The sequence below is a fragment of the Oryzias melastigma genome, linkage group LG19, assembly GCF_002922805.2.
Source record: "Oryzias melastigma strain HK-1 linkage group LG19, ASM292280v2, whole genome shotgun sequence".
Lineage (NCBI taxonomy): Eukaryota > Metazoa > Chordata > Actinopteri > Beloniformes > Adrianichthyidae > Oryzias > Oryzias melastigma.
In genome coordinates this window covers 23,413,798-23,481,620 of record NC_050530.1, presented here as the reverse complement: position 1 = coordinate 23,481,620, position 67,823 = coordinate 23,413,798, and the positions used below count along the sequence as shown (strand labels likewise).

General features: G+C 41.0%; 5 protein-coding genes across 8 annotated transcripts in view; all 5 read left to right on the top strand.

Moving 5' to 3' along the window:
• The first annotated feature begins 5,723 nt into the window (after window positions 1-5,723).
• Window positions 5,724-25,403, top strand: hid1b (HID1 domain containing b). Its single transcript, XM_024284949.2, has 19 exons — window positions 5,724-6,261; window positions 7,652-7,798; window positions 10,833-11,003; window positions 12,531-12,653; window positions 14,448-14,554; window positions 14,679-14,795; window positions 17,914-18,148; window positions 18,218-18,274; window positions 18,360-18,500; window positions 20,261-20,351; window positions 20,445-20,596; window positions 20,678-20,756; window positions 20,848-21,012; window positions 21,089-21,307; window positions 23,033-23,175; window positions 23,243-23,326; window positions 23,405-23,496; window positions 24,901-25,059; window positions 25,139-25,403. The coding sequence occupies exons 1-19, from the start codon at window positions 6,196-6,198 to the stop codon at window positions 25,200-25,202; spliced, it is 2,412 nt and encodes an 803-aa protein (XP_024140717.1). The 5' UTR covers window positions 5,724-6,195; the 3' UTR covers window positions 25,203-25,403.
• A 5,460-nt stretch (window positions 25,404-30,863) lies between these two features.
• On the top strand, window positions 30,864-36,522 carry LOC112154190 (Usher syndrome type-1G protein homolog). Its single transcript, XM_024284950.2, has 3 exons — window positions 30,864-31,183; window positions 34,999-35,446; window positions 35,619-36,522. The coding sequence occupies exons 1-3, from the start codon at window positions 31,020-31,022 to the stop codon at window positions 36,438-36,440; spliced, it is 1,434 nt and encodes a 477-aa protein (XP_024140718.1). The 5' UTR covers window positions 30,864-31,019; the 3' UTR covers window positions 36,441-36,522.
• A 4,032-nt stretch (window positions 36,523-40,554) lies between these two features.
• Window positions 40,555-50,763, top strand: fads6 (fatty acid desaturase 6). 3 transcript variants are annotated; one of them, XM_024285521.2, is made up of 7 exons: window positions 40,555-40,888; window positions 41,016-41,256; window positions 43,023-43,189; window positions 45,830-46,010; window positions 46,111-46,298; window positions 47,623-47,802; window positions 48,232-48,381. In XM_024285521.2, exons 2-7 carry the CDS (start codon window positions 41,028-41,030, stop codon window positions 48,379-48,381), a joined length of 1,095 nt encoding a protein of 364 aa, XP_024141289.1. In that variant the 5' UTR covers window positions 40,555-40,888; window positions 41,016-41,027. The 3 variants fall into 3 exon arrangements, with proteins under 3 accessions (XP_024141289.1, XP_024141288.1, XP_036073008.1); XM_024285520.2 differs by having other exon boundaries at window positions 40,557-40,888; window positions 40,970-41,256; XM_036217115.1 differs by having other exon boundaries at window positions 40,583-41,256; window positions 48,232-50,763.
• A 2,180-nt stretch (window positions 50,764-52,943) lies between these two features.
• On the top strand, window positions 52,944-59,609 carry trim16 (tripartite motif containing 16). Its single transcript, XM_024285771.2, has 7 exons — window positions 52,944-53,071; window positions 53,544-54,220; window positions 56,042-56,137; window positions 56,365-56,598; window positions 56,995-57,157; window positions 57,423-57,518; window positions 58,677-59,609. Exons 2-7 carry the CDS (start codon window positions 53,624-53,626, stop codon window positions 59,288-59,290), a joined length of 1,800 nt encoding a protein of 599 aa, XP_024141539.1. The 5' UTR covers window positions 52,944-53,071; window positions 53,544-53,623; the 3' UTR covers window positions 59,291-59,609.
• A 6,252-nt stretch (window positions 59,610-65,861) lies between these two features.
• Window positions 65,862-67,823, top strand: part of tvp23b (trans-golgi network vesicle protein 23 homolog B (S. cerevisiae)) — a 6,944-nt gene continuing 4,982 nt past the window's right edge. The window contains exon 1 of one of the 2 annotated variants that reach the window (XM_024285667.1): window positions 65,862-66,015. In XM_024285667.1, the coding sequence (XP_024141435.1) occupies window positions 66,004-66,015 (12 nt within the window). In that variant the 5' untranslated portion in view covers window positions 65,862-66,003. The remainder of the gene's footprint in view (window positions 66,016-67,823) is intronic. The other variant, XM_024285666.1, reaches the window with a different exon arrangement.

The following is a 67,823-nucleotide window of genomic DNA, read 5'->3' as shown; positions in this document are numbered from 1 at the left end:
CACTAAAATATATTATGATTATTTATTTTAATTTCAGTGATTCGATTTTTTTTACTTTCAAAATGTCTTCACATCAATGTTTTTAACAATAATAACCTAGGATGTTTAATGTTGGTAACATTGACGTTTTCTTAGTATTTTTTATTTTCATTTTTTATAGTTGTTTTCTTTAACAAAGTCATAATATATGAGGGCAGGATTCAGAAGTGCTACTGTAACACCAAAATATTAATGTAAAGTGACTGACATCATACAGGCGATTCAGATTTAATTTTTTTGGACTTTTCACCACAACTATACATAACAAAACACACATCAATTAAATATAAGAACTGTACAGACAAAGCACATTGTCAATTCTCTAAACAAAGACGGAGGGAGAAATACATTATTATTATTATTAATAATAATATGAGGAAAATGAGGAAATGAGACTTGGAGTTCATCTATATAAATACTGTTTCAATTCCACCCTGGGTATTTATATTTAGCTAGAACTTTATAAATACATGTACATTTGAATGTATATGAAAATATTAAAGTACCTGTAATTTAGACATTTAAACAGTCTTTTACTCTATTCCATTTCTCATTAAGTATGACTGTTTTCTTTTGAAGGGAAGCTGTCATTTTTTCCATCACATATACTTGTCTTACTTTGTTTTTCCAGTTATTTATTGTTGGTGGTTTGATATTTTTCCAATCAAGTTTTTGTCATTAGAGTTTGTAAATTTAACGCCCTCCTAATGTTATTTTTTCCTTGGCGGCCAACAAGAAATTCTGTTTGATCTGGTTAAACTAATCGTTTAATGTATTTTTGTAGTCTGGTTGATAAAATTGATGTTAATATTTTGTAGTCAATGCATAACAGGGACGGTAAGTGGATCTTTCCCTTCCTTATGTAACACTATAATAATGACCTCTGACCCTGCTTGTGGTAGATTACCTGAATTTAGCCAGTGGCGGGCCGTCAGGGCCTGCAAGGCCTTCTCTGCTGGCCTAAAAATATCTGAATCACAGACTGATATTAATTATTATTTATTTCCGTGAATACGTATTCTATAATTCCAAATGCTCTGTCTTCGTCCTTTCATTGCTGTCTCCCTGGTTGCGCTGCTTCCAGACGTGTATTTTCCTATTTAAGCATTAACCAATCACATTGCAGCACCATTTGTTGCTAGGGTCAAAGAAATCTGCCTGAAGGCCTTCACAATCAGTTCTGCGGGCCCTGTAGCATAAAATAATTGTCGACCAAACTGTTGCTTCAACCAATCAGATTTGGAGTAGGCGACACCAAGGCCCTCTAGCAGGCGCACGGAAACGTCAGCATTTTCACGAGCTGTGATTGGACAGCTCGCAGCTCGCTCTGGTTCTGCGTTATGTGACGGACACAGGTGCCGAGGAGCGGCGTGTCAGGTTTGAAGATGTTACCAGTGGAAAGCGTCTCATCGTCTGATTTTTGGTGGAAAATGAATGTCTGGGTAAAGTTGTGGCACAGTTTTGTCTGGCACGGGTAAAGGAGTTCCATGACTCCGTTGAGCAGGAGTGAAGCTGAAATTTACAAGGCCCCTGAATGCACCGCGGGCGCTCCGAGCTCACGAAGAGGTGCAGCGCAAAATCCTCGCGCGCACTACCGACAATATTATTTTCCAGACACAGACCAGATTTCAAGATCACAAAAACTGATGTTTGTCTCCCTCCTGGACCACAAGAGGCTTCAGGAATACCAGAACATTTCCCGTATGCAGCATTTTCCAGCTTATCACAGCCACGGAACACTTTCTATCTGCTAAACACATGGATTCTGCACGACAGAGTGATTGAAATCTTCTTGAGGATAGAAAGGATGGATTTTGTGTTTAAATAATCTGGATTTTTGGTGAGTAAAATTTTGCTATCTCCCTACATAATATTGAAATTTTATCAGGTTATTTTTTATGCTTTTGGTGTGTGTGTGGCAGTTGTACCTGCAGTAGAAGTTTTATTGCCATAAAATAGTTATTGAGGGTTGGGTTGATTCAGATGGAGCACTACTGAAGGCCTACGTGTGAAATGCACGGCCCGCCACTGAATTTAATCCATAGTTGTATAACATAGTTGTATACAGTATTGGGCTTAACTCGTTAACAAATATTTTATAATATTCTCCAGTGAATCCATCTATTCCTAGTAATTTATTATTTTGTATTTTACTAATTGAGTCTCTAACTTCTTTTTGAGTAATTGGCTCCAATAATATTGTTATTTCTTCCACTGTCAATTTATTAAGTCCAAGTTTTTTATAAAAGCCATTTATTTTCTCCTCTTTAGATTCTAGCATTTGATTTTCATACAATAACCCGTAGTATTCAGCAAAAACACCAAACACCACAGTAACACCAAAATAGCTTAATCTAAAGTAACTGACATCACATTGATGATTCAGATTTTTAAAGTGAAACTGTGAAGACATACAGAAAACTTTCAGTCAATAGGAATACATTATAATTTAAATATTTAATTCTGAACAAAGTTGTACATGTTTCGTTTTTAGCTTATTGTCTTGTGATTTGAATTTGACATGTTTGTCTTGAATCTTCCTCTCTAGGTCTGCGTCTGGTGGTGGTGAGTGGGCTTACAACCCAAAACAATCCAGCATTTACATTTTAAGGCTGAAAAATGTTTAATTGTGACATTTGAAGATGACTTTTGCTCTTGTGTGGGATTCAGTAAAAATCGTGTTTAACTTATGATCATCGACAATCATTGACAATTTAGATTTTTTCCTTTATTTAAACCATGTCATGGTTAAAAAGCATCATCCATGATAACACTGTCTATTTCTGACATTGTAAGAACCTGCAGCCACTGGATGTTCTCTCGTATCCCAATGACTCCAGACATCGCCCATTCACATCTTCCAGAATGATGAGAGAACCAGAAGCTGCTTCTTGTAAGCTTAAAAATAAAAGATTTTTCAAGACGTTTGACAAGAGAAGCTTCAATTCTTTCACTGAGCCATAATTTCTGTCCAGTTTTTGCCACAAACGATGAAGGCCGTCTTCTGGATTGTTAACATGAACAGCTCTGATCCTCAAGCCGTACTGGAGAGATTTTCACTGTTAGCGCTGACGTCAGCAGATCCAGGCTGGAGAGTAAAGCAGCAAGGTTTGAGATGTCCGAAGGCCTCTGTGGCGTTGACGACACAGCATTAATGGGTTGTCTGGGTGAGTGAGGTGGGGAAACTTTTGGCTGCCACGGTTGTAAAAAGGTCGACGGGTGCTCATGTGGTCTTGGAGTGGGTGACGGAGGATTTGTTTGCTTGTTGTGTTTGTGTTACTTCTGTATTTCTCCTCTTGATGACTTTCTTCTTCTTCTCTATATGAATTGTTGTGAAAATGGCTTCTTACGTAATCCGTAGTGCGTCTTTCTGATGTGGCTTTTTAACTGGAAGTTCTCACTTTTCAAGAAAACTCTGTTCCATGACAGCTCCTTCTAGAACTCTGGCTGCAGCAAGCGCTGCTGCGGCTTCTCCTTCTCCTCCTTTTCGATCTCAATGTCTATATGTACTCTGCTCTGGCGCGGGCAGCTTCAGCTTTAGCTCGGGATTGAGCTGCAGCTTATGCAGCGAGCTAAACTTAAAAGGCTACAAAAGATTACAAACTCGCTTTTCTTGAGGCACTTTTTAATTTGTAAAAAATGATGAATCGCTTCTCACAGGGTTGCAGATACATAAAGCAGCTCTTGCTAGGCAGGCTTCCCACCTTTTATACCACATGTGGCCACCAGATGGCAGCGTAAGACAAAATACTTAAAGTCCCCCTCATATGAAAGTCATGTTTTTTGAGTTTTTAATGTGTGGCATTTTTCTTATGAAAGAGAGCAAATATAATAAGAAATAATTTTCTTTTGCATTTTCGAGTAATTCTCCTTTTAAATTGCTGTCAATCAAACTGTTGCAGAAACGCTCTGTTTGAATTAATTAAGAGTTATTACCTCACCAGAGCTGCTGCACATGCGCAAACCTCCTCATCTGGCCTGGTTAGCTTGTCTAGTCCAAGTGCCAGAGAAGAGATGATGACGTCTGCGGTCAATGGAGCCTCCGATCGCATTTCAAATCAGCATCACTGGATTTTTGGTGTGAGTTTCATCCAATACTCACGGTAGCAGGACTGAGAACGCTGGAAATCTAGCGAGGCTCCATGTCCCTTCTTGATGTGACCACGGAAATGTGAACGTCTCAGTTGACTGCAGCGGTAAAGGATAAACATAAAGCAGTGGAAGTTTGGTCCATGAATCTCTAAACTTCCTCGTCCGAGCTGACATCCAGCTGAAAACAAAACTGCTGTAACAGCGGTGATGATTTACACCGGCGAGACACAGAGCTACCATAATCAGACGGGGAGGGGTGTGTCTGGAAGGGAGCAGCTCCGCTTAGCTCCAAAAGCCACGCCCCCTAAGGACTGATACGAGTCTGTTGTTTTATCTGAAAGTAAAATGCTTTGTGATTGCTGGTTCTGTTGGTTGTCTCAGTTACAAACTCACTCAACTCTGGCTCTCGAACAGACATGGGCAAACTACGGCCCGCGGGCCACATCCGGCCCGCCCCCACGTTTGGCCTGACCGCTGAACAATGTCAGAAAGGCATGATTTTTATTTTCTCCATCTGGCCACACAGATCAAGACCCACGTGGAACGTGTTTTTTATTTTCCTTTCTGCAGTCCGTGCCCCTATCTGAACCACCAAAATCTGTTAAATAAACGCAAACATTCCTCGCGGATGATTCAGGACCCCACGAGCGCTTTCTGCTCCTGTGTGCACGTGTTTAATCTCTGTTCTGTTTAATAAAGTCCTCGCGTACAAAAGACTGTCTACTTCCGCGTGCGTGAACGCTCCCTCGTGCACGGGTGATGCATGACATCCTTTTCTTCCCATCACCCCACATGCTGATAGGGAATCAATCAGAGCTTGACCAGCTCCATGAAGAGACACCATCACCGTCTCAGCCGCTCCTCTTCATGTCAACGCCAGAGCTGGGTCGGACAGTGTCGTTCTTCCATCAAAAGCTGGAGCTCAAAAAACCATGGCCTTCTGGCTCAGAGGATCCACCATACTGATGAACAGCTGCTTTTATTTCTGTGATGATTAGACTTTTTCAGTTTTGTTGTTTTAAACAAGCCTCTAAAAAGCTTTAAAAACCGGGTTTCATGTGAAACTATTTTCAATCTGTCCAGCAGTGAGAAAAAACAATGTTTGAACCTCTTTAACTGGAAAAAAAAAACCTTTCAATTGAGTTATGATCCTTTCAAAAGTGTAGTTGTGTAACTTTTAATGACTTTTGACTTTTTAGCTTAGTGATGTCAAAACTTGAGTTCCTGGTGTCAGATTTCAGTGCAGCTTCATCAAAGTTCATAATTGAACAAATATTTTAAAATGAGAAATTGATGCTGAAGAAAATGTAAAAGTGGCATGAGTTAATGAATTAACATATGATGCTCAACATTTTATTGTTATTGCAATGTTTTGTTCAACTTTACTGATATAGCTGAATAAGACAGTCCAATCAATCCTTGTCTGAAGTGTCAGAGATCCGTCACACCTGAAGCAACAGGTGTGGAAACAACGATGTCATCACCAAGTTTTATTCAATCTGACTATGACATCAAGAAGAAAGCAGATTTAACTGGAAAACGGCATGACAATAAATATGTACACACAAGGCCGGAACTTCACTTTGTTTGGATCCTGCTCTGGTTGTGTTGCATTCATGAATCCCCGGAATTATGACTACATTACACATATTTCTGGCTTAATTTTATTATTGGCCTATTTTATCCGGGTCAGTATTTAATTTGTTTCGGGAGCTTGCTTTTGTCCGTCTGAAATTTAAATGGTGTTGAAAATAGTTTATCTCTTCTTTTGTTTAACCCTTTAAATTTGGTTAAGTTTCACTCCTAAACAAAATGTTATGTCTAATTAATTAACTTTATATTTTGTTATATTTGTGAGTTGAAAGAACTTTAAAAGTGAGTGCTGCTCAATTATGTTTGTTAATGTTTTCGACCCCCTCCCCTGAAAAAAAAAAAAGAGAGAATATTCCGAGCCGTCCCTGAACGCTTCGCGAGCGCAGGCCGCTGTTCGCGGTGGATGAGGGGAGCTCATCCCCAGCAGACGCGGGTCGGATCCAGCTCGCGGGAAGGAGCCGCTGGATAAAGATGGGAAACTCTGACACCAAACTAAACTTCAGGAAAGCGGTGATCCAGCTGACCACTAAAACGCAGGTCTGTCGGTGCTTTTGTCCGGAACCTGAACGAGTCCGGAGGATTTAAGGACACGTCCGCGCAGCTGGGCATTTAAATGAAGCCGGCGGAGGGAAAGTTAGGAGTAGCAGATGGTGACATGGAGCGCAGAGAACAGTTCGACAGTAGAGTCTGAGCTAACTTCAAACATGCTTTCAGAACACCACATAACAAATGCTGAATTTGAGATAACTTGGTATAAAACCTCGAATTTGTTTTCTCCCTTTATTTGGTGGCTAAACTTTAACTGAAACTAAATAGTTGCTTGTATTTGTCTTCATTCTCTATTTTCCTTGAATCATAATGAAGCAGTTCAGCTGTTTTCCTCTTTGGTTTTGATGGATGCATCACATGTGTCAAAGTCAAGGCCCGGGGGCCGGATCCGGCCCCATAGATCATTTTATTTTATTGCTATTAATGGCCCGATTTTATCTTGCACTTATTTTTGACCAGTATAATTTTAACAAAATATATTTTCACAGAGAGTAAAGTATTAAAAGTTATTTAAGGTTTAAGTTGATTTAATCTGGAAAATATTCCTGCCTTTTTATTATTCATAATTATGTTAAAAAGTTACAGTTTTAAAGTTTTAAAAATTAGCATTCTGATAGCTTTTTGGACTATTTGGGCATTTACTAAGATTTTGTAGTTTATTTTGGAGTTAGGCTAATATTTCAGCTACATGCTAGCTGTTTTGGCTAATTTCAGCTTTTTAAAAAAGTTTTTTTTAAGATATGTTGAAATTTAGTTAATATTTCAGCTACATGCTAACTGTTTTGGCTAATTTAGCAATTTTTTCAAGTTTTTTTGGTTGTTGTTGTCCCCCCCCCCCCCTTTTTTTTAAGCTAATTTGGCATCTAACTAATATTTTAGCTGGCTATCATCTTCAGTGTTTTCAGCTATCAGCTTCAGCGTTTTCAGCTATCAGCTTCAGCGTTTTCAGCGACCAAATTCAGCTTACAGCATTCACACTAGCATTATCACAGGTAATGCTATATATCTAGTTCATAATTAGGTTAAAAAGTTAGTGTTATAGTTTTAAAATTGTAGTTTTAGTGTTCATCAAATGTTTATCTTGTTTGGCCCGTGACCTAAGGTGTTTTTTAGATTTTGGGCCCCAGCTTTACATTATAAAAGCCAATTATAAAAGAAAAGACTGAAAACTAAGTCTAAAAATGTAAATAAATTACTTTCATGGTTTATGATCACACCAGATTTAATTAGCTGTATTCTGCTTATTTAAGATTTCAAATGTGCGTACTCCCAGATGAAGTCAAAATGACTGCAGCTGAAGGAGAGTCTGCAGCAGCTGATCTGGTGTAAAACCCTCTCAGCTGTGGGCTGTCATGTCACTGTGCTTCCTGTCCTGCAGCCTGTGGAAGCCTCTGATGATGCATTCTGGGACCAGTTCTGGGCCAGCACCATTTCTGTCCAGGATGTCTTCGCCTTGGTGCCAGCCGCGGAAATAAGAGCTGTTCGAGAGGAGTCTCCATCAAACCTGGCAACCCTCTGCTTTAAGGTATTCTGTTTTTAGTGAAGGAGCTGCGTTTGATTTTCCAGCTTCATTCGATTTAGGAAATCCTTCAAATGATTTGGTTTGAGATTTACAGCTAAAAGGAAGTTCTGGTAAGCCTTCATGTCCGTGTTGGTTCATCCATCTGCACTGGAAAATCTTTAATATAGTAATCCTTAAAAGTAACCTGCAGCCTTTTCAAACCCATTTAGTAATAAGAGGGCATATCCTGACAAAAAAGTTTTGTAGATTTTTTTTAAGAAAAATTCTTTTGTGCCATAAAAGAAATTTCTAATCACAAAGAACTTCCTGCACTTCCCTGTATTTTCCTGTTCTCCTTATCTGGAAACTTCCCGGTAGGAAGTCAGCTTTTTTAGATTCATTTACTTTTTCTGCCAGAAATGATGAGGTTTACTTAACCCTTTAACACCTGAGGCGTTGGCGGTGATGCTTAAGCACAAAATCTTTAACATATTGTAACTTTTCAACCGTTAACACGATAATTCCAGTCGCCGCTTTTCTCCTTCAGTTACTGTAAATCAAAGAACATAAACACTGGGGCTCCAGTGTTAAAGGATTAATGGTTTAATCATTTTCAATTTTTTTAAATACAAGTTTAAAGTAACATTCAATGTTTATCCCTTCTTAATTTCACCATAAATCATGTCACTTTCCTTTATTTTCTTTGAGTAATAATTGCTCTGTTTTCTTTTAAAGCTAAAATGAACTAGACGGTTGTAATTGAACAAATGAGCTGGGATGTAAATATCTATATAGACTATTATCTAAGTGCCCTCAGCTATCTATTTATTTACTTCAAAAAAATGCTATTTTATTTTTCTTTTATTTATTTATTGTTTGTTCTTTCTCCTCTTTGTCCTCAGCAGTCTTACACTGCTGGGTTTTGTTATTTTAGTTTGGGGTTGGATCTTGGTAGTCTTAGTTTTCAGGCTTTGTTTGTTTTCTTTAGGTAGTTTTGGTTAGAGGGAGATGCTAACTCTGATGGTCGACATGTCTGGATCAGCAGTCTCCATGATTTATTTTATGTTTGGAGCCTTCATGGAGAGATAAAAGAGCCTCATGTGGATCTGGAGCTGCAGGTCGACTCCTGATCTAGGCAATAATAAAAAAAATCAGATACAGTATTTGCCCTCAGGGGCAGCACTTCCAGGGAAAAGAAGGGTGAAAAAACTATGTTAAAGCAGGCTGTAGATGTTCCATGATAAAAACCATGAATGTTTTATTATCAGTCAGGTCAAACCAACATGTTTCACTCCTGACCAAACACTGCAGAATGAAAAAACATTTGGACTGCTCTCACATGTCTGCTCATGAGGCAGTGTTACCGTTGGAGACAGCAGCAGATGAAGGAATGCAGCTGTTTGCTCTTCTTGAAGTGAAAAGCCACTTCCACAAAAACCGTCCCCATGACCGCAGAAACGTGACGCGTATGTGGGAGGGTCAAAGCTTTACCACCCGATGCCCCGAAGATTACATTAGTTCATGAATTTATCAGGACTGGGAGTGTTGACGCGTTAACAAATCATAATTGACGAGTTAATTTGTATTTATTCGAAATCCAACGAGGAAACCGACCGTTATTCTATTTTGGGAAGGGGACTGACATAAATATAGACAAGCACCAGCGTTGTCTAAAAATTGGAGAAACTCTGCGGTTCACCACAAAAGTCCCGCCCACCGACGTCACAGGAGGCGAGCAGATCAGAGTGGACAGACACGCCTCCACCTATGTAGTTCCAGTCGAGCCGACCTGAATCCCAGCTGAATCAAGCTTCTACCCAAAAAAATGTTTTATTATTTTTCACAAACCAAATAAGCAGCAGGTAGTCTTTCAAAGTGAAAATACAGAAGTAAGTTCAAAGGCAGACAAAAACAGTTTTAGACTCTAGGTTCCAGAGGGTTATAATAAATGTTATAAATGTACAATTTTGCGTATGATTTCATATTGTGATTGTTTGCAGATAATAAGTGACTGACAAAAACTCTAACTAAAAAAACAAAAAATTACTCGTGATTACGTTTTTACAGATTTGCGATTAATTAGTTAATTTTTTTAAATTGGTTCCCGGCCCTGGTTTTTATCTAGCTCATCCATGAGTAGAAAATTCAAATTCCTATGACTGTGAAAGCATCACAAACATGTACTGCACCAGCTTAATCTGAGTTCTCCTGATCCACTGTTGAACATCTTTTAATATTTGTAGTGATCAATCTGAAGTTTGGTTTTGTTTTCAGAATGATTTGTTTAAATATGTGAGCAATTCTGCTTTTCATTCTTTACAAAATGGTTTCATTTTCCTCTTTCTTTGGTCTTTTATTCTGATGATTAGAGTTTTTCTCATTCTGTGATGCAGGATATTATTAGTTTTCTGCTCCACAGCCTTCTGTTCCGTCAGTTATCAAACTCATTTAGTAACGCTGCCAACTCCAACTAAAAATGGACTGAAATTGTGAAACATCACTGTCAAACTTGGGAAATAAAAAATCTGTTTTTACATTTCTACAAGCATTTTTACAAACTTTAATAATGTGGGAGATAAACTTGTATATTTTAGGTTCGGGAAAGAAGAAATGAATTGTGTTTTTACAAGTCAATTTCCTGCTGATGTTGGTGTGTCTTTTTGAAAATATAGTTTTGTGAATAGAAATGTAATTCTGATAGAATGCAAATTTCTTCCAATTGAGTTGTGGGAAAGGAGCAGAATCATCCAAGGCTTACATCTTTTTTGATTATGAGTTGTTGATTTAGATTTATTTCACATTTTTTATGTAATTAGAATCATTATTTTGTAAGATATTCATAATATTTACTTTAACTCGAGCATTTTTCATTTTAATCAAATAGGACTTTTAACACTTTGTAAAAGATTTTGTTACTTTTTTAGGAGTTTAGATGTTCCCTCTGTGCAGGTCTTTGATTTGTTGAAACTGAAAAGTGTGTTTTTTGAAGACTCTTTTAGTTTTGTGCATAAGGATCGGATGCAGAGCCGTCTGACGGCAGCGTGTCCTGCTCCCTCAGGCCGTGGAGCGGCTGGTCCAGTGTGCAGACTCTGGCTGCCCCTCAGAAAAGGAGCGTCAGATTGTGATGAACTGCACCCGCCTGCTCACCCGCATCCTGCCCTACATCTTTGAGGATGCGGACTGGAGGGGTTTCTTCTGGTCCACCATCCCCGGAGCCAGTAGAGGGGGGGTAAGAGTCCAACACCTGCTCTGTCACAGCATGAAAAGAACCTCTGCATGGTGCTGTCCACGGTTTGAGATCATAGACAGTCTAATTAGAACTGGACATCTTGATACATGAGGTCCCCCATTGGAAAAGCATTACCTCCACCCCTCGCCAAATTAGGCCACCGCCTTCAGCGTCACTTCCTCATATGTCTGATAAGTCTCTGTGAGTCATAGCTGAGTCATGAATCTATAGGAAGTACTGTCGCCAATCTGGAGTGAGTTTATTGAGAGTCTCCACCTCTTTCCACGCCTCGACCACGAGACCGCGGATGTAAACAGCTTCTACTTTAATAACACCACTTCGAGAGAAATATACAAGTCATTGTTGAAGCCTTTGAGGGAGAACCATTCCAACATTGGATTCTGTCAGCGGTCCTTTGGGATTTACTTACATTTATTCCTTTTTGTCGAGCTGACGCCACTGCAGACTGATATCTTAAAATCTTCAGACCTGTGGTATAAAAGGGTCCCTGTCCAAAGCCAGACCCCCCATCAGCTGGGTTTCTGGTTACTTGGTCGACTGGGAGCTCAGGACCAACACTGGTCATATTGTAGCTCCCTGCCACTGATTGAATTAAGGAGAGATTGAATGTCGGCTAATGAAAGTTTGAGGGTGAGTCAGGATTCAGAGCAGGTGGAGCAGCCTGATGGGACGGTTGATGATTTCCACACTGCTTTTAGTCCTAACACGTGGAAACAAACCCATGTCTTCCCTTCTCTGGTTGAAGAAAAACAATTCAGGATTTTTTATCACATTGAAGTAGCATTCTTAGAACATATTAAGTTCTTGCTAAATTTAGCTTTTAAACTGTAACATTGGAGCCATTTAAAGCACAGGATGAAGAATCACATTCTGATTAACATTATTAGTGTTAGTGGAAGGTTTAAATTCATTCAGGTTTAGCTTTAATATTCCTTAACATGCTAAATTCTCTGGTAACATTTGGTCAGCATGAACTCGCTCTTGTTTATTAACTGAAGTAGAAATGGACTCGTAATGACAGGAATGTTAACATCAAGAGTCCCTCTTATCCTTCTAGGACTGGAAGGAGATCCTTTCTGCATCTTCACAGACAGATCCATCTGGTTAAATAAATATATTGATCCATTGTTACAACCCTACTGTAAAGTAAAACCATTTGGTTGAAATGTACTAGATGAGCTATAGAGACCACAAAGGCTATTCTATTTTTGTAAACCGTGTAACTGTTGTAGTTTTAACATCATCACACATGAATCAGAAGTATAAATATTCTGTGGTTTTAGTTTGACTGGCTCCCGTCTGTCAGATTTCTACAAGTCTGTCATAGATGGACTCCAGTCACTTCCAGAAGTGATCTGTAATCTGAACAATAATCCCCAAAACATCAGGTGGGCCTCAGATTAGGAGTTCAGATGCAATTTGAGTCTCAAACTGTCACTGCATGACATTCTAAATAAAGTCCAGTCGACACAAGGAAAATGGTCTGTGAAGAGCTTTCTGTTTCAGTGTTTGGATGAAGATGTTGATGAGAATGAAGCTCGGCCACTGGCTGAATCCCTGCTGCTGGCCATCGCCGACCTCCTCTTCTGTCCAGATTTTACCGTCCAGAGCCACAAGAAGAACAGTACGGTCAGTGTTTAACCTGGTTGTGTTGTGCTGCTGCACATGGATTTCATGCTTTTAAATGAATGCTTGAAAGCAAAAAAACTTTGTTCCTTTGGACTGATTACAGGATAGTTCTGGCTTTCACACAATTTTCTTCGAGTTTAAGGTTCCAAAAGTTCCAGGTGAAGCTGAACACCTGAGTCTGTCCGGCAGTAGCAGCAGCAGTAGTGCTGCTGTCTGTGTCGCGGTGGCTGCTCCAGTTAATGAGTGACTGCTAACAGGGTGAGGCTGGCTGTGTTTGAACAGGGTGGATGTTTCTTATTTAGGATCTGCAAACACTTCAACACCCTGGAGGTGATCTGTGCGACACTCTGATCACGTCTCACCTCTTGGTGAGCTGCCGGCTGCAGTTGCGTGTTTCTATCGCCTCTGTGACCCACAGAGCGTGACGCATGCGTGCACAGAGGAGACCCTCACAGCCCAGAAGTTGATTGACTGATGAGGTTCTTCTGTGGAATGTGTTGTTGGTGAAGGAGGAGATATCTTATCCTTACATGAACACTTTTACTGTTAAGTTCTGCCATTTGGAAACCATGATGCTGTACTACAACCACACTCACAAGACAGAAGGATTAGCTTGACGGCTGACCTTTAACGTGACCTTTTGCTGTCAGTGGACTGCAGAGGAGCATCAGTAGCACCTCGTCTGAAAGCGGCAGTTCCACTCTGTGTCACGTGCAGATATCCTCAGTGGAGGCTCAGCTGCTTCCACTCATGACTCATGCCGTGTAAATACATCTGAACTCCTTCAGCAGAGGCTGTAATAAATAGTTACAAATGAGGATTTCAGATCTCTTTGGCCCTATGTTAAAACTAATCCGCATCCTCGTTAATAATAAAATATACTGATTAACCATGTGACCATTTTCAAGGTGAATTCAGATTGCTGGTTATACAGACGTGTGACTCAAGACGAGACAGTTAGACACTGTAGATGTGAAAGACCTCACACTGACCTTTCATGAAATGGAAAGTGAGAACTAAAGAAATTGGTTCACTGCTGATTTCCCAATCATTTCTCATTCTTTTTTACAAAAATCTTCCCAAACTTTCATGGAATTGCCCTAAAATGATCAGACTGGGGAGTCCAGTGTGGTACTTTGCGTGCTGCTTCTTAAGCCCCTCCTTTGTGACCTTGGCTGTTTGCTCTCAGTCATTGTGATGTTATTACTGACGTCATTCTGGGTTATTTCAAGCAGGAAGTAAAGCAGAGCAAGGTTCTAGATGAGTGAACCTGGTAGAGACTTGAGCTCGTTTTAAAGTACAAAACTGGAGACAGACTCTAAAATTTAAACTGATTGATCACCAGCCTCTGACCTGGACTGCATGGGACCCCCAACCCCCACCCCGCACACACACCCAAAACCATGGCCTGACACAATGTCTCCTTATCCGGGAGTCGAACCCCAACCTTCATGATGACAGGCAGCCCATTTTACTGTACTAACACTTGGTGCAGTTCTTTGGCATGGCAGATGTTTTGACAGGCATCTGTAATGATTAAGGTTTAAAGATTTCCCTTGTCAAGGGTTTAAAAAGAAGAAAAGAGAAAAAAACGGCATTGCCAGTTAAATAATTATTTTCCAATGAGGGGGGGGGGTCCAAGCAAATGAATGTAGATAAAGCAGACAAAGCTCTGCTTTGTTCTCTTCTTCTTTCCTTTTTTGACCTAAAGCTATCCCTGAGAGCTTGTTTTGCTTTTTCATCCTTAAAATATTAAAGAAGCACTAAGACATGACACCGCGCGCCCTCTTGCAGGATCCGGCTGAAGAAATCCGCTCGATGGACAGCTGTGAGTACATCTGGGAAGCGGGGGTGGGCTTCGCTCAGTCGCCTCCTCTCAACTATGTCCATGACCTCAACAGGTAGGAAATGACTGCCAGCTCCACTGCTTTGCATTAAATGAGTTCTCTCAGAATGATCATTTCTAAAGTGCTGGAATGTAACATTTGGTCTGATTTCTTTTTATTTTTGTGTTGTTGTTTTCAGGACTGAGCTGTTGAAGCTGCTTCTGACTTGTTTCTCTGAAGCCATGTACCTCCCTCCGTCTTCTGAGAGCAAAGTCATCAACCCCTGGGTGGCCTTCTTCTGCTCAGCAGAAAACAGGTGAGAGGGTGGCAGGAAGACGGATTTCCAGGAAAAACATTATTCCTATTTTAGAGAAACATAGTTTAAATAAAACTTATGATAGGTCTTAAAATGTTATAGATTTTTTCCTTTATAAAACATGTAAGATGAAGAAACCTTTAGATTATTGTTCTAACAGAACCGAGGAAGGATAACAAATTATATGTTTACTGTGAGATGTTCCTAAAGAAATCTTCAAATCAGGCAAATAATATTTATTTCACATTATTATATTCCAGTTTATATCATTTGCATGTTTTAGTGTAAAAAAGCATTTTACATTGTAAGAATATTTTCATTTTTCACTTAATTTATTATTTTTACAGTGCTTCTGCTGGAGTTATGTATTTTATTTAAATCTTAAGAGTGCATAAAATGCACTTTATTCACTGTATGGTGTTAAACAGGGGTGTCAAACTCAATCGCCCAGGGGGCCAAAATCGGGGTGTGAAAACAAAAGGCTATTTTTTCGCCTGTTTGTATTTTTCGGAATTGAAAAGAGTGATCATCTCTTCGCACAAGGATCTTTGACACCCCATGGCGTCATAAGGAAAGACTGTCGCTGCATTTTCGGTATGCGGAAGCAAATCGGTTGCACCGCTCACCCTGCGTGCATGAACCACACGTCACTTCTGCTCTTCACCCACTATACCACAGAGTCATTTCCAAACAGTAAAACTCCTTCATCACAAGAATTTATGTTTTTCTCAACAACCGAGAGCTTCTCCTGACTGGATTACAGTTCTAAAAAAAGCCACCGAGTTACCGTTAATAACGTGTTTGGATTACCAGATAAAATAAAGTGTTTTGAAGTGGCGCTGTATCCTCTTAGCTTAGGTAGTAAACTGCTGTCATGTAAAACAGCAGAAGAAGAAAACATTTGTAGTCCGTTTGTAGTCACTGCATGATCGTAAGGTCCTGATCCTGAACGTGTCTTTTTCATCTCGTTTTTTCAACAATAAGTGAATGTTTTCACTATGATAAACATTTTAAGTGCTATATTAACATCCTTCAAGGTTATTATTGTTGTTACCGTCCGAAGACCGGAAAATGCTTTAGCAGAAGTGACGTTTGGTTTGCGCATGCGGGAGAGCGGTGCAACCGATTTGCTTCCGCATACAGAAAATGCAGCGACAAGTCCATTCGATTCACGCAGTGCTGTGACCCCGCCCACCGATATGAACGCTGTGGCTTTTTTCTTTTTTTCAGTAAGGCTTTACAGTTTCACACAACGCACATTATCTTCAGTGCCAGCTTTTATGATCGGGTGATTAAAATGAATGTGCATCGTAGTCACAGTCGTATAGTCATTTATTCCTGCTTGTATGCGGGGGCCAAGGGGGGTTGGTTTGAATTTTTCTTCTTTTTCGTATTTTATGTTTGTTTTCAATTGTAAAGCGCTGTGATCTGCAACACATGAAAATTGCTTTCAATAAATAAAGACTGATAAGTTCAGTTTGGTGAATAATAACCAAACAAGGTCAAATCAAACCCAGACTAACTTTCTGTTCGGCCAAATGTCAATATGAAATGTGAACAAATTTTAAAATAATGTTACAGCTGATCATCACAGCATTTCCTGGAGAAGAAAATGAAAAATGATGCTCAGTTGCAGACAATTTAAATCACTATAAATAGCAAACTAACAAGAACATTTAATTTTACATTCAATAAAAGCCTCATCAGAGAATGAACTAACAAATTACTCAGACTCTGTCTCATAATGTAACAAAAAAATTAAAAAGCCAAAACCATACTCATATTTTTTCTTTATAATTGTGAAGTTCTTAGAAATATTGATGGTATTTTGTTCTAATGTATCCAGTCCTATTACTGTTAGTATGACAAACCACAAATGTAGTACTTTTGGTTTCAAACAAACATAGTTGTGATACTATTTCAACTCTTTTCTTTGTGCAATATTATTACTTAAACACAATTTTGATCTAATATGTTCAGAAAAAGGTATTTGACCTGCTGTTTGGGAATTACAATTGTTTCAGATATATTGGAAATGTTTTTGTATTTCTTTGAATTACGTTCACATTATAGTTGGAAGTGGCCGGATAACTCAGTTGGCTGGTGTACGATGTTCAGTTTCCAGGACGACAATGAGTTAAAATCCAGTCAGGGTCCTTAGACAAGACCCTTCATGCTGCTGCATAACTAGATCTTTCTGTGCCTTAAAAATACAGGATTGTGTCAGGGAGAACATCCAGCATGAAACTCTCTGAATAATCACCTGTTTGAATCCGTGAGCGCTGATTCACACAGGTGATTCCTGACAGGATAAACCGAAAGGTGAACGACAACAGAAATCGCATTATAGTCGGTGATGGCCCAGATGTTGAGGAGAACATTTTGAATTGGCACTTCGTGTCATAAACGTTGCTGACCCCTGAACTAGGGTTATAGCATTACCTGTGATAATGCTAGTGTGAATGCTGTAAGGTGAATTTGGATGCTGAAGATGCTGAAACTGATCGCTAAAAATGCTGAAGATAATAGCTTAAAATGCTGAATCTGATAGCCAGCTAAAATATTAGCTAAACTTCTAATTAGCCAAAAAAAATTAGGCTGGCCAAAACAGCTAGCATGTAGCTGAAAAAAATAGCTAAACTTCAAAATATATTAAAAACTGAAAAAAGCCTAAATTATCCAAAACAGCTAGCATGTAGATGAAATATTAACTAAACTAAAATATCCTAAAAAATCTTAGTAAATGCCAAAATAGTCCAAAAAGCTACCAGAATGACAATTTTTAAAACTTTAAAACTGTAACTTTTTAATGAACAATAAAAAGGCAGGAATATTATTCCAGAATAAATCAACTTAAACCTTAGATAACTTTCAATATTTTACTCTCCATAAAATATATTTTTTTCAAAGTTATACAAGTTAGAAATGAGCTCAAGATAACATCAGGTCATTCATAACTATAAAATAAAATGATCTGGAGGGCCGGATCCGGCCCCCGGGCCTTGACTTTAACACGTGCTGTGAAAGGACATAAAAATACATAACCACCTTAAATAGCAGGTGAGAAGGGCGTCCTCGTTCGCTCTCACAGCTTGGACTGACTGTTTCCCTGCTGCAGACACACCCTGCCTCTCTTCACATCCCTGCTCAACGTGGTGTGCGGCTACGACCCCGTGGGCTACGGCATCCCATACAACCACCTGCTGTTCTCTGACTCCCACGAGCAGCTGGTGGAGCAGGCGCTCCAGATCCTGGTGGTCGCTCTGGAGCACGAGGCTGGGTCTGCTGCGAGCGCCGCCCTTCAGGCTCTGGACGCCTCGGCATCACCTTCAGCTGAAGAAGAAGAGAAAGGGGTATTTTCAAGAGGATAAGGGGCTCAAATGCTCATGACAAGTGTCTAACTCTGAGCTGTTTGTTTTTAGCCAGCTGGACCTGAAAACCTTTTTGTGAATTATCTCTCCAGGATCCACAGAGAAGAGGTTCTGTCAGTGCAGTCTTCAGCTTTAGCAGTGTGCAGGGTGTGTTGGGATGTTTTATCAAGACCTGCTCTTCTTTCATCACCAGGACTTCAGCTTCATCCTCAGAGGCCTAACTCAGCTGCTCAACAACCCTCTGGTTCAAACCTACCTACCTCGATCCACCAAGAAGATCCACTTCCACCAGGAACTGCTCATCCTTTTCTGGAAATTCTGCGACTTTAACAAGGTTTTATTGAACAGATGTTTGCATGCAGATGAGCCGTTGGTTTGTTTCCGTATAGAAAGGACTAACTTTAAATGTACATCTGGTTTACAGACAGACTTTGAGGTTCTGTTTCCTTGTGTGTTTGGTTTGTCTTTCAGTCCAGATGATGTACTTGTTTTAATGAGATATCATCCTCCTTAGCATCCTCTCATATTCATACAGTCATTAGTTATCCATCCACCATAACATCCTTTTGTTTAAGCGTCTCATCTCACTAGGCTGTTGGTGACAAACTACAAACATCACTGAAAACGGGGTTTTAGGAAGGCTTTCTAAAACTTTGTGGCTGTTCTTTTACCTCTCAGAGCACCAGGCTTTGGGCTTCATGTTAGAATTGTAAGTTCAAAAATTTGCACAACTAATTGTGCAAAACTAACATAATTGAAATATAACCACCTTTGTCGTAGTAGGAGGATCAAGCCTCTCAAACGAGGTGAGACATAATCTAACATTTTTGCACCATCAAGTGTGTGAACTGAAGGCAAATTTAGTAGGGAATAGCACAGAGCGTGTTCAAGTAGCATAAGCATATTTAATGGCAAGAATGTAGATCAGTTTGGTTCAGCAGTTTAATGTCTGGAATTAGCCAGCAACAGTTTTAGACCACCTTAAGGCCAGCCTGTTGATCTCATTTCAAGAAGGCAGTTCACCTGAGAACTTCTTGTGTCCATTATTTTTCTTGATGGACACCCAGCAGCCAATCAGAATCAAGCAGTCACCCAGGTCGTGGTACAAGCTAGAATAATGGCGTATGATAAATGTTGTATACTTGTATAGCGCTTTCTACCCTCCTTCGAGGGCCCAAAGTGCTTCACAGTCACAGACCCATTCACACATTCACACACACATTCACACACTGGTGGTGGCTCCGCTGCCGAACACTGGCGCCAACCTCCCACCAGAGGTAATTCGGGGTTCAGTGTCTTGCCCAAAGACACTTCGACACATGGGCGGGCACGGCGGGAGTCGAACCCGCTCACTTCTGATCAGGAGTCGACCGCCCTAATGGCCGCCTATCTAATCTATTTTATTCTTCAATATTCATGAGCTTTCATGATGTTTCACTTTGAAAATAACCAGTAATGTCTGAACACCTGGATCCTAACATTCTGTGCTGCTTACAAGGTGATGTTAGCTTTTAAATTACTGTATCTGCTGGGAAAAAAAAGTTTAGCTTCCCAGTGAGAGATTGCCATTGAAGTGGACTGAGTGGCCCCTCCCCCTCTCATTCCATGTTTTCATGATGTTGCTCTATTGCAAATTACTCAAGTTATAAACTGACCAATCAGATTTCTCAGTAAAAGCATGTGGTGCACGCTGGCCCCCACCGCGAGCCGTTTTCAGGAGAACTGGTGTGGACTTCCAACAAGCTCACTCCTGATTGGCAGCAGTAGTTGCCATAGAAACGTGACTCAGACCGTCTTGGACCAATCACTGCTTACTGACTAACCTCGTCTGGTTCCAAATGGTGGAACCCGAAAAATGGTGACAGAATTGGCTTCACGTTGTTGGAGCCAGAGGAAAACAGTTTTCTATGGGTGAAGTCACACTCAGTCCAGTTCTCGTGTACTGCCAAATATTATTAATTTCCTACAATTGTAAATTTTTGAAATGTAGCATCTGTGGCCAAATGCCGAATTGACAGTTACCATAGAATCTACTGGTGTTCTGTTTTTATATAAATCTGTACAAAATGATATTTTCTCTACTCTGTGTTTTAGAAGTTCCTGTTCTTTGTTCTGAAGAGCAGTGACGTGTTGGAGATGCTTGTTCCAATTCTTTTCTACCTGAATGATGCAAGAGCTGATCAGTGTGAGTGAACGGGCCTACAATTCTATTTGTAGAACCTCTTCTACTCCTCTGATTCAATGAATAGCTTTTCTTTTGTTTTGCTCTGGTGTGCAGCTCGAGTGGGCCTGGTGCACATCGGTGTGTTCATCCTGCTGCTGCTGAGTGGAGAAAGGAACTTTGGCGTTCGCCTGAACAAGCCCTACACTCTGCGCGTCCCTATGGACATTCCTGTTTTCACAGGGACCCACGCTGACCTCCTCATAGTGGTGAGATTGCTCAAAAGGACACTAAGCTGACTAATTCCAGCAGTTTGCAATTTCAAACCCCATAACTGCTTTATAATTCAGATCTTTCACAAAGTCATCACCAGTGGACACCAGCGACTCCATCCTCTGTTTGACTGCCTGCTCACCGTCATTGTGAACAGTAAGTGCCACAGTTGAAGTGCTGCCCCCTGCTGGTTAACTGGTGTACTATTCTGTGCCTCTGAATCTGCTCTGACGTCTGTGTGCCACAGTTTCCCCTTATCTAAAAAGCCTGTCCATGGTGGCAGCCAACAAGTTGCTCCACCTGCTGGAGGCCTTCTCCACACCCTGGTTCCTCCTCTCTGCTCCCCAGCATCACCACTTGGTCTTCTTCCTCCTGGAGGTTTTCAACAACATCATCCAGTACCAGTTTGATGGTATGCAAAACCATGGACTCCAGCACTCCGACACTTATTCAGAATGCCAAAGTCCAAATCAAATCCTCTCTGTCAGGTAACTCCAACCTGGTGTACTCCATCATCCGTAAGCGAACCGTTTTCCACCAGCTAGCAAACCTGCCAACTGACAAGGCGTCTATTCAGAGCGCCTTGCAGAAGAAAAAGTCTGGGATTTCCAGGGTCAACTCTGCAGACGGTGAAGCCATGGAGGACTCCAGGCCGGCCGCACCTTCAGAGCCTGGAACTCTGAAAGCCAGTTTGGAGGCCACTCCAGGTAAGAAAAGGCTCACTAAACGACTTTTGTTCACATAGTGAGTTTGTTTGTTTATACAGACCTCCAGGATTTCGCGATGTTGCGATCGCAACTATTAACACAAAATCAAGGAAACCCCGCGACTTGTTGTGCACCTTGCAACTTTTTATTTTCACTGCAACTTTCACCAACCGTGACAGCAGTCATGGAGCAGCTTCGCCACTTTTTCCCTTCTGACTTCTTAAAGGGAGGCGTGCTCTCGTTATCATCTCTTTCTAGTCTTTTTCCACTTTTTTCTCTTCCCCCGCCCCGCCACATGCGCAAACACGCACGCGGAAGGGTGGGGATGTTTTGTGCGCGGGTGCGGACGCAGTTAGGTGGGGGGGCTTTGAGCGTTATTGCTGGCGAGCACGTAGCGGGTCAAGGCCCTGCACTGAGCGCAGGTGCGCACGCAGCAAGGTGGGAGTGCAATGAGCGCTATTGTGGGCACGCACATGGCGAGGTATGAAGTGTACTATGTGTGCACGCGGTGGGGGGTGCGCTAAGCGTGCTAGCAATCTACGGCGATGTCAGCTACACACTGATCCGTTTGTAAACACAGACGAGGAGTCTAACAGTTTGAGTAAATCTCAGTCTGTGTGTAGATTAGAATTAATCACAACATGCATCAAGTATGCTTTGTGTTTGCTATATAATTATTTATTTATAAAAAATGCATATATATTACTGGATTGACCCTTGTCTATCTGCTACAGACAGACGTACACAGGCGCCATTGCTATGCATCGAGTTGTGTCAACAGAACGCAGCTGTTTCAATGTAAGACATGCAGAAATCAACCACAAAAATCCAGCTAGCTCCCTCATTTATTACCTGAATTTCACAAAATATTAAAGCTTAGGAAATCATTGATGTCGTGGTATATTTACATTTTTGATATCTCTAAAAACTAAGCTGTAAATAGTACAAGAACTGCGCCTTCTAGTGTTACAGGTAACACACTGCGGTCACATGAACAGATTTTTCCTTAAAGTTTTAAAGAAGCACTTACAGCCGCAATATCACACCCCCCTCTCCTCCCCCCGACTTAGACAGCAACAGGAGGGGGGGGGGGCGCTGCTCTGTAGAGTTATTGATAACATTAAACTTTTAAATTACTTTATAAATGTTTTGAAATCATTTGTTTTTATTTTTTTTGCATGAAATGAGTGGTGCGTCTAACTGTTTAACAAAAAAAAAAACTATAATCATTGAGATTTGGCGCCCCCTCCAGTAGATAGCAGGTCACTGATGGCCAGGCCCAGCCCTGACTGCAAAGGAGAAATGAAATAATCCACCAGAGCCAGAGAAACCAATGCACACAGGAGGAGAACATGTGAACTCCTCACAGAAAGAACCCAGCTGGGATCTAAACAACAGAGCTTCTCAGTGTGAGGCGAGAGTGCTGACCACTACACCACCTCCTGTGTGCTATCAGAATGACAGAGAAATGCTGCTAAGTGACTGTGATCAAATGGGATAGCAAAAAAGGTTGCTGCAATAAACCTTGATCATTTTAAAAAGCTAAACATTTGTTCCAAATGCCATATTAAAAGAACGCCATAGAAAATGAATTCAGAAACCAAAAAACCATGAAGCTGCAGAGCTCGAGGTTGGAAGAAAAATAAAACTCCAATCAAAACCACAAAGGAGAGAAAAGGTGACACATGGAGACGGTTCTCCTGTTAACGTGATGTTGTCTTCCAGGAATCGATAAGATTACAGAGAAGTCTCAGGTGAGCAAAGACGGGACGATGGTTGCTGTCCCTCACTCCCCCCAGTCGCCCTGCGACAGCAGCGCCATCAACGGAGCCAGCGACACGGAGTCCAACTCAGAGAGCGGTCCGGAGGTAAACGCGTCCCCGTTTGAATGCAGCGCTCGCTTTCTGCTTCAGGCCCACATCTCTCTGTCTTCAGGCCCACCGCTCTCGGGCCGACACTTCCCGGAGCCGAATGTCCAGCGTCTCTTCAGTGTCGGTCTGGAGTCCGAGTCCAGACTGGGTGAGATGGGGTTGGCTTCCATGTGAACGTTGGTTCTGAGTGGCCTTTTCTGTCCTGACTTCTCCTGCTTGTCCTCAGCTGCTGTCATGGAAGACCAGGCTTCCCCTTCAGACCATTATGAGGCTGCTCCAAGTGTTGGTCCCACAGGTGGAGAAGATTTGCATCGACAAGTGAGAAGACGCTGCGTCCTTATCTACATTTAACATTACTTTGTTACACAAAGTCTTCCCTAAAAAAAGATACCACAAAAAAATGCTCCGGTCTGCCTGTGTGCCGCTGGCTTCAGCCTGTTCTAGGGCTGTGGATCGTTACTTAGGAGTGATCCGATTCAGTTCACGATTCAAGCTCAACGATTCACAAATCTAGCCCCGATTCTTACTATTCAATATCATGTTTGTTTCCGTGTCTGTCTTTTTAATGGATGTATGAAAACTTCAATATTTGTATTAAATCACCATCATTTATAACTTTGTTTAGAACAGGAGATCAGAATCAACAAAACCAATTAAAAAAACACAAAGAAGATAGAAAATAATGTTTTCTTTTTTTTCTTTTTCTCAACCTGTTTTGGTTAAGTTCAGTAGTAATATAAATGGCATAAAAATCATAAAAAATCATTCTTGTTTTTGATCATTTTACAACAAAACCTGAAAATTCTCTCCAGTTTTCTATCCTCCAAGATCTTCAACATTTTACGTTCCAAGCATCACATATTGGTGCCGAGCCTGTGTGATAAAAGCTGTTTTTTTCTGCAGAATCAGCTGATTCACGTTGATCACATCCACCTTTCAGCAGCGCGAGGCTGTTTCTTCAAAATAAGCTGGAGTTTCGTTAATTGCGTTATCATAGTCAAAAGAATGTAAACACTGGAGCTAAAGCTCAGAGGTTTTTTTTCACAAGAAGTTCTGTCAGTGAGCAGAATTTTAGTTTCTGAACAGAAAAATCTCTCGCTAGTCTTATTTTGAAAACCAGAAGCTTCACCGTCACGAAGATGTGTTTACTTCCGGTGGCAATACCGCGTCTCTTTCGGCTTTGTTTGAGTTCGTAAACTTAAAATCCTACATTAATCTGCATCTCAGAGCAAAAATACATTGTTCCCAGGTGATATTTTGATCATATTTTACTACACTCTACTACATTTATAAAGATTGGGAACCAGCGATCTTGGACATCGCAAATATTCGTACTCGAATTTTCAGGAGCAGATCGCGAATACCCGAGCACCTGGATACTCGTTACAGCCCTAGCCTGTTCTCAGTAAACTGCAGTAGTAACAAAGGAATTGTTGCTTCAGATTGTATTTGTCATTACTATACTGAAATCTGTTTATTGGTTTCCATAGAAAACCCTTGTTAAGCCTTTGCTTTGTTTGTTGAGAATCAAATGGAAATGTCAGTGATGATGTGTAAAAAGGTAAGACAAAAATCCCAGAAAATGTTACATTAGAGCCGTGGTCCTGGATTATTGTGGACAGACCGTATGGATATTCACACTAACACAATCAGACCAAAGACCCTGGCCTGACCTCATCACAGGATCAAGATGATGTGAGAATGTTTTGTTTTCCTCTTCAGGGGTTTGACAGATGAATCAGAAATCCTTCAATTCCTGCAGCACGGCACGCTCGTGGGCCTCCTGCCTGTCCCCCACCCCATTCTCATCAGGAAGTACCAAGCCAACGCGGGCACCGCCATGTGGTTCCGGACCTACATGTGGGGGGTCATTTACCTGCGGTACCGCCTTAATCCGTTCACCTGCTGTAGAGTTGGGATTTTCTGAGGACTGCTGATCAATGGCTTTTTGTTTCCATAGAAACGTGGATCCTCCAATCTGGTACGACACAGACATCCGACTGTTTGAGATCCAGAGGATTTAGTGAAGCTGTTGATGAGAATCTGGTCTGAGTTTTGACTTCACACACTGACGAGCTCAGCAGGTTAATCTCCATCACCTAGCCTGAGAAATGACTGTAGATCTTCTCTAGAGAGAGGAAGAATGTGTTTGAGTGACCATTGAGCTCTGATTGCAGCACATGTGGAAGCTGTGTGACTGAAATAAACCTGACATAATCATGATATTTGCTGGAGATGAATCTTTACTTTGTGTCAGAACACCAAAAGAACGAAAGCTTTCTTCTTCGGAGACAGAAACTCTCCAACATCTTCAGCAGAAATGCATTTTACCCCTGTTCTCCCTTTGAAGAGAACTGATGCAACAACACTCAGGACTGACTTTTTGGTGGTTTTCTACCATCTTCAGCCCAATGTAAAGCTTTGAAAAGCAAAGAGCCACAGAAATAGTCTGGAAACGATCAGTCTGGATTCCAACGGCCACAGAAACACTGACATGCTCCAGGTAGACAAACCAGTTTCCAGTTGCAGTTATTGGTTTCCAAAGGAAGTCACTGAAATGTTAAAACCAAAATCCTCCTGGCTGCCACACAGCTCTTCGTCTGCACTGCGTTGTGGTTTTTAGTGCTGTCAGCTGTTGGATCTTGGTTTGGAATGAACGTTTCTGCCACACAAACACACAAGCTTCTGAACATCAGGCTGATCGTGGGGTTATGGATTCTGTAGTATGACGTTTGTCATTCTGTAGCAAAGCAACTGACATTGTCTGATTCATGAAGTTCCAGAAGATTTTGACATTTAGACTGGAACCTTGTGCAGATCATGCTGTGTAGAGTATCCTTCCTTTCTGTGCTGGAGCCTGCACAGCATTGTGTGTTCAACAGACAGTGAAGAACCAACATGTCTGTAGTTAGTAGAAACATTTCATCATGACAACCTAAAGCTAAAAACCAAAATGAAAGGAAAACATTCAACTAAAATAAGGTCTCAAGAAGTCCAAATGTCTTCTCTCCAAACTCCAAAAGCATTTTCCGTCCTCAAACCTCAAAGTGGGAGGGGCTGTGACGTTGCTGTTGCTCCGCCTCTTACAACAGTCTTTTAGTCCTCTTCGCTGCTGCACTTGGGTAAGTGTCATTTTGAGGGCTTTTAATGTGAAAATGTTTAACAAAAGGTTGTTTCCGGGTTTGTTTGCTGTTGTTGTTTTTTATTTTGTAGGTAATGAAGTTTCAGTTGAGTGAGTTCATCACTGAACTATGGAGACTGCCCAACAAGAGACATTTCTGGGGCTAGATTGAAGTTAAATAGTTCAATAAATGTCTACAGTGTGCGTGGCGAAATGATCATTATCTTGTGTCTCCTTGCATTCAGCAGCTTGTATCTTTTGTGCCACACAGGCTCCATCTTATTGTTCACACCATGAGGCCAAAATTCAACATTCAAGTTATGATGCAACTCAGTCATTAATATGAACGTTCTACTAGAAAGTCAGTTGGTGCACACCTTAGTAACAGGGTAGGAGGATAAACGGCACTGCCAAGTGTCGGGCAGACTGTTGTTTGTGGGAACATACTTTAGGAATAATAATGTGGTTTACTATAAGATTTTAAGTTGTAACTAATGATTAAAAAATGTTATTTTATTTAAAATAATTATAATTCATTTGGACATTTGCTCTTTAAAAAAAATAATTTGTCGGGAGTCTAAGAGGAGTTTGTGGGAAAAGATCTACAGTAAGAATTTCATTCTGTGTTGGATCTGTATTGTTCTCATCCCTGAGAGATTTTTTTTGATCAAGAAAGGAAAGCAAAGGCCATTTTCTTTCTTTTTGTTTACGGGAATCACAGGTAAAATCACATGTACAAGACTAGCACAATCTTTGAATAATCTTAACATTTTCTAACCATCACAGTGGGAGGGCTTCTTGTTTACTGACATGCTGGCAGTCTTTCAAATCCAGCCCTATGTATTGTTATTTGTACCGTTTTAACAATTTTGTTTCAAATTCAAGCAAAAATGCATGTCAAAGCTTTGTATGCTGTGCTGGTGACGTGCTATAGCAGATTTAGTTTCCTTTATTAAGTCATTTTTGCCAAAAATGACTTACTACTTAAAGACTTCAAGCATTTGTACATGTTGTTATTCTGTGACTTTGTTGCTAAATGTGATGTAAAATATTTTTCTTATTAACATTTGAGGGTTTCTGGAGTACCCAAGGCAAATGTAATTTCTTCCCTTTGAGGCATTCTGGGTAATGTAGTCTGAAAAATTGTTCCTCTATTTCTTCTTCTTTTATAAACTATAAACACTTGAGTTCGCACTAACATCAGGCAGAACGTAACGACCACAGACTGTAAATAAACTTTCAATAAATTTAAGTAAAGCAAAAATAATGTTATTTACTTATTATGTTGGTAAAAATATAAACATTGACATGCACGTAAATGGGGTGAAACTTGAAAGAATTTATGAAAATACATTTCTTGGGGTTATGATTGATGAAAAAGTGACCTGGAAAGCACATTAATTATAAACTAAATTGCAGTTAATTTTGAGAATGTATAAGATTTTTTCGTCTCTCTCCCTTTCAGACTTTTGTTTCTATGATTTTCCTATTTGTTGCTCTACATACTTTTCTTCAAATGTCTGAAATAAATGCTTTGAACTGAACTAAATGTCCAGTTTACTGACCATGAGCTGAAATCTACTCCAATAGGTGGCGGTAGTGAGTGAGTGAGGATCCTCAAATTTCCCACAAGACACTGCGGTATCTGTTCGTTGTCATGGCGACAATTGGTAAATAGAAATAGTTCCTGAACAGAAACGACGAAGTTGGAGGAACACGAGCAGCATCAAGGCGGTATTTGCATCCAAATGTAAGCTGAACTAAATCAACTTTGTTAGAAACGCCGCTGTTAGCGCCAGCTGCGCAGCTGCGTTCACGGACGGCTCGTTTTTTAGGCAAATAGGGAAACGAGCATCAGGACTGGCTGTGTGAATGATAGTTGTCATGAAGAACTAAAGACTGTTGATTTAAAAACCCTCCAGTTTTATGATCAATCAAACAATGGGCATTGATCAGCTCCAGATGTACTGAAACCCTGATTCGAGGTCACAGGCGATCAGAGAACAGACAGATTTCAGGTTCTTTTCTGCTGACCACAGTCCCAAAAAAACTACATTTTCACCAAAAAACAACCATATTGGATCAATAATCTAGATTTTTGATTTGGGTTTCAAAGTAACATGTATTATTTGAACCTCCTGTCAGTTTCAGCTTCCTGTCCTCTGCTCATCGTGGATCTGCTGTTTCAGCTCCTCTGGGACCCCTTCAGCTGTGGGAATGTCTCAGAGGGATGTGATTGATTTCTTGGCGTTGGAAAGAGAGTTGAAGGCTGCTGTGGAGTCTGAGCACAGATATGACCGCGAGAATGAAGCCAAACTGAGAGCCGTCAACCAGGGAGTGTCCTACCAGCAGTTCAGGTACCCGGTGAAACTGCATTTGCAGAAGAAATGTGATTTAAGAAATCCCTGTAATCTTTAAACATGTTCTCCTTGTTGCTTTTGCTGCTTCCTGGTATTTTTTGTGAGGAAGTCCTTGGCTGTCAAAACCACACTGTGATCCACTGTTTGTCTGTAAGGAACCTGGTCCTCTCCTCCCATCTGAAGCCTCTGGAGAAGAAGGACACTGACGGCGCTCCACGGAAGCAGCCCTGGAATCCTGTTGTCCCAAACACTTGATTTAGATCCTTCCAATCTGTCCCACTTTAAGGTTTACGCCTATTTTCTTTGAGATCAGCAGATGTGAAGATGATAACAAATGTAAGGAGGAGGAATACCAACCATTAATGTCAATAAAAAAATCAGTTCAAATGTTTAAAAGAAAAACTGCGGTGCATTTTTATATGCTAATATAAATAATAATAGAATAAAATGGCGGTGAAACTTTGAGAGCTCATTGTATTCTACAAACATGGGCAGATTTGTGGAAACCACAGAGAAATGAACCTGATGAGTCACATTATGAGAAAGAAGAGTGGAATCTAAACTGAGGTGAACAATTAAGAGCAACAGTTTGGTTTCATGCAGAGAATGAGAACCACAGGTGATCTCTGCTTTAAGGGATGTTTTTGGAGAAGAACAAAGAAGATCAGAATAATCCGCTTTATGTCTTCGTGAATCTAGAGAAAGTCGAGGACCGGATCCAGAGAGGAGCTGTGGTTTATGAGGAAGTCTGATGACAGAGAATGTTGGAGATGTTCAGGATATGGATGACAGCCGGAAGACAGTAGAGAGATGTTCTTTAGGTGTGACAGAGGAGCTGAAGGTGGAGGAGGAACTGCAGCAAATCTGCTTAGATCAGGGTGTCAAACCCAATCACAAAGGGAGCCAAAACCCAAAACACACCTGAGGTCGCGGGCCGAACAGGATAAACATTTAACGAACGCTCTAAAACTACATTTTTAACTTTAACTTTTAAACATAAACTTATGAACTAGATATATAGCATTACCTGTGATAATGCTAGTGTGAATGCTGTAAGATGAATTTAGCTGCTGAAGATGCTAGTGCTGATAGCTGAAGCTTAGCATCACTGAAGCTGATAGCCAGCTAAAATATTAGCAAAATACCAAATTAGCCTAAAAAAACTTAGGTTAGCCAAAACGGCTTGTATGTAGCTGAACAAATAGTTTAACTCCAAAAGAGCCCCAAAAACTTAAAAAAGCCAAAATTAGCCAAACAGCTAGCATGTAGCTGAAATATTAGCTAAACTCCAAAAAGGCCTAAAGAATCTTAGTAAATGCCAAATTACAATTTTTAAAACTGTAACTTCTGTAATAATAATGGATTGGATTTATCGGCGCTTTTCCAGACGCTCAAAGCACTTACATTGTGTATCCATTATTCATTCACACCTCATTCATACTTGGTGACGGTAAGCTACTACTGTAGCCACAGCTGCCCTGGGGCAGGCTGACAGAGGCGTGGCTGCCAGTACGCGCCTACGGCCCCTCTGACCATCACCGGAACATTCATACGCATTCAAACACCAGTGGAGCCACACTGGAGGCAAGTTGGGTTAAGTGCCTTGCCCAAGGACAACGACACTTGGCTGGCGGGAGCTGGAATCGAACCGCCTATCCTTCGATCATCGGCCGACCCGCTCTACCACCTGAGCCACTGTCGCCCAACAACAGATAATTTAATTAAAATGCTGCAGATTTGGTCATTAGTTCAAAATGTGACGATATTTGTTTAAAACGTGTAAGTTGTTTTTTCTTTAACATTACATGATTGATAAACATGGAATAACATAGTTTTCCCATTAATGTAGTGATAGAAGTGATCATCTGAAAATTACTGAGATTAATAAAGTTCTGAATATTGATATTTGTTTCCTAGTTTGTTGTCAATGTTGATAAGTATGGTGAGAAATCAATGTCTCTACATAGAGGAGGATCATTATTCATCATTAATAATGTACGTCTAACTATAAGCACATTTGTTATTTCAGTCTGGTATTCCTTCGTGTGACTCAGTACCATGAAGTAGCTCTCAGTGACCTCTGGTCTAAAGAATGGAGTCTAAACGGAGCTGAAGAAAAAACTCTTGTTTCTTTCTGATCTTCTCTATGCTAATGAGATGCTAACGATGCCGTGTGCAGTGACTTTTACATCAGCCAATAGCAGCTCCTCTTACTGAGTTGACACCACCGTCTCCTAGCAACGCGCCCGTGTTCCGCTCCATGCTGCGGTCCAGCTGCAGACCGGACCGAGCCGCCTCCGTGACGGGCGGGTGTCCGCCTCCTCCATGAAACCGAGCGCGGGCTGAGCCGATCCGCCGCCATGAACGACCGGTACCACCGGGCGGCCCGGGACGGGTACCTGGACATCCTGAGAGAGGCCACGCGGAAGGAGCTGAACGCTCCGGACGAGGATGGGATGACGCCGACCCTGTGGGCCGCTTACCACGGCAACCTGGAGGCGCTGCGGCTCATCGTGAGCAGAGGGTGAGCAGGGAGAACCGAACCGAACCTTCTTCTGAATACTGCACGCTGTACTTTGGTTTGACATGTTTGAAAAAAAGTTCTTCTAAATGCATAAACATTAATGTCAGCCAAATTCCTGGAGTTGTTCCATTTTGATTAATGATTTAATTGGATTTTTCAAATTTCAAACCATTTATTTCTTTTTGAGCTTCCAGATGGTCATTTCTGCTGAACAAAGGTGCAAGTTTCAATATGAAATGATGAATCCTAGGCCCTGCGACAGACTGGCGACCTGTCCAGGGTGTACCCCGCCTTCGCCCTTCAGTAGCCGGGATAGGCTCCGGCACCCCCGCGACCCCAAAAGGGAAGAAGCGGACAAGAAGATGGATGGATGGATGATGAATCCTGACAGTAAAAGTATTTTCTGTCCAATTCCAAAGTAAAAATTACTTTAAACAGAAGTGCTGATTTTAGAAACCTTTCCAAATCTTTATTGAGTTTAGCCATGCTGTTTGTGCTCACACGGGCAGCTCAGAGGATGGAGATGCTTCGCTTTTACAGCCTCATTACAGCAAAGGTCATGCACCCAGAGACTCATGAAAGAGTCGTGCTCATGTGCTCACAGTTGAAGCTGATTCAGCGTGATGGCTGAGACAGCTCCACTTTGTTTCAGCTGCAGAGCAGGAATGAAGCTTTTTCAGACAGAATTCAGCAGAGAGAGAGAGGACAGAATCCTTCTGCCAGAGGAGTCTGTGTTCAGGAGGAGCAGAGTGAACCCTTTAACAGCTCCAGTGTTTATGTTCTTTGATTTACTGTAACTTTTCAACCGTTAACACCATCATTCCAGTAGATTCTAAAGGACAAAAGCGGCTCAACCCAATATTAAAGATTTTGTGTTTAAGTGTCACTGGCGACGCCTCAGGTGTTAAAGGGTTAAGTGTGAAAAAAGATGATTTTTCTTTTTAATCTTTTTTTTATTTTTTAACAAAAACAATATCGTTGATTGTCGGTAGCACCAATTACAGCACCCAAAAAAAAAACATTAAAAACAACACAAGAAAACCCCGAAAACAATAATTAAAAAAGAAAAAAATGGACTCAACAAAACATAAAAATAAAAACGGGGGCCAAATTTGAACTTGTGGGTTCTCCGGGTTAATTCTGGCACTTAAAGCATCTATGCTCTTGTTTGGCTAAAACTATGATTGCATAAGACTTTCTGCATAAGTGATATAAATCTAAAGAATCCCTCCATTGCAGCAGCATGCATGCTCATGCTGCACGGCTGCATGGTGACAGGAACTTTTGCAGGTTTATGAAGCGTGCGGTGAAGCTCAGCTGCTGCACAAAGGTCAGACTGATGGATGCAGTCAAGAACTGACACTCAAATCAAGGCAGTAGCAGCACATTTTCTACTGATCAATAACAGTGCAAAGACTGTGATTGTTCCAGGTGGAAAGAATATTTGATATACTCTATAATGCAAACATGTCTTAAGTATGTGAAGTTACGGCTCTTCTGATGCTGAACCATCACTGCATAGCTAATTTAGGCTTTTTTTGTTTTGTTTTTTGGACTATTTGGGGGTTTAGATAATATTTCAGTTACATGCTAGCTATTGTGGCTAATTTAGGATTTTTTTTATTGGAGTTTAGCTAATATTTCAGATTATGGTTAAGATATGTGCTTTACATTCACTTTGTGCATGACCCGATTAGTCAACTAATCAGAAAAAGTAATCAGTAATTTGTCGACTATTAAAATAATCATCTGTGGCAGCACTAATGGTGTATTAAAACGCTGTGAGCAGCATTCTTTAGGACAATGTGTGTACATGAGATGAAGGAAGAGACGAGAAGACATGCATGAGGGACAAAAACAGGATGACAGGAGAGGAGGGACTGAGAGCAGGTGGAATATTAAGCTTGAAAAATCTTAATTAATTAATTAAAATGCATGTTTTTCTTATAACCTGGCATAGACTCGTTTTATGTTGCTACATATGTGTTTCATTTCTGCTTTTCTTTTGGCGTCATTAGTTTTTTTTTAATTTATTCACCTCTGAAAAGTCACCTAAATCTTCAAATATTATAACTTTTTTTATTTTATTTGTGCTTTTTTTTTAAAACATTTAGCAAAATACTATAGCTTTCCAAATGTTTGTGTTAAATTTGAATTGACTTTCCTTTGGGAAAGCCTCTGCATTAGAACTTCTGGAAATCACACTAAGTCATATTTTGATTGGAAAAAAGATTTTCTCTTCATTGCTTTGGTTGATTCCAAAAGATTTTTTTTTCCTGTATTAAGATGATATTTAAATATCAATCCAATCATCCGTCTTCCCCCAGTGTCTAAAAGAGATTTGTTGTTTGTGTTGCTCCATCTCTGCATCCTCTCTGACTTGGAGCTGCCAGTAGTCAAATTACTGTCTGAGTTACTAGAGTGTGATACCTGGCCCTTTGTGAACAAACAGAGAAGATGACTTTCAGCGTGAAGGAACATCAGCAGGAGTCTCTGTCAGGCTGGACTGGAATGCAGGGACCTAGAACTGGAATCAGGTGTGGGTTCATAACCCCACTGATGTGTGTGGTAGCCGTGTTCCTGGGTGTCTGTGAAAAGAAGTCTCCAGGTGTGCGGGATGAATAATGCAGCGTCACATTTAACCTGCAGCTTCAATTATTGATCAGGAGGAAGAGGAGAAGCAGGAAGGGGAGGGACTTGAGAGGAGTTGACTCGACGCTGTAGTAGGAGTCAATGCCTGCTCCTGCATTCTGCTGGTTTCTCAACAACCCTGCTCAGTCACATCAGGCCTCCACTGTTTCATAGGAGAACCAAGCTAACATCACAACAGTGTTACAGACTCTTTTCTTGATCACCTATTATAACCCTTTTTTTTCCTGATGAATGTGATTCCATTCAGCACAGAAACTGTCCAATGAATATTCTGAGGATTCCTGACTTTTTTTGGTCTAGTAAAGTTTCTTTACTGTGAACTTATCCATTTAAAAGTTGAGATACCTTAAGTTTAGGATAAAGAATAATTGAGCCCTCAGAATTGCAGAGGATCTCCATCCTCTCCGGTCTCAGAGAGTCATGTCCAAAGCCTCGGATCTTCTATGTATAGATTTTCCTTGACCTTGTGTTAGGGTCATTCTGCCTTAAAGGCTCCAAAAATACTGTGAAATTCCAGAAGAGTGGCTTTGAGCATCACTGTAGAATGTTGCAAAAACTCTATTATTTTAGTGAAACATTTCCAATGACAGCTCAAGGGACAGTTTCTGCCTTATAGATGAGTCTTTTTTTTCATTTTTAAACAGATGTTTTATAACATTAAGATCTTTTATTTTTTGTTTGAAGAGGCTGTAAAACATATTCATCATCCTTTGATGAGACGTTCCATTAAAGGTACACAGCAAGACTGACTGTTGTGGGCACCATTTACCTGGCAGCTACTAGAAGTACTCGGTTTTGTTCTGTTGTTCACAACAATTCTGCACTAAGTAGTGGCCCTGCTGTTCATGTTTACTATTGTTAACACTGAATTGAACAGATAATTCCAATTCAAATGGTGTCAATGCTTGTCACAGACATGGTATTACTGATTTCAGCAATGTTGCACTAAAGTGTCTATAATTTGTTGTATAAAATAAAATACAAGTTGTTTACTATGATTGTGTTCATGCTAAAAAATAAATAGAGATATATTTTCCCCAAAAATATGTACAATATTTTTTGAAAATATAGAAAATAAATTTTCTATATGAGTTATTAGAGATGAACCCGTGTTGCTTTCAGAACTGCATGAACAGTGACAGACAGTCGCCTCTTTCTTCCAGAGGGGACCCTGACAAGTGTGACATCTGGGGGAACACGCCGCTCCACCTGGCAGCTGCCAACGGCCACCAGAACTGCCTCTCTTTCCTGGTGGCCTTCGGTGCCAACGTGTGGTGTCTGGACAACGACTACCACACACCGCTGGACATGGCTGCCTCCAAGGGTCACATGGACTGTGTTCGCTATCTGGACTCTATTGCTGCCAAGCAGATCACTCTGAACCCAAAGGTGGTTAGTAAGCTCAAAGACCGGGCCTTTCGCTCTGCAGAGCGCCGGATCAAAGACTGTGAGAAGCTCCAGAGGAAGCATCGGGAACGGATGGAGAAGAAGTTCCTGAAGGAGTCTGCGGCTTTGGACAACCTGGATGCTATCAGCTTCTCCAGCTATACCAGCAGCAGCACGCTGAGCCGGAAGTTCAACACCGTGTCCTCTAACATGCCGTACTCACAGGTGGTCGATCTTTATGTTCATGTTGGTTTCTGATCCTAAAAAAGGATGGAGACTTGTTTGTAACTACATAGAAATCTTAAAATTTGTCCATGTTTAAAAAAGGTTCATTTTGTTTCTATTTCTAACAGAAACTGCACAGTTCTTGTTTTGTAAATGAGTGCTGTCTCCTCAGGCTACACTGCATTCTACAGCCAAAGGTAAAGCCAAGATCCAGAAAAAGCTGGACAAGAGGAAACAAGGCGATGGAACGTTCAAGATATATGAAGACGGAAGAAAGAGCGTTCGCTCACTGTCTGGCCTGCAGCTCAGTAATGACGTTATGTTCCTCAAACAAGGCACTTATACCAACCCCAGAGAGCGCTCGCGTCTGAACATCCGGGACATGTTCCACCGGGAAAGTGATGACGATGCTGAGAGCTTACCTCGTGCCATGAGCGACCCGGGCCTCTATGAGGCTGCATTCTCTGAGATCAGCGCAGACTCTGGGCGGGACTCCTTGTTTACCCGACCTGGGCTTGGCACCATGGTTTTCAGGAGGAACTACATAAGTGGGGGTATGTTTGGAATTGGGGAACGGGACCATGGAAGTGTTGCAGGAAGTGAACCTGCTGGCAAAGCGCCTAATGTTCGTCTGCACGGACAGCTGCCTCAGCATTCTCCTAGCTTTGATGAAGATAGCATTGGCAGTGCTGTGAGCCTGCAGGAAAGGAACCTGCAGGAGTTGCCCTGGGAGGACACTGGCATTGGGCTGGACGAAGACACAGAACCGGATGAAAATCCTCTGGAGACCTTCCTGGCCTCTCAGAGCCTCAGTGAGTTCCTATCCATCTTCCTTAGAGAAAAGATCGACTTGGAGGCTCTGCTGCTCTGCTCGGATCAGGATCTCAGTGGGATTCACATCCCTTTGGGCCCCAGAAAAAAACTGCTGGATGCTTGTAAGAGACGTCTTCAGACTATAGAGGAACCCGAGGCCATTGAAGACACAGAACTTTGAGACTCCGTTTCCTGATGCTAATAAAGAACTACTGAATTCCAGACACTGTTTTGGGTAATAAAAGACTTCAGCAATAACTAAAGAGAACCATGAGTTGGATTTTAGATAGCCTTGGCATCAGTAGTCAGTTCTTTGGCTTTACAAAGATATGGGTCAAAATAAGTGTCAAATAATTTACTGCAGCAGTTAATCCTATTTGAGTCCTGATGGATGAATCAGGGGTTCTCAAAGTTCATGTAATTGAGGGTCAAATTAAGAGTTCAACATTAGACTGGGGGGCAATTTTGGTTAAAAAAATGGATAAACGGAAAAATTCTGTCTTAGATAACGGAGCATAAGAACAAACCGAGCAAGATTTGAGACATTGTTTTAACTGTCAATTATGGTCAACATCAGAGTTTTGTGATGTCTTTTCAGACTATATTGTAAGCAAACCCTATTAACAACAAAAGTCCCCCTCAGTTGCTGTTGGAAGTTGCTGCCCAGATCTTCCACTTGTCTTTTAATTGTATCATTTGACAGACTTATTTGCTCCAGGAAAACAATATCATCTATTTTGAGCTTAAAATCTTTAACAAACTTCCCATCACTGAGGGACTTTCTACATCGGACCATTACCAAAGCCACAACTGTAGTTAGCTTCTGTCACAGCTTTACTGGATTTTTCCATTTTTGTAAACATCCTCCGCTGCCCATGTGAGGTCCAACAACGTCAGTATTTGTCCACTTAGCTTGAAAGCGCCCTTTCTCCTTGCCAACACCATTTTGTCCTCAAAGGAACCTGCTCTGACTCTCTCCGAATCCGCTCATCCTCCCGCACTGACGCCATTTCTACTGGTGTCGTCCCTATGCTTCCTTTCTCCGCAGAGGTGGTGATATGGAAAATGTTGTCTGCCCTCTAGTGGTGAAATTAATATATGTGGTAAATATCTTTAAAAAAGGTATGCATAAAGAATAAGTTGTAATCATAAAGACAAATTCATACATATATATATATATATATACATACAAAGTTGTGCACACATTTATATTTTGTGCACAACTTTGCAGAAAAAATATGAACCCAACATTTAGTTTTACATCTAACATGTCTTTTTTAAATACGACTTCTCCTTATCACAAATTTCTCTTGTTCACAAACTGTCAAAAATACATCACAGACTTATACATCAAGTGTCGAAACATGGACTGATCAAACTGTGCGTGTCTGTTCAAGTTTATATATCTAACTAAGATAAAAAAGAATTTTAAGAATGTCATTGATGCCATGACCCGAAAATTATATTGATAGACATAGCTGTTGAGAATTTAATCAAACAAATCAAAATACAGCGATCTCCCACCCCATTTTGTGGTTGTCAGGTCGTGTAAGCAATGCAGCAGCGGATCATTTTAGACACAGAAAAGGTGAAAAACAGCCTAAAAGAAGTAACAGACACGCCAGTTCACTCATTAAGTGGTTAAAAAACATGTCTGTGAAATTAGTTGAAAATAAGAGGATGACAAAATAAAATCAGCTAAGCTAACTCGGAGTTAAAGTAGAATGTCAGCCAATTCTTGGGGCTATATAAACAAACAAAAACAATTAAGAAGTCAGTAGGTTCAGAATCCCCAACTGCTTTTCTATTTCTGATCTTTCTTTCTTTCTTTTTGACCAAGGCTTGAGTCAGCCAACAGTTAGCCTTCTTTAGCTCCGAGTTAGCTTAGCTGCTTGTGTCATTTTTATCCATTTTTCTCCACGTTGCTGCTAGAGCCTGGTCTGGGTAGTGATGGGTGAAGGCAAAGGTACCTCTGGACAGGTCCAGCCCTGGAGCAGGTGCACCTGCTCCCCCTGTCCCAGGAATAAACTACTAGGCCAAGCGAGGATCCCCCACGCTAACATGCTGCTGCTAGCCGGTGTTGAGCCAAGATACAATCCCCCTGCCAAAACGATGCCTGAGACGGGAAACAAGTTCTGGCAGGGGACATTCCTTGGCAAAACACCGGCACCGGAGGGTAGATAACCGAACGGCAGCAGCACAGAGACGGGGATTCCTCTTCTGGCTGCTGGGCGTTTTTATTTTATTTCATCTTTCTCTTGTTAACGCCTCCCTTTTTTTTACCACCACTTCCGGGTCTGTTTCATTGATATGATCCGCTGTTGTCGCCTGGTAAAAAAAAGAGTGACAGGACTTGACTGTTAATATCTTTTTTTCCCCAGTGGATGTATGGTGTCAAGATAATTTTCCTGCCATCGTAGTTTAATAAATGAGTCTCAATGCGCATGCTCACTCAGTTGGATTGATGATTTGGGACTCGATGTATAATCCTGTGACCCTGTGACGCATTTTTGACATTTTGTGAACCAGAAAAATGTCAAGACAAAGAAAAGTTGTATTCTAAAGAGACATGTTAAACGTAAAACTAAATGTTGTATTCATATTTTTTTCTGTAACTTTTTATTTATGAATACGTTTCTTTTTGACATCTATCTCACCCCATATTAATACACTGTACCATAGACTCCTGGGTGTGATCACCTTTTATACTTTAGATGTCGCCAGAAACCACGAAGAAAAAAAAAATTTTTTTTGGCAAGCAATGTACAGCTGGTTATAATTTATTGAGGACCACACAAATCGGCTTTTGATACTTTGAGTTCCCCTGCATTACACAGTCTGGACTAACACCCAGAGACAGCTTCCAACCCACTGCATCTCTGAAGAAACGGCACCATCTAGTGGCTGTTTGTTAGGATCACATGTACATTTCAAGCTAAAGTTGTTTCAAATGTTTTTATTGTATGATAGTTTTATAATTTTCTGTTTTATTTTTTTTTCTAAAAATAAAACTGTCAGTTAGGGAATCCCTACAGTATCAGTTATATTTTCCAGCATGTAACTGGAACAAGTTATTCACATTTCAAGAGAAAATTCCTCAGCAGAAACAGAGGAGACCCGGGCTGTCAGTCTAATGTGTTTGCACATTCCTATTATAATAAAAGAGAATTTTCTCTGACAAACAATAACAATTGAAATGTCAATAAAAGTTTCCACATTTCTTTGGGAAAATTTGAATGTCCTTTTTCCCAGTCCTTCTTTAAGTGTGTCTCAAACATGAAGCGTCCTGGGACTGCCGGTGTAGGTAGCAGATGTGCTCGGTGAAACAGCAGCGTGTCACAGAGAGGTGGGGGTGTCGTATGGCACTGCAGGCTCCGGTTGCTTCCCATCACATTTGGCTTCAGTGTAAGTCAATGGTTCTACCTGAATGCATGACTGTCAGCAATTATCAAGATTTTCAGAACATGTATTCGTTAAAGAAATAATGTTTAATAAAATCAAAAGAACATTTGTGTGGGTTTTTTGTGGATAACTTCAAAGATGAGTTTACATTCTGGTAGACACATGAAAAGCTTCAATCATCACTCAGTCAGTTTTTCTCTTAAATTGTCATCATGGTTTCTGTTTTTGGTGTATTGGTTTCCTTTCCGGTTCATACCTCATTGACGTCAGAGAGTGTGTCCACTATTCCTCCTCTGTGGTCGTTGTGATGCTGTTGTAGATGGATGAGGAGGCCATGTGGGTTGGTGCTTATCATCTCGGATCTTCCACCTCTTTTTATTAGATTTTTCTCTTTTTTGGGGCCACTTGAAGGTTCTGTTTTTCGTTACCTTTATGTGTTCCTGTTTCTGCATTAATTTTGTTAAAATAAATAAGTTTTATACTTTTTAGCCTTTGTTATGTTTTTTTATTGTTTGTTTACTTTTTCTTAAGAAAAAGGAACAGGTTATATAGGATTTTTTTCTTCATTGTGTTCCAATTGTTCAAGCCTAAAGAAGGGCTAATGTTTGTTTCCTTGTAAAAAGCAAATAACATGAATAATAAACCATTCATTCACTTTTGATGCATTACAAATACCTTCCAGCTATTAATGACCTTATAGTTTACAGTGTTTGATTTTGTTTTTGCTGCAACATTTCTCTTTCCTCCGACACTCCAAAACAGCAGCTTTTACTATTAAACTTTTAGAGATTTGTTTTACTGTGAAATAATTGAAGCAAAAGCCACAAAACCTGCTTGAGTTTGCCATCTTTGCACCACTTTCATATTTATGAGTGAGCCCCCCCCCCCGATGTGCCTGACCACCTTCAGGAAGGCTGAAGCAGCACGCTGCAGTGTTGAGAAGAGACCAGAACAACAGAAACACGAACAGCACTGCCTCTCCCTCCTCAGGACATTTACCACGGTTACCATTGGAGAAGGGGAGGAGCCCACACAAAGAGAAGGAAACAGAGAGGGGGCGATTGACATGCAGAATGTATGAGACACCAGAGAGGAGGGCCAGACCTGCTGAGGAGTTCTGGATCCATCATTTCAGCGGACAGTTTGACAGAACGTCTGCTGGACTGCAGGAAGCGTCAGCTGACATGAGATGAAGGAGGGTCCCCTGCAGAGCTCTTGAGGCATCAGGTAGGGGCCGTGCTTATCGATCACACTCTAAAGGAGAGTCCTCCAGTGCTGACTTTGGACCCGATGGTGCAACATTTCCAGCCGGCCTCTCTCAGGACGACATAAATCACACAGTGACGTGTTTCAGAGCCGCGTCAGCATGCAGCGTGTCCTGACTCAGCAGGATGAGGGTAGAGCCGGAGGGGAAGAGGTAAGAGGGGGTTCTGTGGTAAAGAATGGAGCCACAGGAGGAGACAAGGTGGAGAAGGAGTCCATGATGATGGAGCTGACCCGGCTGGTGCAGAACCTGGTGAAGGAGAGCAGCTGGTGGGAGAGGAGGGGAGTGGACTGCAGCATCCTAGCAGCAGCTTTCCTCTGTTTGCCTCTGGGTAAGAAACAGCTGCCTCCAGCCGTTAGCCCCGATGGAGAACCTGATTCTGTTCCTCATGCTACACGGAGCTAGATCACTGAATCTTCTGTGAATGTTTGTCTTTGTTGGGCTTGTTTAAGCTCACAATAGACGCTTGAAACTAAACCCTGAAAACAATGATCAACTACAAAAAGTTAGTGTGAATGTTTTGTCATCAGCACAGCTGACCAGCACCCCAACATAAGAATTCCAGTTTGGCCATGCAGTTGTGTGATGAAGAGGTGTCAGATACAAGCAGCAGAGCCGCCTCCAGTGTCAGATCCCGTTTCATTCTGTGCTTCGTCTTTCTGCTCATCAGTGCGTCTGGGGTCAAAGATGCAGACGGCTACATGATGTGTCTGTGAGAAAGGCTCCCTAATTGTGTCATCTTCTCAGAACAATCTCTTCATCTCTTTTTGCTTTTATGCTTTTTAATTCATCTAAAACAGGTCTGCAACCTTCAACTCTGAAAGAGCCATTTGAGTTCATTTCTCAGGGACTATAACCACAAAATCTCCCTTCACCCGTTAAAAATAAGACACTGATGTGTATTGTTACTATGATAAACACAAATGAACTGCTGTTCATTTTACATGAACAAACACAAAAATTAAAAGAAAATTGCCTTTTTTTTCTTTTGACAGAAGTCCATGTAAGGTCCTTTCAAAATAAAAGACACCCTCCCACATATAATCATTTCACTGCAGTAAAAGTATTAGTAGGAGGTGTAATGTGAGTGATTAAATAAAAGTACAGATAATTTTACTGTTGTTGGTGCATCAAATGTAAATTTAACGAATCAAAAGGAAATCTGAGCTAATCAATGAAGTACTTACTGAGCCCACTGATTTTCTACTGGACAGAACGGACAAAAAGTTGTAGTTTGACTTGTGATACTGTCCTTTAACTGTTTTTTATTAGCTAAAGTTTGAGTTTATTTATTTATTTCTCCTTTACCACTTTTCTCACTTTTTACTTTGCAGTTTCTTTTTAACATTTTAAAACTTTTTTAACGTTTTCTGTAACCAGAGAGCCACAGTGGGGAGGTAAAAGAGCCGCATGTGGCTCCGGAGAAGCAGGCTCCAGACCCCTGATCTAAAACAGTTGTCTCCAGTCTCCACGAGCGGAATCTGCTGTTGAAGAGAATTCCTTATCATGTTTAAAACTAAAAGCTCCAAATTCAGATGCTGTTTCTCATCCTGCACCAGTATCAGTACCATGAGTCATTTAAAGAATGTTTAGCTTCAATCCATTTGTTTCTTTCCTGTATGCTGTAGCTTGTGTAGTCTGGTTCATTCCGTCATGTTGCTGACTGGATATTCTGCTGCTGATGAGAATGTAGAGAATAGAACACTGATGCAGCTCTATCAGTGGCTCCATTTAGGATTTGACACCATTCCTCTGTATTTTATGACATTCATGGTTCCATCACTGTGACAATTTGTACTGTCCCATACCATCACACAGCCACCACCTTCAGATTTGACTGTTGACTGGCAAAAAAACATCGGACTTTTACAATTGTTGCAGTTGAATCATTCCCCTTTACTTCAAGTGTTTTCCAAGTGAACAAATCCAGGCGTAATCTGGCCCTGGTGTCACAAAATTATTGTCATCACACTACGTTGTGCTGCCTTTCTTCATTCCTGAAGGAGCAGGCAGGTTGTGGCGTCCTTTGTGTGGCATCAGTGATCCGTGTTGTCAGATTTGCAGGAACATCTCACTCGTTGTTTCCGTCTGCTGCAGCCTTCCTGCTGCTCCGCTCCTCACAGCTGCTGTGGCTTTCTGTGGGCGTGCTGCTGATGGGCGTGGCTCATGCTGTGATCACCATCAAAGGAACCCACCTGGCCAGTCACGGGGCGCTGAGCGAGTCCCAGGCGTGGGGGAAGTTCTGGGCCATCTTTTTCATTGAGGTATTGAAAGACAAACTGTTGATGAAGATGTAAAGCAGGAGTCTCAAGCTCAGTTGACCTCGGGACCACTGAAGACAGTCTGGATGAGGCTGGGCTGTATGGGGTTCCATTGGTGCCAAAAATATGTTTTTGTGTATGCTATGTTTGTCTTTGGTGGCCCTGAGACAGACTGGCGACCTGTCCAGGGTAGACCCCGCCTTCGCCCATCAGTAGCCGGGATAGGCTCCGGCACTCCGCGACCCCGAAAGGGTTTTCCTATTGTTTTCCTATTGTCTATTTCTATCAATTTGGGAGTGGGTGGGGAGAAATGGATGGGTGAATTGTGGGCTGGTCTGGGGAAGGGGGCTTTAATTTTAATTTTTGTGCCTGTTTTTACATTATTTATACTGTTTTGCTTTTGTTGTAAAGCACTTTGTGTTATTCTTTTATATGAAAAGTGCTATGTAAATAAAGATTGATTTGATTTGATTTGAAAAGCGGACAAGAAGATGAACGAACATTCTGGAGGTAGAGTTGAACAAACCAGACGTCTTCAGGTCAACAGGGATGTAAAAACCTACATAGTTTATCATGAACCTCAGGCATCAATTTATACATTTAACTCAACTAAATTAGATTCATACGAATTAAATAATCCTTACTTTAAAAAATGCTATTTTATTTTTTTGTTCTTTCCCCTCTTTGTCCTCAGCAGTCTTACACTGCTGGGTTTTGTTATTTTAGTTTGGGGTTGGATCTTGGTAGTCTTAGTTTTCAGGCTTTGTTTATTTGTTTTCTTTAGGTAGTTTTGGTTAGACAGACATTATCAGGAGCTGCTGACTCTGACGGTCGACATGTCTGGATCAGCAGTCTCCATGACTTATTTTATGTTTGACCAAGGAGTCACCATAGAGATAAAAGAGCCTCATGTGGATCTGGAGCTGCAGGTTGAAGACTCCTGAACTATCCCTACAAGGCAACTCAAGCAAGGCAAGGCAAGTTTATTTGTATAGCACATTTCATGTACAGAGACAATTCAAAGTGCTTTACATAAAACATTAAAAGAAACAATCAAAAGAAATAGTAAAAATGTCATTCATCATCATTCAAATCATTACAATAAAATTAAAAGAAAGTAAAAAGATTTTAATTTAAAACAAGCATAGATAGAACAAGTTTACTGAACATGTGTTCATGTTCAGTATATATAGTATTTATAGTATTTTTTCTGCATGTCCTGTGAAACGACTGGAGCTAATGACGCTAGCAAACGTTGCCAAGAACTTTTCTGAGATCCAACGATAATAGCAAATGCAAAGTTTTAAGCATGAAGCTGAAACATCACAAAGCAAATACAAAGCTTTCATTAAAGATATATTCCCTAGTAGTACATTGACATGAACAAATGCTCAATTAATGTGTTCAGTAGACAGAGACAATGGACCAAAGATAGAGTAAAAGAGTAGACTCAAAAACATATTTTTGGCAATAAAATGGAACCCCATACAGCACTGGCTGCACCGGTTGAGAAAATTACGTGCGAAAAGTCACTTCCAAAAAAAAAAAAGAGGGAACTCGTTAATGTGGTCTGGGGAAGGGGGTGGCACGTTTGCTCACTTGCTGCCCTTAAAGTTTCCCTCCTTCAAACCCGGTCACTGTCACGCCCCCAAGAGCTTTATACTCCACTGTGATTGGTTGGTTTGTCAGCTTTGCACACAGCACCATAAAAGTGGAATTCATGAAAACACCACACCAATATTAAAGCGGGGGCCTCAAATGGCCCGGGGGCCGCCAGTTTGAGAGCCCTGATGTAAAGGCAGCTGACTCTCTCACTTTGATGTGTTTTTGGTTAGAGGTTTTATGGATCCTTCTACAAAAGGAATCACTCAAACACTTAGCAGAGAGCAGTTCTAGTTCAGAGAGGATTTTCCTTTTTAAAGAACTTAAGAGTCAGCACATTCCCATGCATGGATCAAATGTGGTTTCTGCACCGAGAAGAGCTGGAGAGTGGAGTCATATACAGTCTATGAGTCATACGGCTCACGACAGCAGCAGAAAGAGGAGAACCCCCCACATCGTCATGTCAGTCACTAGGCTGAACCATTTGCCTTCCCATTGTCCCTGTGTGATCAATGTACTTCCATCCATCCATCCTCTTGACCGCTTCTACCCTTTCGGGGTCGCTGGGGTGCCGGAGCCTATCCCGGCTACTGAAGGGCGAAGGCGGGGTACACCCTGGACAGGTCGCCAGTCTGTCGCAGATCAATGTACTTATTGAGTGAATTTCTCCTTTGAAAGAACAATGAAGTTCTGTTATTTCACTAATATTGATGCTCAACAGAGAAGGACATCTTGAGAATCCCTTTGATGTGTTTTGACTGAAAATGGTTAGATCTGGCACCATTGCAGCATTAACACATCCTGTCAAACATGTGTTTAAGCTATAGGCGCAGCTTTAGCATTTCAAACATACCAGCTACAGTTCACTGAACTTCCTGCCTCATGATGTTTTTTCAGAACCTGCAGCTTTACAAAGCCAATCTGTTTTTGGGCCACAGTTTGTCAGACAACAGAATAGAAAACAGCGAGCTGCATGTCAGCTATGTTGAAATGGTGGTGATGCTGTTGCTGAGAAGGATCTTCATCTGTTATCCCGCTCAGATCTGCGGCTCCTTCTCAGCTCAGGCTGGAGTTCAGGGCCACATCAAGATGCATCACGCTCACACTAACATCATCGGACTGGGAGACTCCAGCGTGTGGAAGGTCCCCTCCCTGTCCCGCACAGTCTACCTGTTTGTAGCTCCCCTCGCCGTGCCCGTCATCACCCCGCTGGTGGCCCTCGGTAAGAAGGACTGACCCTGTCGGGTGTTTATACGGATCTCTCTGTCAGCTGCTATCTGACTGTTCTCGCCTTCCTCACTCCCCGCTCTTCTGCTTTGCAGCTCAGGTTAAAGGGCGCTCTCTGGCTCTGCTCGTCAGGACCGTCGTGAACATAACCCTGGGTCTGTACTCGCAGTACTGGCTGTTGACCAACATCTCTGGGTTCAGGTCAATGCACAGCGCGCTGCTCTGCATGCTGGTGTGCAGAGCAATGTTCTCTGTGCCGTTCATCCACGTCAATATTTTCCAGGTAAGAATCTGTTTGGACTGCAGTCTTTGAAAACTTCTTTGGATCAGAAAGGTCACAGACTGTGCTTGTACGCACTCTCACCTGCCACAGCCTGGTTTGGGTTCATTTGGTGCTTAACTTTGTAAGTGTGTTCTGTAACAACCCTCTGAGAAACTTCAGCTGAAAGCAGCATTGTTCCACTTTGTGAAACAAAGGCATGAAAGGAGTTACTCATGCGAGGACGGGTCCTGCAGGTCATTGTGCATTGTTGGATTAGAAAACTCAGGTTCTTTGCGTGATCTGACAGGGCGGAGTGTTTGTTCAGACAGGGGGAGCCGGACTTGAGACCCTCTCTTCTGGGTCCCGTGGCGCTGTTCTTGGCTGATGTCCCATTTCCCCCCTCAGAGCTTTGAGGCCCCGTTAACCCTTTGGTTGCTAATACAACAAGCCCACCGAACTCTGGAATGTTCATAATGTTCACCTGATGGTTTGTTGCAGTTGCTTAAAGCCTTTTCATAGTTGGGATATTAAAGAGAAGCCTCTGTCCATGAGCAAACTGTCCATAAAAATGTACAGAAAGAACTGAAGCCTGCTGTCCTCCATGTTAAAAAGGACAAACCCTTCTCCGCAGGAAATGAAGTACCGGTACATCAATGCATATTGTTCTCCTGTTTCCCAACCCTGGTCCTGGGGGAACACTGTCCTGCATGTTTTCCATGTTTCCCTGCGTACAAACCCCAGATTCAGATCATCATCAAGCTCTGCAGCAGCCTGATGATGGCAGTCATCAAAGGCAGGTGTGTTTGAGCAGGGTTGAAAAATGCCAGACAGTCTTCCCTGAGGAACACTGTTTTTTTCCACAACATTTGAAACTTTTTTAAAGAATCTTTTGCTGCTGTTTCAACACAAACTCGTTTTGGATTTAAACTCAACGGTCTGCAATTCTGACGTGCAGAGTTCTAAAAATGTGGACATGCATGAGTAAAATGAAGGAAAGAACAAACGACTGCAGATTTGATCTGTTCCTGTTGGGTTTTTTTTTAAAGTAAAACTATTACCTAGAAAAATTGGATTAAATTTAGGAAATCTGAACACATTTCCAAATTAAGAAAGACAAACAGCATGATTAGGAACCAGTTTTTTCCATTTTTTTCAAGCTTTTTTTTTTTAACCACAGTATTTATGGAAAGTCGCTTTTTCCCAGATATATTTTCATAAACCAGAGGAGGGGTCTTTACATTTCCTGAACCCTGTTGGCAAATCTCCTTTTGTTTTGTACATTTAGGTAAAGTTTGTAATCTCAACTGTGAAAACATAACCAGACACTTCTAAACTGTCTGTGCAGCATGTTGGTTTGCCGATGTTCTCTTCCACGTGCCGCCCAAAAAGGATTCACCAGATGACCCACGGCGTGCTGAATCTGCCGCGTAACCTTCTGCTGGACTGGACGTTTGGACACTCGCTGATCAACTGTCATGTGGAGCATCATCTATTCCCCTTTCTGTCAGACAACATGTGTCTGAAGGTCGGTTCTCCTCATGAACGCTTGTACAACATTCTAAATCCAGTGTGAAACAAGTGTGTCAAATAAGCGAAAAGCAGATCTCAGTGCACTGTCATTGGCTGTATAAGAGAAATGGACTGAGTGACTCCTCCCCCCTGGAGTTCCAAACAGGAAGTACCTGCTGCCTGATCTAAAACCACTTTCAGGTTATGTCAGTGGAGATTCTCAGTCATCAAGATGAGTTCTGGCAGGATTTTACTCTCCAGGACAGTCAGTCATTTTTTGTCAATTTTATAAAATCTACTCCATCACACTGACACATTTAGGTAATTTACCTGATTCGGAGGCTGTTTTATCCTCAGTGATGTCGTCCCAGTTATGTCAGCTGCTGTTCCACTTTTCTTGGTCTTCTTCATTTGAACAGCCTCTGTGTTGGTTTGCTTTCTCCAGGTGAAGCCTATTGTCTCCAAGTATCTCTCTGAGAAGCAGCTTCCGTATCAGGAGGACCGCTACCTGTCGCGCTTGCACCTGTTCTTCCATAAATACCAGGAACTGATGGTGTTTGCCCCCCCCATCACAGAGCTGGTGGGGGTACAGTGATGAAGGACCTGGACTGAAGGATGAGGATTTCTGCAGGCTCTGTGTCATTAAAATACCCTTTAACTTGAAATGAAACACCGAGTTAATTCTTATTTTCAAAAACATAATACTAAATACACATCAGCTGCAAGCTTCAACGAGCAAAACAAAAACCTAAAGGGATTTTTTTGTCTGTGTGTGTTTCCTTTTATTAAATGTAATTTGAGCTTTTTTAAATTAACACTCAAGTGAGAGAAAAGTGGCAACTTTAATTTGATGCAACTGTTATATATATTTAAAAAAACTTGTCTGCATTAATAAACCAAAGTCTTTTTCGTTTAATTCTTAACACCATAACCTCAGGAAGGTCTACACTCACATTCACAGACCAGGATGGCACAACCTCAAGGAACAAACTGCAAAGGGTCAGATGGTCAGTGTTATTTTGAAATGAATCTAATTATGTGCCTTGTGTGGCGTTTGAAATGAGCTGGTTTTCACATTCATGTCTAAGTTTGCAAGAATAAAAGAGGGAGAGAAGTTGGTGTCAAACTGAATGTTATCTTCCCTCATGATGACGGAACTCAAAGATGACCTTCCAGTGTTGATGTGGGCTTTCATTTGGTTTTTGTCTGTTTGGTTTCCCTCTCATCAACCCATTGCAGACCTGTCGAACATTTCTTGCACTTTTTTTGAACTCATCAGAATTTTTTTTCTCAAATGATTTCACTAATTTTTTTATGTTTTCAGAAATCTGCATTTTTGGCTAAAACCTTTTAGCTATTGCCTTTTTTAAAATTCCACCGACACGCAAGAGCAGAACACTGAAAGTATCACGGCGGGTTATTAGTGTTTTTAATTTGAGAACTTTTTTAGTTCTTTGAAAAGGCTGTTTGCATGTTTTCATTAGTGTTTTGGCCCAGTGGGAAACCAAGCGAATTTTCCTTATGCTTTGGTGTGTTAAAATTTCTTCTGTGTCTAAAAAGAAACACTACATGCAAACCTGTTGTTTGAAAAACTATTAACTTTGTGATGTTAGTGTTGATTTTTCCCCTTGAATTTTGAGTGATAATTTGTTTCTTCACTAAATTAAACACTCAAAAAATACCAACAAATTTTCCTTTTTAACTACGATGAACAAAATGACAATTGTGTGTAGAAGTTAAGGCAGAAAGACCAAATACAGGAGAAATGATTATTTTTCTTATATTTAAAACTATTTTAAAAGTACTTATCTGAGGTTTACTCACTTGAAAAACTCCTGAAATGTACCCACAATTCAACAGAGAGGGTGTCTTTGTCTAATATTCATATGGAATAGAAAATGCTGACATTAATGTTGTGCTCATGTACAAACCAGAAGAACCAGTGGTTCCAACAAAACATCTTCCATCTCACCTTCAGCTCTTGGAAAGAACTTAATTCACCAGGAGTCCCTGCCGTTACCATGGTTACAGACTGACAACAGCATCTTTCCAGCTTGAAGCTCATCTTTACTTCTCTTCTCTCATTTGTAATGTCCTCCATTGGTGGAGCCTATTGACTCCAATAATAAATAATCCTTCATTGTCACACAAAAGTATTTTCTGTTACGCTCACGTTAAAAGATGTTCTCATTGGCTCAGCTTCACTAACCACAGCTTTCACTGCGTAAAGAGTTAGTATCAGTAAATGTATGAGAAACCTTTTCAAGGTGTTAGATTGCTGTATATTTACATAGACAGAACTTTATGAAAGGACACGTTTTTTATTTTAATACTTCCTTTCTTTATTTGCCATTTTCTCGGTTTCCTGATGGGACACGTTTAAAGGAGGTCTGGAAGGTTAATGGTCCTCTGTTGATTAAAAAAAGGTCATAGATGTACATTAAATTGAACAAACATAATTTCTAAACAGGAAAATAAACAGCCTTTATTTGTTTAAGTCCCACTCCAATCATATGTTGTCAAATTGTTCCCAGTGGTCTTCTAATTATGATTTTGCCATGTTTAGCCAAAAAACAATACCCTGTGTTGTTTTTTAAGGCATACTTTCTGCAGAAGTACGAGGCTCATTAGAAATCCACCTCTAAGTTGTGGGTGGGACTGTTGGCGCAGAGGTTAGCCTCGTTTATTTCCCATCAGCCCTTTGTTTACATTCTCTCCTGCTAGCCTGTAGCACCTTACAAGGCTAAGCTAACGTTAATGTTAAAAAACCAGCAAGTAATATCAGAGCTATACAGTTGTTCAGTTTTGAGAAAGATGGCAGCTCAGAAAAGGAAAATGGATCTATTTGTGTATGAGAAGATGCATCATAATTGTAATTGTAATGACAGTTGCTGCGTTTGGTTTTTCAGTCCGCAGGTTTCATCTTCTCCTGATCAACACAATTGATTAGAATAAAGAAATATGCAAAAAAATACAATTTAATCTAAGTTTGTTTATGTCCTCCATCATGAGAAAAACTGGCACTAGAAGATGTTGAAATAACCAAACCAACATGCGTTACAACAGAAACACTTGATTTCTATTAAAACATTGTGAAGAATCCATGGCTGAACAAATCTTCTGTGATATTTCCATCTCTGCACCCTACACTTTCTGGATGGTTGTTTTCTTAACCATCAATCTTCAGTTGCTTAATCAGTTCCACCAAGTGACAGTAGCAATATGTGCATTGATTGCTAATTTTTTCCTCCAATGTTCTGGGTTTGAATCCCACAGCCATAATTCTGATGCAAAACTTTGATATTTCATAGATTTTTTTAAAACTTTTGGTAAATTATTTACCATATTAATTTAAATATGAATCAATCAAAACATCAAGACAATTCACTAAATGTTAACGTCGTTAGGATGTCTTCTTTATAGGCACGAGTTCATTTTTAGCAATAAATGGTTAATACAATAAAAATCTAGTTTATTGAATTCTTGGTTTTAATTTTAAATGCATAGTTACAATTAATAAGGCATAAAAATACATGTATTTATTTATTCATTACATGAACTACCTTGTAATGAAGTTCCACTTTTTGGGTGACACAGGTTTGGCCTTTTTTGCGTGGTGTTGTTTTGTTAAAATCTGTAGGTGTTATTTATTCATTTATTTTGTGTGTGTGTCCTATTGCATGTCTGGTAACTTTGTGTGTGTAGATGATAAAATCTGATTATATACATTTCCTTTCGTCTTGGTTGTTCCTCCAGCAATTTTATTCACAGATGCAACCCCCTCTCTATGATGCTGGAAGTCAAAAAAGAAAGAGAGAGAGAAAAAAAAAGGTCTTCCAGCTCACAATTCAGGTTTTTGTTCTGTTTTTAGTTGGTACACCCAAACCGGGTTTCCTTCCATTGAGTTTAATGCAGTTATGACTGATGAGGAGTCTATTGAAGAAGAAAAAGTATTGATGGAGGACAAAACAACATAACACAAAAAAGCTAAACTTGTGTCCCCTCAAAAAGTGAAACCTCAACATAAGCTGACGTTTTGGCCATCCTCGTGTGAATGATTACACTGTTTCTCCTGGTGATTTATGATATCTTTGCTTGCCATACATGGGCATGACGATCATTAAACACTGTATGTCAAGACAAAGTTATCATAAATCACTTGGGAAAATGCCAAGACGCCTGTATTTTCGGAGTATTTCTGGTGATTTATGGGATGTTTCGCTTGTCATGCTCAGCAGCACAAGACAGCGTCAAGTGTTGTTTTAACAAATGCGTAAAAAACGCAGTTTTGGAGATTTATGGTGCCTCTCGCTTGCCATACTTTAGGAAACCTTTGGCTCGTCTTAAAAGGTCCTCGGGTTTCACGCGTCAGTATGCATTTTTTTTAAAACCGTTCTCATGTTTTACGTACAAACCTGGCGTTCACTGAACACCCGCTGAAAGTTCAACCAGCGTAACTTTTGACTGAACGTCAAAAAGTGGAACTCTGACCAATCAGGTAGTCGGATCTGGTAGCGATGTGCGGATGACGTTCTTTTCAACATGGAAGTGAAACCGGTTGAAAAGTGATCACGAAGGAGAACGTAATAAATCCGGTTTGTTTCCGGCCGGAATGATTTGGCACCAAGTCCCTCATATATCGGAATATATCGAGGAATCCTCGCGCCGTACAGACATTTCACACGAGCCTCTTCAACTAGATGGTGGACGCGCGCGCTAGTAACAGCAGAAAGACAAAAGAAGCAGCTCCTTCCTGTAGCTCCCTGCTAACCAGGTGTGGCCCCATAGACTGTATATGGAGAACTGGACTGAGTGATCCCTCCCCCTGGCGTTCCAAACAGGAAGTAACTGCTGGCTCCATAAAGTCAAAATCCTATAGACTTCTATAGAGAAATTAACAGTTATTACTCAGTCATCCTATACGTCAAAATAAACATTCTTGTTGTGTTAATTTAAAAAAAAAATTCCAGGTCCTAAATTATTTTTTATTACATTATTTCTTTATCGCAAGTTATTCAAGTTATAAGCTGGCCAATCAAATGCCTTAGTGAAAGCATGTAGTACCCGATGGCTCCACCTCAATGTTTGATTGACAGATTTTCCTGAGCCGCTTTCAGTGAAAGGGGTGTGGCCTTTGAACAAGCTCACTCATGACTGCCGACAGTAGTTGCCATAGAAACATTGACTCAGAATACTTGGACCAATCACTGTCGTCTGGGTCCAAATGGTGACGTTCATATGGCGGTAAATAGCGACTGAATTGGCTTCATTTCGCTGAGCCAGAGGTAAGGTATTTCTATGGATACATCACGCTCACTCAGTCCAGTTCTGTTTATACAGTCAACAATGTGATCATTATTTGTTTGTTCTTGAATGGGGATTGGGTCTGAAGCTTTGAGTGTAAATGTTTCATGCACAGTCATTGGTCTGAAGTAAAACCTTGAGGCTGCATGTAAAATCTCTTACTACCACTTGGTGGCAGTATCTGCCCTGACACTGGTTTCAGGGTTTTGGATCCCTGTAATGGTTCAAAGGAGGAATGCAGACTAAAGTCAAGAATTTCCTCATCTGGCAGAAAGAGGGTTTTCAAAGTTTGACTCTTTTGTGTGTTTGCTCTCTGAGCCCCACCCTGTCTTCAGTGAAAAAAGAGGCTGGTGGTGGTGTGTGGGTGTCTCAGTCTTGTGGGTGTTGGGACTGATACTACAAGTTGCAGCTGACATGAAGGTGTGGCCTCTCAGGCTCTTCATTCTGATCCAGGAACTGCTGGCTGAACAAAGCTGCTCAGCCAGTTTGAAACTGAGAGCATAAGAAAGTGGAGGCAGAGAGAAACTGGAAGCATGGCAGACACAGAAAAGGTAAAGACTTTATCCAAACAGCAGCCAGCAGCTGGTGGAGACACAGATACAGAACTTCATGAGAAGCCTGAGCCAAAACTGAGTCCTGTCAGCGCTGGACCTGCTGATTTGAACAAGACTGCACAAGTACCTGAGATCAAGAGCGATGAGAAGCAAAGCCAGGAGCCCAAAGTTCCAGAGGAACCTAAGATCCACGAGGACCTGAAAGAGTCTGAGGATTCCCAGAAGTCTAACGAGGAAAAGCCAGAGACAGAGGAGAAGGAGGAACCTCTGGGCCCTGACGATGTGGTTTGTGACTCGTGTATTGAAAGTCCTCGCAGGGCTGTTAAGTCCTGCCTCACCTGCCTTGTTTCCTATTGCGACACCCACCTCCGGCCTCACCTGGAGAACCCAAAGTTTCAGAACCACCGGCTTCTGGAACCACTCAGAGACATCGAGAGACGAACCTGTGAAAGCCACAAGTGGCCCCTGGACCTTTTCTGCTCAGCAGACACCTGCTGCATCTGTAAAGACTGTGTGCCAGAAAGCCACAAGGGCCACAACATCACGCCGGTGGTGGAGGCTCGGAGACGGACAGAGGCAAGTGCACTAAACTCACCTTCTGCCCTCGTGCTCTCTCAGAAAATAAAAGCAGATCCAGGGGTCTTCTTGGGTTTCTTTCTCACAGGAAGATGCTGTCTAGTCATTTTAGGAGAAGATACAGTTTTAAAACTTGAAAATTAACACTTTAACACCTGGGCCGTAACTGATGACCCTTAAACACAAAATCTTTAACATACAGTAACGTTTCAACTGTTAACACAATAATTCCAGTAGATTCTGAAGGATGAACCCCTTTTCTCCTTTTTCTACTGGAATTATCGTGTTGAAAAATTACAGTAAATCAAAGAACATAAACACTGGAGCTCCGGTGTTAAAAGGTTTAACAAAGTGAAAAGTGAAAATTGTAAGATAAGATGTAAGCCCCGGGGCTTGTCAAAGTCAAGGCCCGGGGGCCAGATCCGGCCCTCCATATCATTTTATTGTTATTAATGGCCCAATGTTATCTTGCACTTATTTCTAACTTGTATAATTTTGTCAAAATATATTTTTATGGAGAGTTAAAGCCACAAGTGATCCATGTGTTTGGCTATATTTCCCCTGTATTTCAGCTACATGCTAGCTGTCTTGGCTAATGTAGTTTTTTCTTTTAAAAGGTTTTTAGGCTATTTTGCAGTTTAGCTAGTATTCCAGCTACATTGTAGCTGTTTTTGCTAATTTAGGCTTATTTTCACAGTTTCAGTGACATCATAGACCCAAATCCCAGACTTGTCTTTCTGCGTTGCTGTTCTGCTTGTTCCTTTTCCTTTACCCTGTCTGTTAAAGTTGCTCCAATCACCACACCTTCTGTAAAGACACTCTGGATCTCCTCACCCATCTGCCTCCAGAACGTCTTCCTCTCTTCCAGTTCACACCCTACCTGGGGGTCATAACCACTAACAACATTCAACATAGTGGCTTATCTGACCATCTGTTCACCTTCACTTCTATCATGCCAACTAACTCTAGTTTTCCTGACAAAGTCCCTACATTCAAATACCGTATTGCTATATCTCCATTTCTCTCTCTGTCTACAAACAGGCCTCCCCTTTCTTCCACTTCAACACTTGTTATCCTGTTTGTGACTCACATGATTGATTTGACGTCAAACGACTATCCTGAAAAAGCCTCTCCATTTATCTGGACTTGGGACAGGCACATACATAGAATCACTGTCGCGTTCTCTCTCATGGTCGCATTTTTAGGGTTTGTTTTTCCAAGAGAAAAAAGGTTTAAAGCTATTCTTAAGAAAAAAATCAATGCATTTTTCGTTTTAAGGGCTTGAAAATCTGCTTTACATGAAGAAGTTGAGCTAGGTGTAAGCTTTAATTCTGAAAAGAGGAAACGGCAGAAGGGTTCTGGCAGCTCTTCCTCTTTAGCAGATTTATGCAAATGAACACTTTGAAAGCATCATTAGTTCAACATTTAAACTGACTTTTTCTTTTTGACCTTAATGAGTCTTAAAATGGCTTTCTGCTTTGGTGTGTTTTTTGAAGCAAAACAAAATAGTTCTTAAGAGCCAGTAGAAGGTTTTTAGTGTGTCGTCCCTCTTTTTCTAAGTCTGTAAAAAGTTAATTTTCCATCTTTTACTAACAAAAAAAAAACCTTAATATTAACACACTGGCAAAAGAAGGAACTTTGTTTCTTTGCTGTAGTCTGACAGAAGAACTGAACTCGGGAGTGGCCTGGACTTGCTAGAGGAATTCAGACTGAAGTTAACTTATTTTTTGTCGTGAAATTCTTCAGATGTTTGGATGTGTCCTTCAACATGTTGCAGACTTACTGACTTGTCCAAATCTTCTTTGTCCTGTCATGCCACAGAAAGAGCTGAAGGAGAAGCAGGTAGATATGGTGCAGACAGTGACGACAGCGGAGAATGCCATCAACCAACTCCAGGTCAACACCGTTTCTATTGAGGTGAACAAAACTTGACTAATTGAAATGATTCGCAGCATTCCGTAAATGTCCTAAGAGCAGGCAGCTATTTTTGTCTGGACAAGCCTTCATTCTTAATCCCCTGAGGTTTGCTGACTCACAGGTGTTGTTGACACAGCAGTTCACCAGCTGGTTATGAGGTAACCAAAGGCTCGCTTCATGTGTCTGCACACGGCCCTGCTGCATTCTCTGCTTGTTGTTTTCCACAGCACTCAGTGACAGAAGTGCAGGAAGTGATTGAGGCGCAGTTCAAGGAGCTGGAGGCAATGGTGGAGAAAGCAAAGAGGGAGCTGAAGGTGTTCCTGGAGGGTGAGGAGAAGCAGGCGCTGCGGCAGGCCGAGGGAATCCGGGTACATCTGGAGCAACGCTGCAAGGAGCTGAAGAAGGCTCAGGAGCAGATGGAAAAACTTTCCAGGCACAAAAATGATGTGGACTTCCTCCAAGTATGTTCAGAATCATGAAGATAGGCCTTCCTGCACCATATAGAAAAGAAAACACAAATAAGCAGGTTCATTTTAGGAAACAACCTGCAATCAATATGAAGGAAACAGCAGGTCCCAGATGTTTTCAGATCAAAGAAGCAGCACTTCAATCTAAGAACTTACTATGAGGACATGTCTGACAGATCACAAATATTTAACATAAAACATGTGACTCACAGTTTGAATGTGATCAACTATAATCCTGATTAGACAGATGTCTGGAAAATGGGCTTTAAACGTTGTTTTCCGTCTGTGCAGTACAGCATGGAGCATTTATGTTGTCAAAAGTCATGAATTGTTAGCGGAGGGCATGGAATGCATCACGTCCAGCGCTAAGGTTCTGCTGTTGGGTTACAGGAGTACGCAGACTGGAAGAAGGAAGCCCCCGATTACTCTCTGCCGGGGGTCTACATCGGCCTGATGGACAGTCTGAAGGTCTTCAGCCGGGTGATTGTTGACTCTACAAAGAAGATCTGTGACATGCTGGAGTCTTCCTACATTAAAAAAGTCAGACATGAAGGTGAGCACATGTGCGTGAATGAAGCTGTGATACCATGTCAAAGCTTGTAGCCAGTTTCAGTTCCTCAGATTCCTCCTCAGTGCCTGGGCATGCACCAACATGTGAAGAACTTAGAGTTAAATGTTTCTGGTTGAAGCTGAACTGCTTCCTCATAGCTCAACTCATTTGTGTGTAATGCAAATGTGGTTGCAGACTGCAGCCTGCGTCATCAAGTCTGTGTGCATTCAGTACAGAAACTTTAATGTGGCTTTTATATTCCCTTCAGAGGAAATGGTTATTCAGACAACTGTGAGGACAACTGTTGCAACTCTGCACAGCAAGTCCATCCCTGACCCAAAGACACACGCCGACTTCCTCAAATGTAAGTGTATGTGCTTCAGAACTTCTCCAGGTCTACAGGATAGAAGCTCTGAATAAGAATCTTGAAGAGAAAGGAGATCAAAGAGACTTTTTCAACCACCATTCATTCATAAAGCATTTTAAAAAGTAAATAAGTAAGAGAAGGTAAACATGTGAGCTTACTGAAGAATTAGAAATATGAATAAGAAAGTCTCTTAGAAACTATGAGAACATTTTAAAGTCAACTATATTAAAGAACAGGAGGTTTAGGCTGAGATAAGAATGTGTCCCAAAACAACAGAAGATCCCCTCATTATGGTCCTTCATACGTCCAGGAGCAGCTGGTCTGCTGACCCCAGTCTCTGGAAGCAGGAGTGGAGCAACCACATCACATTCAAAACAAAACGTTAAAAATAAAAATGGACCAATAGACACTGCAGTGAGGAGGAGGAAGCCAAAAGGTCCTTTTCTTTAGAATAGAATAGAATAGAATAGAATAGAATAGAATAGCCTTTATTGTCCTTGTACATTGTACAACAAAATTTGAGAGCTACTCACTTGGTGCAAAAATAAAGTGAAATAATAATTTAAAAAAAGTGAAAAGTAACATTAATAATAGTAATAAAATATTGCGGAATATTACATGTTCCTGCTGGAAGTTATTTATAGTCAGCAGCAGTTTGTGTGATCTGGATATGGCTGCTAACTGTTTGCTGCTTTAAACTGATCTTTTGTTGAACATATCTGGACGTTTGTGGACTACTTTTAACAGAAAAATATCAAACCAACACATTCTCACTGGCAACTCACCACATATTGATGTTTAGTTAATAACCCCTTTCCGTCACGTTTAACAGTTGTGGGTGTCCCCAAGACGTTGTTTTTTGACGTATTGGTTGTTCCCATTAAATCATGGATCCCCAACCTCTGGGCCACGAGCCAGAGCCAGTCCGGTACCGCAACCCAGTACTGGGTTAGGGTACCAGTACTGGACGCGTCCCAATGATCAGTACTGCATCCGGTACTGCATCCAGTATTGCATTCGGTACAGCGTTGAAACACTGAAACAGATTTTCACAGATTCGTATCATTTTTAAGTGAAAAAAATGAAATGTGTGTTTTATTCCATCATTAACACCCGTTAGGGATAGAAGTGTTAACGGGGTTTTCTCCTCCACAGATGCCTCTGTGGTGAGTTTTGATCCTGACACGGCTCACACGTTCCTTCGTCTGACTGAGGAGAACAAGAAAGTGACCAACACCACCCCCTGGCAGCATCCTTACCCTGACTTACCTGATCGATTCGAGCACTGTCGTCAGGTTCTGGCTGCAGAGAGCTTCTACATGAACCGCCACTACTTTGAGGCGGACATCAGTGGTGAGGGCACGCACATTGGCTTGACCTATAAAAGTATTGAGCGTAAGGGCAACGAGAGCAGCAGCTGCATCGCAGGAAACGACTACTCCTGGTGCATCCAGTGGAACGGACGGACCTTTTCTGCCTGGCACTCCAACGAGGAGACTCCACTGAATGTGGAGAAGTTCACTCGAGTTGGGGTTTATTTGGATTACATACAAGGCCGGCTGGCTTTCTATGGAGTGGATGAAACAATGACGCTCCTCCACGAGTTTAAGGCAAAGTTCCTGGAGCCTCTATATCCAGCGTTCTGGCTGCCTAAGAAGGAGAACATCATCTCCTTAGTGGCTTCTGGGGAGCCTTTACCACTGAAAAGCCCGTCTCCTCCCTCTTCACCTGCAACTGGAGCTGTTTTTGCAAAAACCAAAGCAACTTAACTAACAATATCCAAAGAGAAAGAACAACTAATGCAGACGTGTTGGTTTGTTATATGTAACATGCTCACAGCAGATTTGTTACTAAACTGTGTGTGTACATTCCTGACTCGTATATTTATGCATTCAACCGTGGAAATAATCAGCTCTCTGTTTGCATATTCTCATCAGGTTGATGTCATTGTATGTTTGTGGTGTGTTAATGTACACCAGGTCCGTAGACGGAGAGAAGCCTGAAACTATCCACAAAATCTCTTCCTTTGTAAGATGAATGAACATGGTCCATAAAAGTAAACATTAAACAACAGCGGTTGCTTTTTCATTCTGCAGACAAGTTGTTTTAAGCTACTGGGACTTTTGTCCAGGAACATCTGAAAATCGGATGCTGCTTTAAATTCAGCCCCAGGGGTTGGATTGGGGTTAAATATCAAGTGGTCCCTGAGCTGGGTAACTGCAGCTCACCGCTCCCTCAGGCGAGGGCTCAAATGCAAAGGATACATTTCTCACACTCCAGACAGGGACACTTATTTAAGTAAAGTCCTAGTTCTCTAACCAAAATACAACTGTGATTGCAAAGTTAGTTTTTGGTTTGCTCTTTGTGGGGGTCTTCTGAAAATAACTGAACTTGAAGAGCTGGAGGTTTATGTGAAAACATGAACGCCTTATGTCAATGAAATCATACTTTCATTGCTCACCAGCAGAGACGCTCTTACTTACACCAACACCCAACATACAGCTGCTGTAAAACACAGATAAGCCTCTGTTTGTTAATATAACATCCTCGTGTTTTGGTGGAATCAACTGAAACAATCAACCAGTAATCAGGTCAAAGCACTGATGTGTTCTTGCTGACCAAAAATACATGACATCAATTCATGGGATTTTTAAACAACATAGAAACAATAGAGCACTAATCCAGCTTTAAATCTTTGAATTGTGTCTCTGTGGTCCTTTCACTTGTCTTGATGATTTTCTTAGGACTAGATTGTGCACTGTTCTGATGTTTGATGGATCCTGGATCCGGTTCCGTCTACCTGATCTCCAGAGGAGGTTTCATTGTCCTTCAGTCATTGTAGAACTTCAGTTCTACTTTTTGTTTTTCTTTCATCCTCTTTGCCATCTTTAAAAACCCTTGTGCTATCATATGTTTACATTAAAAGTGGGGTCATATGGAACCCACAAGACTTTTTTTATTCAAGGATTTATTATCTTCACTGGTGTCCATGGCGGACATAAAATCTTGTACAACTTTATCCACCTTTGTCATGGGATGGATAACCCATCAATCTAAGGCCGGGGTCATCTGGACCCATAAGAGAGTACGAGGGCTAAAAGGTTCAAGTGGCCAAACAGGAAGAGTGGCTCTATCCCATGAGAAGTTACATTGAGGACTTAGTAGAAGCAGAAGAGGCTGCCTCTTCACCATGTGGATAGATTTTTCCGCTAACACTGTTGAATTTGGGTGGTGAGGACTTGATACTAGATAAACAAAGTTGCAGTCCTCTACAAACTTTTGAAAGCTTCCACTACACTCTGTTTCTGAATGACATAGCTTTCAGAACAACAGTTATAACCTCTGGCATGGTGTATGCAGTCCACAACACTCTGAGAACAGTGATAAGTAGTCACCAGCAACAGCTCTGTCTTTTCTTGCACTGCTTACAAATCTATACCTTTAATGGGGTCCAGATGACCCCAGTCTTACATTGACGTGTTATCCCTCCCATGACAAATGTGGATGAAGGTAGACAGAATTTCATGTCTGCCATGGAGAATCAAAAATAATTGGAAAAAAAGTACTGTCCATTGTCTTGTGGGGTCAAATGACCCGACTTCCAATGTCAACATACCTAGGATAGCACATGGGTTAAAATGCTCTGCTTGGCACCTGATGTGGTTCTAGAGGTTCATCAGGATTTATTGGGTTAATATTTAAGCATGTAGCACAGGTTGATATTGAATTGGTATCTTGATTGGTGAGACATAATTTATGTGCTCTTTACTTACTCCACATGCTGCATTCACACAAGGCATTTGACATGCCTTCAAGAACACGCTGAACACAAATTCTTAAACACTTTTTAGCATATGGCGTTCACACTGGGCAGTCGCTCCGCTGTGCTTATACTTACAGTTGGAAGAGGATTGGTGTGAATTATTGAAGATGTACAAATCTTGCATATCTTACACCCGACTTCTTCTTTCACAGCTCTATTCTGATGTATGAAAGACATGGTGTCATGGAATTCATTCATTTATTCATTCATATTCCTGACCGCTTTGGCCCGTCCGGGGTCGCGGGGGTGCCGGAGCCTAACCCGGCTGCTGATGGGCGAAGGCGGGGTACACCCTGGACAGGTCGCCAGTCTGTCTCAGGGCCTCAATCACACACATACACTCTCACATTCACACCTAGGTGCAATTTAGAGTCACCAAGTAACCCATGAAGCATGTTTTTGGACGGTGGGAGGAAGCCGGAGTCCCCGGTGAAAACCCACGCATGCACGGGGAGAACATGCAAACTCCACACAGAAAGGTCCCAGCCGGGAGTCGAACCGGGGCCTTCTCGCTGTGAGGCAAGAGCGCTAACCACTGCACCACCGTGCAGCCCGTGTCATGGAATTCCAAACCACAATTGTCACTGTCCTCCATGATCAGTTTTCAAACGGTTGGCACTTTTGTGTTTTAAAATGGACACTATCCATACAATACTACCAAACCTGAGTCCCTGATTGGTCAACGTTCAAATGAATCAACTTTCAACTTAAATACAATCATTGTATGTTTTATACGTATTTTTAATTACTTAAAAACTTCCATAGCGACATGTGAATGTGAGATTTTTGAACAGGGAAGGTCGAAACGTGCATTTACACACGTTTACATAGACTTCATTGCAAGTGGGTGCGTGACCGTGGGTTACCGAGGGCGGTGTTACCGTTAACCCCACTGAGACGATTGCATTGTGATATTGGGGTATATAAATAAAACTGAATTGAAAATTTGAATTGAATGGAATGTAGCATCAATGTGTTCTCTGCTGCCCGTTTCTGTGCAGCCTCTTTGATGCTGTCGTTGGAATTTGAAGCCATCCTTTGCAGTTCCTGTTCTCTTTCATGTCGCAAAGAGCAATCTTGTTTGGAATTTGAGCAGTCTGCAGCAATAATGGCCCTCAGTATTTTCAGTCATTCCTCTGTATTTGTAATTGTCTCAAATCCTATCAAGTTTTTTTTCTGTTTGTATACTCCAAGTCTCAGCATGTGTGCAGGGTATGATGCATATTCAAGAGGTTACCATTCGTCAAGCCTTTGGGAATGCTGTGAGCCCACTATGACCCTCCCACATCCACAAGGCAAATACTTTTCATGGATCTGGTTTGATTGCGTCACTGCTTAAAAATCCCCAAAGAAAAAAATAATTATTTCATTTCCAGCTGATCCTTATTTCTTTGTTTGGCTTTAGGTTTGCTCTTCTGTTAGATTCCAGTATTTGTGATCAGTGATCTGCCGACATGCAGATGTGCAAAGATCATGTGAATTGTTTTGTAGTACTCAGGTGTAAATGCTCAGAGGTAGCCTGAAGAATCCTAGAGGATTTTAGAAGTGCCTGACTGAGGTTCACTTACCAAAAATCATCATGTCTTTAACTTGCTGCAATATTTGGAGTCAGAAAACTGCAACATTAGTATTTTTCTTTGTGGGTAGTTTGAAATGTTCACATTAAAGTGATCTCTTCAATTCAGACTCTGGTGAACTCAGCCACTCTGTGTGCTCATCAACCCTAAACTACATTTTTGTGCAGCTGTCTCCAGGAGGACAGCCAAGACCCAGGAAAATGTCACCATACTGGTTGATAAGGTCACTGGTCTGAGCCTCCTTCAGTCTCAATGACAAGCAACATGTTTTCTTTATCAGGCTGTCTCTCATGAGCAGCCTGGACAGTGACAGACGGCGTGTAAACCCAGCCTTTGTCAGTTTCAGAGTATTTCCCTTTGACGGGTTTTCCAGCTCCACTATATAATTTCACATTCTATGTAGTTTGAGGGCTGCACGGTGGTGCAGTGGTTAGCACTCTTGCCTCACAGCGAGAAGGTCCTGGTTCAAATCCCGACTGAGACCTTTCTGTGTGGAGTTTGCATGTTCTCCCCGTGCATGCGTGGGTTTTCACCGGGGACTCCGGCTTCCTCCCACCATCCAAAAACATGCTTCATAGGTTGGTTGGTGACTCTAAATTGCCCCTAGGTGTGAATGTAAGAGTGAATGTGTGTGTGATTGAGGTCCTGAGACAGACTGGAGACCTGTCCAGGGTGAACCCCGCCTTCACCCATCAGTAGCCGGGTTAGGCTCCGGCACCCCCGCGACCCCGAAAGGGACGAAGCGGCCAAGGAGATGGATGGATGTAGTTTGATGTACTGTATTTTCCGGAGTATAAGTCAGTTTTTTTTCAGAGTTTAGCCAGGGGTGCCTATACTCAGAAGCAACTTATTTGTGTGTTTTTTTTCTTTTTTTTTTTTAGACATCAGTAAATACCGGTTGACTTTTAGCGTTTCTTTCTGCTATAAACCACTGGACTGCATTCGAATTATTTGCTACTGATAGTGGCAGAAAAAATGTCCAAAACAAACATGGAGAAGAATCTAATTTTTTTTCCTCTTAAACTTATTTTTTTTATACCCATCAAAAGTTTAGTATTCTTGTATTTCTTTCTTTATTTATTTTTTGGCTACGCTGGGCTTTGCAGATTTGTTCTGAAAGGTCAGACTTCTCTCCTAAGAGTGCAACTTATACTCCAGAGTTACTTATATATGGTTTTCTTCTTCTTGATTAGACATTTTTTGCTTTTGCGACTTGTACTCCAGTGCGACTTATACTCTGGAAAATACGGTGGTTTGTTTTCTGTAGTTTGTTATTTTCTTCTTCTTGTTAAAGTCTCATTCTGACTGCCCTCATCCTCTATGTCTAACTTCACATTTGCATCATTTCTTGGCCTGTTTCTTCTTCAGATCTATTTACATTACATCAAATTCTTCTGAGTTATGTGTTCTGCACTGAGCTGGTTTTGCAGCAATGGGCATAATGATTTTTCTTTTTGGCATTTTTGGAAAAAAAAATTCTCAAATGTTAGACGCGTCTTGTAATGTTTTGTGCCTTAAAGGCCACATGCAGATTCACATGTTCACAGATTTTACTCCACATTTCTCCCCAGCAACACCGAACAAACCGGTAATTGGGGCTTCATGGAATTAATCTTCAGATTTTAAAAGCTTGGTAAAACTCATCTCAGCTCATGCAAACCCCCTCAAGGTGTGACAGAGAACTGGGTGCCTCACCTTGTGAATGTTCATTGTAATTTTTGCTCCATGATCAATGAAAGTGATTACTACGAGTTACTACTGTCAACAGCAGCTTTATACACATTTTACACATGCCCTCTCAGCTGAAGTGAATAAGCTCAGTTGTCTTGTCTGGATGCGTGTTTAGTTGAAGGCTAGCTCTAAAGCAACGATCACACAGCCATCGGAAACTTGCTCTCAAAAGCCCTTCCATTAAAAATTTCTACTTCTTCAGGTTTTAAATGCATTCAAGTGGTTTTACTTCCGGGTAGGAAAAAACTCATGAAACATAACTAATATTTCATAAATTATTTGTTTTTTAGTGTTCCAAAGGTAATATATGATCGCTCTGAAAGGCTGAAGAAAATCATGGTATGGCCCCTTTAAAGTCTATAAAATGCTTTCAAAACTCATGTTCGTCCATCACTACGCACATTTTTAAAACACTATTTGGGCTCCACTACAAAATGCATCCATTGAACATATTATTTTATTTAATTGTATTTTACAATTTTTATTTGATTTTTAGCAACTTTTTGAGAGTGGCTTTTACCGTGTTGTTTGTTGTTTGTTTTACGCTGGAGAGCTGCCCTTAATGGAATTGCCCTTGGGGGACTAATGAAGTTGTTCTATCTGTCCGTCCGTCCCTCCGTCTATCTTGAAATTAAAATTATTTGCACTGAAATTCCCTTTTTTCAGCTTCAGAATCCAAATTGTGTAGTTCTAAGAATGTGTGTTATTTTGCTGTTATTTCTCTAGTGTTAAAAGGTTTTTTTTCTGGGATAGTTTCTTCATTTTCTTTTCTTTTTTTTATTAACAAAAAAGTATACAAACAATATAAAACAAAGAACAATATGAACACAGAGCCAGGGGATGTTGTTGACATTAAATCAAGCCATAAGTTGTACAAATATTGACTGTTTTCAGTGCCTTATATGGTTAAGGTGAAAAATATTTTTTTATAAAAACAAGCAGGTTTCTGGTTAGTGTATTTATACTAATGAAAATAAAATGTTGCCATTCTGATCACCACATTTAATATAAAATTCTTTTAACTGCTTTCTAAAGAAACTAAATAAAACATTTTCCCATTTCAAAGAAAAGTTCTTTTCAATATGATCAAAACCATATCTGCTGAAGTCCCTCCAAAATGTCCCTGACTGAGCAGATCCAGAGAAGATGGTGGGCAGTCTCTGGGTGGCCTCCACAGAATGAATAATTGGTATCGGTGGTATTGGTATTGGTGTTAAATGTGGTCATGTAGTGTTAAAGGGTTAACGAGCTCACCGAATGGTGACGTTCTGCACGTTTTGGTCAGCTGACTTACGTGAGCGGTGACGTGGAACAGGGAATGTAACCAGGAAGAACGCGTTCACAGTCAACGATGCTAACCGGGGTAAGTGGCTCATAAGAAGTGTTTATAGTAGATCTGAGGGAAACTGTTGGTGCAGGCTAATGCCTGGAAGACAGACAGAAACCAACGAAGTGTTCCTGAGCTAACTCTGCTAGCTAATGCTACTGCTAGCGCTAGCATGCTAAAGCTCTCCAGCTAATGTTGACGAGCTTCTGATCTGACGTTCTGATGATGTGTCTCCACATCTTTTTTTGTTTTAAAGGTTATAGATGTCTGCTATAAATGTCGGCTGTAGTCGTGTTTATCGTTAGCCAACACGGCTAGTTGTTGCTTTACATTTGATAATAAAGCATGGTTATAATTAAGCTTACGTATCATACAAAAGACGTCCGTTTTCTTATCAGAAACAACAGCTATAGGAGCAGCATTCCGGGCTGCTGGCTAACCATAGGTTTGGGTCTGACTGGTACCAGTGAAACTGTTCCTGCATGTGTGGAAAGTCAATTTGGGGGTGGGATTATGTAAATTCGCTTCTTCAAACAACCATTGAAACTCTATTGATAATTACTTTAGATAAAGAACCTAATGTGACATAAGTGTGTTTTGTTTTTGTTTGTTTTATATTTTCTAATCAATGCATTTCATTATTTCTGTAATGAGTTTGAAGTATTTGTGTGTGTTTGTCAGTATATTCTTGAAATAAGCCAATCAATTAATCAATCAAACTTCAACAGAAATTGTTCTGGAGGAGAAATGCAGGAGACACAAACACCTGGTAAACCCTGTCACAGGAAGGGCTGTAACGAGTTGATTGTTACTTCTACCTTCCAACCAGATTGATCGATACAGATCCCCATGAGCAAATAAAAGTCTCAAAAGTCTTCTTGAAGTGTTACAAAAAGATTCAATAAATAAAAATCAAACCATAATGATCGTGAAACTGAGAGCAAAAAAGCATCTTTAGCTTTTATGATTTGGTTTAGGCATGTTCAATTGGAAACTGGTGCATTCTTATTTTGTGCTTTTCTTCCTTTATTAAGGCCCAATACACAGTTACCCATGCTCACAAGTGACTCTGTAACCACCAGGAGCTGTGTCTTGTCCAAGGACACTTTAACACACGTGTTGAAGTCAAGGCCCGGGGGCCTTACACCATCGGTTGTTGACGTAGATGATAAGTCCTCCTCCCAATAATAATAATGTTAATAATGACCCGATGTTATCTCACGCTTATTTCTTACTTGTATGATTTTGAAAAAATATATTTTTATGGAGAACAAAATATCGAAAGTTATTTAACCCTTTAACACCTGAGGCGTTGTCTGTGACACTGAAACTCAAAATCTTTGACCTTCTGTTCCTTTTCAACAGCTAACATGATAATTCCAGCAGATTTTGAAGGCGAAATCTTCTGGAATTACCGTGTTAACGGTTGAAAAGTTGCAGTAAATCAAAGAACATAGAGCTCTGGTGTTAAAGGGTTATAAGGTTTCAGTTGAATAATATTTCTGCATGTTTTTATTCATAGTAAAGGTAAAAAAAAATACATTTTGAAGTGTTAAAAATGATTCATAATTGTTTATCCTGTTCGGCCTGCGACTGAAGGTGTGTTTTGGATTTTAGCTTCCTGAGTGATTGAGCTTGACACCCCTGCTTTAACATATGGGCAGGCAAGCCAGTAACCGAACCTGCAACCTTATGATCAGAGCTTAAGCTCTCTGTCTCTGGACACCAGCAGTCCAGCATGATTAATGTGTGTTTTGTGAACTAGATTACAGTAATTTAGTTAGTTTGTGAAAATTTATTTTTATGAAATTGCTCCATGAAAAGTAGAGGAAGGCGGGGGGGGG

Bases quoted from the DNA above. Each gene is read 5' to 3' on its own strand.
- hid1b (XM_024284949.2), top strand. From the start codon at position 6,196: ATGGGAAACTCTGACACCAAACTAAACTTCAGGAAAGCGGTGATCCAG. The intron at 7,799-10,832 runs GTATTCTGTTTT...CTGCTCCCTCAG, and splicing joins TGGCAACCCTCTGCTTTAAG to GCCGTGGAGCGGCTGGTCCA. The intron at 20,352-20,444 runs GTGAGTGAACGG...TCTGGTGTGCAG, and splicing joins TGATGCAAGAGCTGATCAGT to CTCGAGTGGGCCTGGTGCAC.
- LOC112154190 (XM_024284950.2), top strand. From the start codon at position 31,020: ATGAACGACCGGTACCACCGGGCGGCCCGGGACGGGTACCTGGACATC. The intron at 31,184-34,998 runs GTGAGCAGGGAG...TCTTTCTTCCAG, and splicing joins CGGCTCATCGTGAGCAGAGG to AGGGGACCCTGACAAGTGTG. The intron at 35,447-35,618 runs GTGGTCGATCTT...CTGTCTCCTCAG, and splicing joins CTAACATGCCGTACTCACAG to GCTACACTGCATTCTACAGC.
- fads6 (XM_036217115.1), top strand. From the start codon at position 41,028: ATGCAGCGTGTCCTGACTCAGCAGGATGAGGGTAGAGCCGGAGGGGAA. The intron at 41,257-43,022 runs GTAAGAAACAGC...CGTCTGCTGCAG, and splicing joins TTTCCTCTGTTTGCCTCTGG to CCTTCCTGCTGCTCCGCTCC. The intron at 47,803-48,231 runs GTCGGTTCTCCT...TGCTTTCTCCAG, and splicing joins CAGACAACATGTGTCTGAAG to GTGAAGCCTATTGTCTCCAA.
- trim16 (XM_024285771.2), top strand. From the start codon at position 53,624: ATGGCAGACACAGAAAAGGTAAAGACTTTATCCAAACAGCAGCCAGCA. The intron at 54,221-56,041 runs GCAAGTGCACTA...GTCATGCCACAG, and splicing joins AGGCTCGGAGACGGACAGAG to AAAGAGCTGAAGGAGAAGCA. The intron at 57,519-58,676 runs GTAAGTGTATGT...TCTCCTCCACAG, and splicing joins ACACGCCGACTTCCTCAAAT to ATGCCTCTGTGGTGAGTTTT.